Source organism: Nelumbo lutea, chromosome 6, assembly GCF_056320005.1.
Source record: "Nelumbo lutea isolate HS-2025 chromosome 6, American lotus-T2T, whole genome shotgun sequence".
Taxonomy (NCBI): Eukaryota; Viridiplantae; Streptophyta; class Magnoliopsida; order Proteales; family Nelumbonaceae; genus Nelumbo; species Nelumbo lutea.
In genome coordinates this window covers 40613582-40685670 of record NC_142689.1, presented here as the reverse complement: position 1 = coordinate 40685670, position 72089 = coordinate 40613582, and the positions used below count along the sequence as shown (strand labels likewise).

The window sequence follows — 72089 nt, the reverse complement described above, 5'->3', positions numbered from 1 at the left end:
ACGCGTAATCACTACTTACTAGCTTTCTAGCTTTCTAAATTACCTCCAGCTCGCAAGTTACTAACTTAAGCATCGGAGCGACCTCGCTGGATGAGCACCCCCGGGTTCTCTAATTCTCTCTGTGCAGATCCATCTAGTCTGTCGTCTACTGGAAACCGAGTCATCTCCAGCTAGGAGCAGCCAGATTGTGTCGCATCAAAAAGGATTATACCAGCGGGTGGAAAAGATTGCCAGCCGGCCACTCGCTGGAAGGACGGAAAACACAATGAGAGATGATGAAGAGTGATTTGGCCCAACCTAGTAAATAGAAAACACGTAGACTCAATCAGATGATTGGACGTGTGACTCAGCATCCCCAATTGCCTAGCAAGTTAACTTTGCACACCCGATCACCTTGACAGGTCGGGTCTCCACCTTGACCACCTCGGCAGGTCGCTCCACTTCGGGTACCTAGGCCACCTCGGCTAGTACCTAGGTTTGGGTATCTTAGAAGACCAAGCTTATCAAGCTAACACATTGTGGATATCTAGAAGACTGACAACTGTCTCTGAGCCTCTCGTGGGCACACTGCATAATCATAGGAATTAATCTTATCCCGTTCGAATCGGAAGGAAATGGTAACGTCAGTTAGCAGAATCCCCACCTTTTGGAAACAGACCCCAACGACTCAGGATGAAGATCCTGGGAGCGTTTCACGAGACCTATGGCAACCCACCTATATATGGGCATCAACCACCCGAAACCTAGGTATGCACAACTATTTGCTCTCTAGCTCTCTAGCGCACAATTTCTAGCTCACACACCCAAGTAATGACTTAAGCATCAGAGCGACCTCGTCGGGTTAGCCACCCCAGGTTCTCTAATCTCTTTGTCTTTTAGATTGACCATCCCACTAAGCAAGTGACAACGACAATACTCTCTAGATAGGAGCATACGGGCCATGCACAATCATTTGGTGTCGTATGTGGGAATACGCTACATAAAAGCTAAGTTCCTATTCACTTTCTTCTATACTCGAAGGCATCATCAAGTAGTACCAGCAAGGCCATTGACATGAGTGTTACTGGGGGGCAAGACCACACTACTGTTTACAATGAGGGCCCCTCAATAACCATAAGCCAGATCACTATCCCCCTGACTGTCTCAAGAGCTCAGATGAACCAGACTTTTACTACCCAACCATTGCATGCCCCATTGCCCCAAGTGAGCACTACCTTCTCTGTCCTAGAGCCCTCTGTGGTTCCTTTCGGGGTCGGGCCTCACCAGTTCGATGAGCTGGTCCAGAGTGTCTAAGTTATGCAGCTTCAGATGTAACAGATGCATCAGTATCAACAGTTCTAGCAATACCACCTCTACCAGTAGTAACAACAGCAGTTCCCTCCGTTGCCACAACCAAACTAGAACCAGGACCAACGTCCACAGGGTGTACACCAATCTCCTTCTTAAGATGTGGGAGCATCTCGGGTCTCAGCCCCTCCACGGGTCCAGACCCCACCTTGAGACAGAGTTGAGGATCATCGCATGCCCCCACCATATCAGGGAGTGAATCATAGAAACCGGCCTGAGAACAACATACAAATCGAGACCAATCAGCAGCAGCACTCACGACTTAAGAACCATGACCCCTAGATCAATAACCACTAGCCCGGGGCACGAGGTGCAGGCTCGCACCGAGACCCCTATGCCCCTTGTAACGACCAACATACCGTCCGTGATAGGGATGACATGAGCAATAGGAGCCAACTTCCCCCTCGCAATACTGTTTGAGAGTGAGAACGCACCAGAGTTGAGGTGCTTGACAACACTAAAGTGAACAACACCAACACTGAAATCCTAAAGAAGCAACGTCGCCACAAAGCTTGTTGGACATTGATGAAAAATAACCCGCCGAAGAGTGACATGCTTCCAATACCAAGCAGGGTGAGGGAGGAAATGAGCTCAATGGCTACACAGCTAGGTCCCGTTTTGAGCCAGCCCTCACCCCTGGCGCTAGAGATTCTCATGGCCCTAAGGCCAAAAGATTTTAAGACACTAGCACTAGAGACTTACGATGGGAAGTTTGATCCCAATGACCACGTCAACACTTTCCAGTCTCAAATGCTCCTTGTTGGAGTAGATGAGGCATGTGTGTAGCATTTTCGATCAAGAGTTGGGCGTAGTTTGCCGACCTATTTACTGCCCACTTCATCACAAGAAAGAAGTGCCCGAAATCCACAGCGAGCCTTCTGAACATGGTAAAGAGGGAGAACGAATCGATCAGGAGCTACGTCGCGCACTTCAACGCAAAGTGTTTGTAGGTACCCAACCTCGACCTAGTTGTACGCCTCACCGCAGCCTAGAAAGGAGTTCAACACATTGAATTCTCCTGGCACCTTGGGGTGTACCCACCAAATATGATCAAGAAGTTCATCGACGAAGCCGAGAAGTTCATGAGGACGAAAGAGGCCCTCGGGTCCAAAGCAAAGATCCAGCATGGAGAAAAGAGGAAGCGAGAAGGTGAAGGAACCAGTTGTTCAGAAGAAGTAAGTCTCCACACAAAAGGAGCAAATCACCACCTCGTATTCTAGGTTAGGTCAGCAATCTAGAACCCCTCCAGTTGAAAGGACCACCTATACTCTCCTCAGTGCAAAACAAGGTGAGATTTTGATGGCAATCAAGAATTTTAGCTACGTCAAGTGGCCACCCAGGATTTTGGGGGATCTAGCAACCAAGAACCCGAATGCCTATTGCCACTTTTGTCATGACATCGGGCACAACACTGAGAATTGTCAAAACCTCCACGACGAGACCGAAGAACTGATCCGCCGTGGGTACTTGAAGAAATTCATCTAGCATGAGGACAAGGAAATGGTGGACCAACAGACCAGCTAGAGAAAAGAAGCGCTAGTGTCAAGTAGAGGAAATGATCAACCACCTTGGCAACAGCCACCACCAGGTCGATCCGTGGGGTGATCAACATGATCACCGGCGGGTCCATCGTTGCGGGATGCAACACGGCAATAGGGAAGGCCTTGGTTCAAGAATTGGAACATGAAGCAGAGAACCCACCCAAGCGACCTCAAGTGGAAGAGCCCATCCACTTTACTAAGGACAATGTGTGTGGAATCAATGACTTTGAGGTAAAGCGAGTACTAGTAGATTCCAAGAGTTCAACAGATATTTTGTTCCTGGAAGCATTTGATAAGCTGCAGTTGAGTCGGAAGGACTTGAAGCTAGTAGACACACCCTTAGTCGGGTTGAACGGTGAAGTAGTAAGGCCCCTCAACAGAATCACAGTACTGGTTTCAGTGGGAACATGGCCCAATTCGGTGCACCTCGAGCACATGCTCCTGGTGGTCGCAACCTCATCCCCCTACAATGCAATCTTAAGTCGACCCATCATACATGCCCTCCGCATGGTGGTGTCGACTTATTATTTGTCCATGAAGTTTCCTATGGATTTCGGAGTAAGGGTAGTATGAGACGACTAGCTCGAATCACGTAAGTGCTTCATGGCAACATTGAAGGGCAAGGCAAAGCTGGTAGAGGATGTTGAGCTAGATCCCCCTCCCGAACATATAGAAGAGTGAGCTTCCCCAATGGAGGAAACTGTCCAGGCCTTGGTCTCTGACGTCGAACCAAAGAAGCGCTCCAGATCAGCGCTCTGGTAAGCGAACCACTTTGGTCACAACTATCAGGCCAGTTAGGCAAAGAAAACGAAACCTCGCCCCGGAGCGGTGGAGGGTAGTTGATGATGAGGTTGAGAACCTCCTCACAGCAAACTTCGTTAAGGAGGTCTGATACCCGAGCTGGGTGGTCAATCCCGTACTGGTGAAGAAGGTCAACGGAAAGTAGCATGTGTGTCGACTACACCAACCTCAATAGAGCCTGCCCAAAGGATTGCTTCCCCCTTCTTAGAATAGACCACCTGGTAGACGCGACTTTCGGGTATGAGTTGCTAGGCTTCATGGACGCTTACTCCGACTACAACCAGATTAGGATGGATTTAGCCGACCAGGAAAAAACAACCTTTGTAACCGAATTGGGGCTATACTGTTATAAAGTAATGTTCTTCGAACTAAAAAATATTGGAGCAACCTTCCAACGCCTTGTAAATAGAGTCTTTGAACCAATAATTGGCAACAAAGTTGATTCTTATGTTGATGACATGGTCGTGAAGACCTAATTTTCAAATTCTTCAATTGATGATTTAAGTTTTGTTTTTCAAATTTTAAGATATTTTAGCATGAATCTCAACCTGAACAAATGTGTCTTTGGGGTCACATTGGGAAAATTTCTTGGTTACATAGTAAACCAATGTAGCATCGAGGCCAACCTGGATAAGATAAAGGCCATACTAGATATGAGACCACCCTAGAAAGTAAAGGAAGTTCAAAGACTAACTAGCTGGGTAGTTGTCCTAAGATGATTTATGTCTAAATTGGTAGGTTAATGCTTTCCCTTTTTTCAAGACATTAAAAAGAATGAAAAACTTCGAATGGACCGAAGAATGTGAGCTCGCATTCAATGAGCTAAAAAGATATCCTAGTTCCCTACCGATTCTAACCCTGCCAATTCTAACCCGACCTAAAGAAGGAGACAAATTAAAATTGTACCTCTCGGCGAGTGACGAGGTGATCAGCTCGATACTAATATGAGGGGTAGATTGGGTCCAACGACCTGTCTATATGTAAGCAAAGTGTTACAGGCAACTGAGACTAGATATTCCAACATCGAGAAGTTGGCATACGCGCTAGTGATACTAGCTCAAAAACTACACCCATACTTCCAAGCTCACACAAAATAAACCCTTAAGGCACGCTCTACTGAAGCCCGAGGTGTCAGATAGGTTGACGAAGTGGGCTATCGAGCTGAGTGAATACAACATTCGGTTCGAGCCATGTCTAGCGATCAAAGCTCAGGCCTTTAGTACACCAGCCCTTGAGGTGACTGAGCTAGTAGGCATGTCGGAGGCGTCAACCAACGCAGCATCGGTCCTGGTTCGAGAAGCTTCGACTTGGGATGAGGAGCCCTAGATCCTCCACGTAGATAGCTCATCTAATCAGTGAGGAAGTGGTGTTGGACTCCTACTATATGGGCCGAGTGAGGTGAAGCTGGAGTACGCTCTCCCATTCAGATTTGAGGCGTCGAACAACGAGGTAGAGTATGAGACAATAAAGCTAAGTTGAATTCAGCAAAGAAAGTTGGCTAAGGTGAGGGACTCCCAGCTTGTTGTGAACCTAGTGAACGACAAATACGAAGCTCGGGACCCTACCATGGCGGCTTATTTGGCTAAGGTGAGGGAAATCCTGTCAGCCTTCCTCTCTTGGCTTGTCCGACAAATACCGAGGTCCAAGAATGTTGAAGCTGACACCTTCACACCTAGCAAGCACCTGTGACAACACCATGAGAATGGTGTACATAGAAGACTTGCCTCAGCCCAGCATTCTTGGGGGGGGGGGGGCAGAAGAGTCGCTCCTATGTTGCTAGTAGAACTGAGCTGGGTTGACCCGCTCATCGAATATCAACTCCACAGGACCCTACCAATAGACCATAATGTAGCTCGGAGGGTAGAGCTATAGTTAGCTTGGTATGTCATTATCGACGGACGACTGTATAGTAGATCCTTTACGCTCCCCTACCTACGTTGCTTATGGCCTTCAGAAGTAGATCGGGTACTCCACGAGATCCATGAAGGCCTTTATGGAGGACACCTAGGGGGCAGGGCACTTGACTAAAAGGTGCTAAGGCAAGGATATTATTGGCCCACCATGAAAATGGATGTACTTGAGCTTGTCTAGAAATGCGACAAATGCCAAAGACACGCCAACAATCTTCATCAACCTGCTGCCGACCTAAAATATTTGACTAGCATGTGGCCCTTTGCTCAATGGGGGATAAACATCCTTGGACCATTCCCGCCGATAACTGGGTAGAGGAGATTTTTAGTCATGGCAGTGGACTACTTCACGAAGTGGGTGGAAGTCGAGCCGCTATTAACAATCATAGCCCAGAACGTGCAGAACTTCTTTTGGAAGAACATAGTTTGCTGCTTCGGACTACCGAAGGTGCTTATATTAGACAATGGGAAGCAATTGGAAGTTATCAAGTTCCATAACTGGTATGCCGAGATGGGGATCCAACTGAATTTCACTTCAACTATACACCCTCAAGCGAACGGACAGGCCGAGGTAACGAACAGGGCAATTTTACGTGGACTAAAAGCTCGCTTGGCACAAGCTAAGGGCTTGTGAGTGGACGAGCTGCCCAGCGTCCTTTGGGCCTATCAAGCAACTATGAAGATTGCGACTGGAGAAATGCCATTCAATTTGACGTATGGAATAGAGGTCGTGATTCCAACCAGGATCGAAGTACCAACCTTGCGGCTCGAGATGTACGCGAAGAAGCCAACAATGATGAACTACGAACCAACCTTGACTTAATCGAGGAGGTACGTGACCTGACTTATATCTGGACGACGGTCTACCAACAATGAGTAGCATGGTACTACAATGCCCAGGTCAAGAGATGCCAATTCTGAGTTAGCGACCTGGTACTTCGGAAGGTGATGGTACCTAAGCCTGGCATTGGTAATTTTGGTCCGAACTGGGAAGGTCCGTATAGGGTAAGGCAAGTTTTCGGCAAACACACGTATGGGCACGTGACAATGGAAGGGAAGCAGGTACACTATTCTTAGAACGTTGACAACTTAAGAAGGTACTACGTATGAGCATATATATACTTCATTTCATTCCAGTTCCAAACCCTATTCTTGTGAACCAAAAAGGTTAAGGCTGTAATCAGGTCGTCTATCACACCCAAATGTGATGCAATTTTTTTTATGAAATACCCAAATGTGATAAAATTAATCAAAACTCAACTTAAAATTTGAAATTTGATCCTCAATCCAATTATATCTAAGGACCTTGGTTCAAGATTCGGATCCATCAGATATCAGATTTAACCTAAGCCCATTTTGTTATTTTTTAAAGCGAAGGAAAAATAAAAAAAAAATCAATCATTTTCGACATATATAAATAAAAAGATATAATTATAAATTTTATATTACATGAAATTTAGTCAAAGTTCTGACATCCTAATCGGATTGGTTAGGGAAAATCCACACCTGATTCCAAAATCGAAATAAAATATTAATCAGTTTCATCCAAATCCGAAATAAACAAGATCGTGTGTCGGATCAGGATGTGTTTGTGCACTTGCGTGTTTCGTATGGGATTATTCCCAACATATATGTATGGGCTTTCTGTGGCTCTCAATTAAAACACGTATTTGCATGATGAAGCCAGAATTTATTTTCATTTATGAAACAAAAACATATGTAGAAAGAGGAGTAAATGTGCTTAGGAAGGTTGGCTTCCACCATTATTGTATTGTTCCATCCAAGGGGCAGAGTGGGGGTTTTTGGCTTGCATGGCAATCACACATTGATGTTGAAATCCTTTTTCAAGATGATTTTATGATTGCTGGTAAATGGTTCTCCTCTAGGGGTGGAATGGTTATTTTCGGGAATGTTGCATCCAAAATAGCTCCTCCTTACGTTGATTGCAACAACCTAATCAATCCCTATGATTGTTGAATGGTTGTTTTCGGGAACGTTCCCGTGAGTCTTGGCTCTCTGATATATACCAATCCGATGTTCCTGATCAATCCCCATCAACACCTCAACCACTAGATTAGACACCACCATTAGACTCAATACCTCCCAAAATATCTATACAATAAAATCTTCACTCAAAATTCCTCCGTTTACCCTTCCATCAAACCAAGATTCCATTTTGACCCTTATCGTTAGCCTAACTCTTATAACCCAGATTCTCTCAATCGTAGCACATCCTAACCAACCAGACCACACCATTAAACTATAGAGACACCAAAACACCTACGCATAAAGTTTTAACCCAAGATTCTTCTGTTTACCCTTTCATCAAACCAAGATTTCGTTCATGATCTTACCATTGACTCAGATTCCACTTGATCCAAACACATCTGAACCAATTGGTCTTTCCAATCATGCAAAAATGTCAAGAAAACCTCTACATCTGAAATTACAAACCAAAATACCTCCATTTACCCTCCATCATGCTAAGATTCCATTTTAAGGCTTAAGATTGACTGGATTCCAAATCTGCTTGATCTATGCTCATTTGACACAATCGGACCTTACCAATCACCTCAGACTGCCCAAAAGCCCTATCCTTTGAAATTTAACCCAAAAATACCCTCATTTACCCTTTCATTGCACGAATATTCCATTTCAAAGATCTAGATTGATCGAATTAAGCACTTTCCAAATCTGCTCAATCTACGCCCATTTGACCCAATCTAACACTGCCAATCAACTCAAGATGTCCAAAAATCTTACCCTGCCAAATTTTAGTAAACGATACCCCTATTTACACATCCATCTTAAAAGGTTTCATTTTAGTTAATCTTATTGGCCCGTGCATGCAAAACCCCTCTTTGTACCCAAGACTCATCTCAACCCTTTGACCAATGACCAAAAAACCCAATCATCAAACCAATACCCCCGGTTTGACCCCCTTAGACCCAGTTTGACCCTATTTTCCAAAATTACCAAAATACCCATTAAATTTCCAAAATTACTAAACTACCCCTTACCCCCTTATAAAAGCTAACCTATCTTCTACACTTAACTTAATGCACTATTCACCTCCCCTTCCCCTCAACAGAACAACGGATCTGAACCCAATCTCTCCTCATATTCCCCCCTTCGACATCTCTCCCTCTCTTCTTCTTCTTCTTCTTCCTACTCAGCCTTTGTCGCTGCAACTTGCTACAATGACAGATTGGATCAAAATCCCTCTCCTCTAATCTCATCCACCTCTGATCCCTACATCCCTGATCGTTTTCCCACTTTGTTTCATCGAGCAAGAACCAAAAACTCCATTTCAAATTACTAATTCGACTGAGATTCTATTCGCCTTTTTTGACTTGACATAATGGCGACGACCAACACTCAATCAGCTCATAACGTAGAAGCCATTATTTTAAGACAAACAATCGAAATAGAGCTAATGGAATCATCTCTAGTAGCAATCGTCTAAGTTCATCTCCCCACTAATCACCCAATCTCTGCTTCTCTCATCGATTGAGACAAGAAGATGGTGGTAACCGACACTTGAGGTCATTAATCCCTACTTCAAATGAAGTTTTCAATTAGAATTTTTCCCTCCCTTGACAATCTCACTTATAAGAATTAGAGATGGTTTTTCACAAAATGATGAAAATAGTTGAACAAGAAATTTTCATATTTGAATTTAACGACAAATTTATATAAGTTAAGTTTCATCCTTTAGGGATGGTTTTAATGATTTCCTGCAGATGATGTGTGTGCATGCTACGCATTGTTTTTATTGTCTCATACATGGCTTTTATGATAAATCTTAATGGTTATTGCCCTAACTGAGTTGAATTTCAGGAAAACAAGAGTTTGGAATGGTTTGGGGTTAATAGAGCATGAAGACATGGTGATATCATTGCAAAGGAGCAATTTGGCCCAGGAGAATAGAGGCACGGTTGTAGTTTGTTGGGAGGATCCAGGAGGTGACTGACTTTAGCAAAGTTTGAAGGGAAGTAGGACTCTCACCCTAAAGCTGCAAGAAAGAGTATAATAGGAAAAGAAAAAGAAATTCTAGGGTTCGACCCCTTGACACAAGAACCAAAGGAGAAGTGTTGGGAGAAGGATCACAAGGCTGTCGAAGGAGAATTGGAGAGGAGATCGAAAATTCATGCAGAGGTTTTAGGTTGTCTTCTTCTTTCTTTTAGTGAATTCGTTGACCCAGGTTCAACTAGGGTTTTCTTTTGTTCGGATCTTTCATTCTTTCTACCATGCGATCCATGATTGATGTTATTTCAGATCTGTGATGAATCTTTTAAGCTAATCCAATTGATAGTGATTCAGTATTGGGATTTCTTGATTAGGGTTTTCGATAGTAAGAGTAGATTCGGCCGATTTGTTCTTGTTTCTTGGATTACTTATATTACTTGAAAAAGGGTTTAGGTAATCGGACCAACTGATCAATAAAATAGATTGAATGTATCTTAGAGATAAATTGCATGATTCGTTTGGCATCCATTCAGCAAGAATTGATTTCCTTCGATTTTCTTGTCTTTAATGCATCTACAGTAATTGAATTCTTGATAGAGATATAAGGGTTGTTACTCGTAGATAGATTGGCATGTGCTTGAAAGAGGTTGTTCATAACAATTAGGAAATTGCCAACCCACAACTGAAATCAATTTCAGTTGGATAGCTTAATGATATAACTGCTGAATTGATTCTGCAAGCACCTTCGTGAAGCACTTTCTCTAATTGATTAAGGTGGTTTAATTCAAGAATACCTAGGATAGTTCGTTAATTAGGAAGTCTTCAATTTTCAGATTGTCAAATAACATAAGAAAGATTTAGTACTAGTAGTTGATGGATTAATCCTAGTGGGAACTCTACTCTACTCATCAGTTTATTACTTGGTTGGATAGTGCACTTGCTAGTGTAGTCTTAACGCATCAAGTTTTTGGCGCCGTTGTCAGGGATTATCATAACAATATTAGGAACTATCTACTGTTGTTAATCTGATTTTGTATAATATATTCATGTTGTGTGTGTATTAGTATCTTTACGACTTTGACTTGTTTAGTATATGACACACAGCAGTGGAAAGGAGAGCATCATCTACGATTTAGAGATTGACCGAACTCTTCACCGTTGCCTTAGATCTTTGAAGCAAGGGAAAGCTGAAAGAATGAAGATGGTCGAGCAAAGGACTATGCCAAGCCAACCCTCACAAGGGCAGCCTCGAGCATTGTGAGACCAGCAATAGCTACTAACAACTTTGAGATCAAACTGGCAATCATTCAAGCACATGCCAACTTTTTGGAGATATGTGACACATTCAAACACAATGGAGTTAGTGATGATGTTGTGAGGCTCAGATTATTTCCGTTCTATTTGAAGGACAAGGCTAAGACTTGGTTGAACTCTTTACCAACTGGATCGATCTCAACTTGAGATGAAATGGTCAGTCGCTTCCTACCCAAGTATTTCCCTCCATGCAAGACTGCAAAGATGAGGAATGATATCACTACTTTTTCTCAGCAGGACAGGGAATCATTATATAAGTCATGGGAGTGCTACAAGGAATTATTGAGGAAGGTCCCTCATCATGGACTTCCTGTTTGGCTCCAGGTTTAGACATTCTACAATGGATTGACTGAAGCAAACAAGACCATCATGGATACTACAGCCGGAGGGTCCATTAACAACAAGACACCTAAAGTTGCTCATGCGCTTATTGAAGAAATAGTTGCAAATAATTATTAGTGGCATTCCGAGAGAGCCCGAGTTAGGAGGCAATCCAACATTCACAATGTAGACACCTATACAGCACTATCTGCACAAATTGGCACCCACAACAAGAAGATAGATGACATGCAGCTGGCAGCGATGCACGTTCAAGCAGTAGCCTGTGAATGGTGTGGGGGAGGTCATATCAGCACCAATGCCAAGTTGGAAATTAGTTCATGCAGTCCCCTGAGCAAGTGGATTTTGTAGGGAATCTTCAAAGGCAACAAGGTAACCACTATCCTCGTGCCTTTAACCTAAGATGGAGGAATCACCCCAATCTGTCATGGTCAAATCAAAATGCAGTGAAACCCTCCCCTCAAATTTTTTTTAGTCGAAAAAGAAATACAATTTAGAGGAGCTGATGACTAAATTCATTTCAAGTGCGGAAACAATATTTTAGAATCAAGAGGCATCGATCAAGAATTTAGAGACTCAAGTGGGGCAATTGGCACAAATGATATCATCTAGAGTCCAAGGTGCCATGCCTAGCAATACAAAGGCAAATCCAAGAGAGCAAGTGCAAGCCATTACCTTTAGGAGTGGTAAGGAGTTGCAAGAGGTGGAAAAGAAAATAAAGGAAGAAGGTAAGATGGGCGCAACTCTAGAAACCAAAAAGAAGGAGGAAGAACCATCAAATTCAAGGAAGGAGACAAGTCAAAAGCCACAAGTACTATTTTCCAATAGGCTTAAGTGACACAAAATGGAAAAGGAATTTGGTAAGTTTCTTGAAATTTTCAAGAGTTTACATATTAACATTCCTTTTGCAGATGCCTTAGCCCAAATGTTGCATTATGCAAAGTTCCTTAAAGAAATCTTGACGAACAAAAAGAAATTGGGAGACGTGGCTACAATTGCATTGAATGAAGAATGCTCAGCAATTCTCCTTAACAAACTACCTAAAAAACTGAAAGATCTAGGGAGTTTTTCTATTCCTTGCACTATAGGCAGTTTAAAGATTAATAAGACATTGTGTGATTTAGGAGCTAGTATAAATTTGATGCCCTATTCCGTTTTTAAGAAATTAGGGCTGAGGGAACCCCAACCCACTAGAGTTGCAATGCAATTAGCTGATAGGTCCATCAAGCATCCTTGGGGGATCATAGAAGATGTGCTTGTTAAGATTGATAATTTATTTTTCTTGTGGATTTCATAGTGTTAGACATGGAAGAGGACGTTGACGTTCCACTTATCCTAGGACAACCCTTCCTAACTACAGGAAAGGCAATGATTGATGTCTAACAAGGACAACTAAGCCTTAGGATTCAAGATGATGAAGTAATGTTTAAGATGTCTGATGCTATGAAACATGTACCTTCTAGTGATGATTCGTGTTATATGACAGATGTCATTGACTATGTGGTTGGTGGGTGTTTTCAGGTCAACAGGTCGGTCGATTCCCTTGAGTTATGTTAGACAATGTATGCCCTTAGCTCCAATCAGAATATGTACCTTATGGCATTTATTGTAAATGAATAAAGTACATATTTGATTCATGTTATTGTGGTGTGTTTCTGTGTAATACCCTTAAACTGGACACATATGAGACTCGTGTTAGTTTAGAATATTCATAGCCGTTAGATAAGTTTGGGGAGATTTATCCTACCAAGGCTGACACTGATGCACAGCCAAGTTGGTTGGGGTAGCATGTCTCAACCGCCAGGGTGAGACCCGGGGTACATGCAGTGTAGGTTTACTTGAAACCCTGAACCGGACCAGATTTCCAATATTGCCCTAGACCTTGAAGATTGGTGGGCAAAACTGGAAAGTTACACCTAACCCCTAGACTCGATTATGATACTGCACTAAGTGTCGGATTGGGTTGTCTTTGATATGCCAATCAGTGAGATCCTTAGAGGGGGTCAAAACCTGGGTATGTTGGGACAGTCTGAGAATTCATCTGAGTGGGTGATCATAGTGACAGGATCAACCCCTTTGTCGGACAAAGGTAATGATCGGGAATGCACTATCTCTGATGGAAACCAAGATTGTCGGTAACCGATTTCAATCGTTGAAATTTGTTTTGTAAAATATATTTATATACAAATGTACATATATATTATGGTTTCAAAATGTTTGCAAAAGGTTTTAATTCTCGGGATCTATGTGAGTAGAGAGTGCATCATTGTTCCTTGCAGCCGAGGGAGAGGTCATCTCTTGTCGAGCAATGTTTGATCATTATGGGCTGAGAGGTTAAGTGTAAAACCATTGAGGGTAATACCTGATGGGCTAATATTGCATCTGCCCACAGTCCCTGGGTTTTTATAAGGTGGCTTAGCCCAGGGACCCCTTAGTGTAAGTGTTGGGCCCATTAAGAGCCCATGGTGTTGGGCTCAGGGATTCACTGCCCATAATAGTGGATTCGACTAGGCCTTGTAACAGAGGCTAGGCTGAACCCATGTGGCTGATGTGTATATCAATGTTTGGATCCCACGTCATACAAAGAAGCCCAACTGGGCAGCAGTTTGGAAGGTTAATGAGCACATAGACTTAATGGGCCTAAAGCACAATTCAAATTGGTCTAATTTGATTAGTTAAAGAAAGGGGCGGATTTAGGATTTGGATCAGCAGATAGGATAGGGAGTTATCCCTATCCACTCAGAAGAGTCCAGATCCAAATAGAGATTTTGATTTGGAAACTCCTAATGAGATTAGGAGGGCTGACCTAATCTATAGATAAGATAAGGGCTTATCCTTATCTCTTAAAGAGAACTCCTGATCCAAATGCAGATTTGGATTAGGAAACTCCTAATGAGATTAAGAGCTCTCTTTAAGACTATAAAAGGAGGAAGGGGGGGAACCATTCTACACAATATTAGATCAGATTTCAGATCACAGAAAGAGAGAAGATAGCAACAATAAGACTACGTCATCTTCTGCTCTTGCACTCTCCTTCTGTTGTTGCCATTGCCAGTTCGATCTCCACTGTATGAGCCATCAAGAAAGGTTCTTGATATCAGTCTTTGGAGAAAGGCTGATTTGAAGTCGTGCTCACAACCTCCATTGAATTCTTGCTGAAGGATTCGGTTCTTGGGAAGAACAGTGCTGATTCTACTCCACCCTACACTGTGTCATCTTCAGTGGGAGCAGTCTTTAGAAATTTCTTTGGATGTGAACACCTTCATTGGGAGTTACTGCTACTCTGTATCGGGAATTTCTCTCTCCTACCTTTTTGGTTTCAGATCTGGTTTAGTTTAGGTTCAAGATTGATCCTTGAAAATGTAGATTTTTTAAAACAGGGAATGTGATTCCCAGATGGGAGAGAGAAATTTTGAAATTTCGTCCAACCTACCTGTAGGGTTCGGCCATCCATATGATGGATCTCTCATCCCTTCAAGTTATGCATATAAGAAGGAGAAGCCATAATGGGAGATGATGAAGAAATTCAGAACATGTTAGCATACCTAAATACCAACCCTCAGTTTCAAGGAAAGAGGTTTATCAAGTTGGAAAGCTTGGACAAGCCCTCAATGCCAAAAAGCAAGCCTTCGATCGAAGAGCCACCCACCCTTGAGCTGAAACAACTCCCTCCACATCTGGAGTATGCCTTTTTAGAAGCACCATCATCCCTACTAGTGATTATCTCATCAGCCTTGACCCCCTTGCAGAAGGAGAAATTGTTACAGGTGCTACGGGAACACAAGACAGATCTAGCTTGGAAGATAACTGATATCAAGGGTATCAATCCGTCCATATGCACTGATAAAATTCTGATGGAGGATGGAAGCAAGCCCACGGTTCAGCCCCAAAGATGCCTAAACCGGAATATGAAAGATGTGGTGAAGGCAGAGGTCATCAAGCTATTAGACGCAGGTTTATCTACCTGATCTCCGACAGCTCATGGGTGAGCCCTGTCCAAGTAGTGCCGAAGAAAGGAGCATGATTGTGGTACTGAATGTGAAGAATGAACTCATACCGACTAGGATCGTTACTGGATGGCGAGTGTGCATCGATTATAGAAAACTAAACGAAGCCACACACAAGGATCATTTTCCTCTACCCTTCATCGATCAGATGCTAGAGAGACTGGTCATGAGTTCTACTGTTTCCTAGATGGGTACTCTGGCTACAATCAGATTTCGATTTCACCCAAAGATCAGGACAATACCACCTTTACATGTCCTTACGACACCTTTGCTTATGGGAGGATGCCATTCGGCTTATGCAATGCTCCAGCAACATTCCAGAGTTGCATAATGACTATATTTTCTGATATGGTGAAGAAGTTTATGGAGATTTTCATGGATGATTTTTCAATCTTTGGCTATTCATTCAATGCATGTCTACATAACTTGGAAAAGGTACTTAAGCATTGCAAGGAAACTCATCTAGTGCTAAACTGGGAAAAATGCCACTTCATGGTGCAAGAAGGTATTGTACTTGGATACAAGGTTTCATAGAAAGGGATTGAGGTTGATAGAGTTAAGGTGGAGCACTTCATGGTGCAAGAACGCATTCTCATCCTAGAATTCATGCGATAGATAGGAATAATTTGGGGGAATGGCTAGTTTATGATTATTATCTTTGCTTGAGAACAAGCAAAAGCTTAAGTGTGGGGGTATTTGATGTGTGTGCATGCTACACATTGTTTTTATTGTCTCATACATGGTTTTTATGGTAAATCTTAATGGTTCTTGCCCTAATTGAGCTGAATTTCAGGAAAATAGGAGTTTGGAACAATTTAGGGTTAATAGAGCATGAAGACATGGTGATATTGCTGCAAAGGAGCAATTTGGCCCAGGAGAACAGAGGCACAACCGCAGATTGTTGGGAGGCGACTGACTTTAGCAGAGTTCGAAGGGAAGTAGGACTCTCACCCTAAAGTTGCAAGAAAGAGTATAATAGGAAAAGAAAAAGAAATTCTAGGGTTCGCCCCTTGACACAAGAACCAAAGGAGAAGTGTTGGGAGAAGGATCACAAGGCTGTCGAAGGAGAATTGGAGAGGAGATCGAAAATTCATGCAGTGGTTTTAGGTTGTCTTCTTCCTTCTTTCAGCGAATTCGGTAACCCAGGTTCAACTAGGGTTTTCTTTTGTTTGAATCTTTCATTTTTTCTACCATGCGAACCATGGTTGATGTTATTTTAGATCTGTGATTAATCTTTTAAGCTAATCCAATTGATAGTGATTCTGTATTGGGATTTCTTGATTAGGGTTTTTGGTAGTAAGTGTAGATTCAGCCGATCTGTTCTTGTTTCTTGGATTACTTATATTACTTGAAAAAGGGTTTAGGTAATCGGACCAACTAATCAATAAAACAGATTGAATGTATCTTAGAGATAATTTGCATGATTCGTTTGGCATCCATTCAGCAATAATTGATTTCCGTCGATTTTCTTGTCTTTAATGCATCTACAGTAATTAAATTCTTGATAGAGATATAAGGGTTGTTACTCGTAGATAGATTGGCATGTGCTCGAAAGAAGTTGTTCATAACAATTAGGAAATCGCCAACCCACAACTGAAATCAACTTCAGTTGGATAGCTTAATGATATAACTGCTGAACCGATTCTGCAAGCACCTTCGTGAAGCACTTTTTCTAATTGATTAAGGTGGTTTAATTCGAGAATACCTAGGATAGTTCGTTAATTAGGAAGTAAGTCTTCAATTTTCGGATTGTCAGATAACATACGACAGATTTAGTACTAGTAGTTGTTGGATTAATCATCGTGGGAACAATACTCTACTCATCAGTTTATTACTTGGTCGGATAGTGCACTTGCTAGTGTAGTCTTAACGCATCAGCAAGATTGGACAGAAGATAGAGAAATTATAAGTAAAGAGAAAGAGAACATGGAGTCGCCCAGTCTATTATCATTCAAATATCACTTACCACATTTTTCACTAAAATCCCAATCATTTGGCTCTAGCCTTAATCTCTGTTGTAGTAGACATGCAGCCCATGGGTGCAAAGAATGTGACCTTGTGAAGTAGTTTAACTTAATTAGGGTCTTAATGCTTCTTTTCTTAAAAACCAACAGCTCTACTAAGCATTAGAACTTTCTCTCCTAGAGTACATAAGGGAACAAACTGAACCTTAACAACATCAATTGTCATTTCCTTTCATGCTAGGAAAGATCAAGATCTCATTAAGAATCAGAGGTATGAATATCCTGAGCCGGGCAACTTAAAAGAAATCCATAGAAGATGAACCTCAAGTCCTAATCATTGAGGAAGTTAGGTTGTTTTGGATACACGTACGAAGATCTAGATAGATTATTTGGTGGAGATAAAATAAGTATGTCCTGGTGGAAACACAGAAAGTCCAATTACTTCAATTATAGCAAGCAACTTGAAAGGTAGGTTTCCACCAAACCAAAAAATAAATAAATAAATAAATAAATGTGTTGTGATTCTATCACATTGGTCATAAGTAGATTATTCAAGAGTAAGACTCTAAATTACTTGGTCCATCAGGCCAAATAAGATCTTATCAAATTAGTGCCAAGCGGAAATTCAAAACATAGGATAGACTGCATAGTCATTTATTCAAGCATGCCAGAAATTCAAAGCAAGAGAGATCACTGCATATTCACTTATTTATGTGAGCCATCAAGTTATGGAAGAGTTGTAACTCCATTGGAATAACACCAAAATGACAAACTCACTACATGTTCCAGAAAGTTCATGTGGAATAAGTCCTATGCAAAAGTCTAAGGAATCACAGAGAGTTCCATCTTATTGGTATTGTACATCGGTTTCCAAGAATCATCTCTACATTAATGTTTTGTTTACTAGGTCTTCTTTGTTCGCATTCAAGGTTTACTCAAATCTTCTTTAATTGACGTATCGTCTTCCAAATATTGGCTTGGTTTTCCATTGTTGATCTCTAATTGTTAGTTGCAATAGTCCCAAAGACCTTTTCTCAAGCTTTCAATGGGTCTTGATCCAATCTCATAGACTTTCACCATCTATTCACTTGTCATGGAAATCTCCTAGATCTTCGCTCAACACTGGACCCTCTAGAGATCAGATATGAATAAACAATGAATTGATAAATAACGACACACCAATTAAAATAATATCATACAAATTAATGTTAGATCTATGATTCAATCGCAAAAGAATCGATTTAGAAGGCTAAAAGGTCAATAGCTACACAATAAATAAGTGTTGGTGCCATGATAAGGCTATGGAGGTTGGTCAAGTCTTTGAAGGTCCAAAGAAGGTGACAGAAAAGAGAGGGGACGTGGGGAAGAGAAAAGAAAAGAGAGAGAAGGGAGAGTCTCTTTTTGAGAAACCCTAGGTCAAGGTTATCTGATATCCTTCCCCCTGGGGAAGAGTTACTCCCCTTTATATAGAGAAAACCCTAAGGTTATAAGAAAAATGATCTAAAAGGAGACATTTTCTATTAGGAAAGGGGATCTTTATCTTCAAGATGATTATTAAGGAAGCATCAATGGGGTTTCACCATGTGTCCAGCGAGATCATTCAAAGACAAGGTTTCCTTGCTCTTAAGGATTCTCATAATCCACGCATGCTACTTCCTTTCGTGACCATTTTAAACCGACGGAGCATGAGTGATGTTATTATTTACATTTTCGCTTTTAGTAGGCCCACAGGTCATCCCATCACGTGCGACGCACGTGCATCCATTATTTGTTCCCGTCTTGCAACAATTATGCACCTGTTCGAAGTTCATCACAGCTCTGCGTGTGTCTAAAGCTCATTGCAATTTCACACGTGTCTAAACTTCATTGTAGATCTGCATAGGCCAAAGCTCACCGCAACCTGTTTCGGGTATGAGTTCATCGCAGATGTGTGAGTTATGTAGTCATCACAAACGTGCGATGGGTTTTGAATTCATCACATGCATCTGTGTAGTGTTGGTTTGACACCCTCTATACTCTGATGGTCTTAGTGACCACTATGTACCTACATTAGCCCCCTACTTAACGGTAAGTGGGAACTTAATAATATGCATTTTTGTCATCGCATTCACTTTGGGGATGGGGTGATGAGGAACAAGGTTGTAAATGTTGTGATATCCTGAACTTTTCGTGTTAGGTCTGGTGATCATTCCTATACTTGGTGAGGTGCTCTATGAACTTTGCGTACAGAAACTTTTATTGGGGTATGTTGATAGCCCCTCTGCTTATTAACAAGTAAGCATTCTGGCATTCGACTTAGTAGTGTCCTTAAATGGGACAGGAGTGTTTGTTTTGAGTTAACTTTCATTCATTCTATGATTCAGCCCCTATCTTTTGATAGGGTGTTGTTTATCGTTGTTAGCACCAGATTTTTGCTTGGTTCGTCGTCTAAACTTCTAATTCACCCCAAACAACCGATCGGACCCTTCAAACCTCTCCGAAGCACCCAAATACCCAAAAAACCTAATTTCACCCAAAGAGCCCTTAGATCCACCATTAAACTTTCCCGATACCTATTTGATGACCCCAACCGACCTTCACACATCACCCATTAAATCAAATACAACCATCAGACCCGGGACACCAAAAAACACTACCCTATGAAATTTCACCCAAAATTGTCTTCATTCGCCCCCTCATCAAATGAAGATTTCATTTTGATCTTCCTCATTACCCTAAACACCCAAAGCCCAGATTACCTTGATCTTGACACACAAAAACCAATCATTTCATAAATTTAGACTCCAAACACACCAAAACCAATCATTTCATAAATTTAGACTCCAAACACACCAAAACACCAAAACATTAAAACACACCAAAACACCAAAACCAATCATATCATACCCCGATACCTATTTTGATCTTCCTCATTTGTCCCTTCATTAAACCAAGATTCCACTTTGAAATATCTCATTGGCCTAAATTTCTATGTTGTCAACCCTCCGAAGACAGATCAAACCACATCATCAGATCCTAGACACCCTCAAATACCCACTTGTGAAATCTCAGCCCAAAACAACTTCATTTCTCCTCGACCACACAAAGATTCTATTTCGAGCCTTCAGATTAACCGAATCGAGCCCTCTTCTAATCCTCCCAATCCGGGCCCAGTTGGGCCAATCTGACCCCGCAAATCAACTCAGAATAGCCAAAAATCCCGCCTCATTAAATTTCATTCAAAACTATCCTTGTTTGCCTCATCATCCAAAAAGATTCTGTTTTGGCCAATCTCGTTAACCCACACTTGCACAGGCCCATTCCAAGGTCAGACCCATCTCAACCCTCCATTTTTTACCTATAATATCAGCCATTCATCCAAAACCCCAGTTTGACCCAGACCTGGTTTGATCCGATTCGTCGAAAATTACAAAAATACCCCATAGTTTCCTAAATTATGAAATTACCCTTATGCCCTCATATTTAACCATGCCTTTCTTCCTCATTTGGGGGATTGATCTCCTTGTTCGAACGCAGAGGCAGAGCAGCAACGCCCAACCTCTCCAACTCCAGCGTCCACCTCGTTCGATCCCTCTCCCTCTTTCCTCTTCTCCTTTTTCCTTCTTTCTTTTTCTTTTTCTTCTGTTTTTCTTCTTCTTCTTCCTCCTCCTTTCTCTGCTTTCAGTGTTTATCAGTCACCGCCGCTGCAACTTTCGGCAGCGGCGGTTTATCCGCCCGCTATGGCCCCTCTCTTTCTTCTCTCTCTTCTTTTTTCCCCTTTCTTCTTCTTTTTCTTCCTTCTTCTTCTTCTCAGATTCGAAAAAGAAATACACTATTCACTCTCTTCCCCGTTCGAACATCGAACCAGCAGCGAAGCGGCTTCCATCCCATCTCTAGCCTTCCCTTCCCGCTTTCTTCTTCTTCTTCTTTTACCTCTTCCCCATCTTCTCTCTCAACGGAGAACCACTGTCCGCCTTCTTCTCAGATGAAAACAGAGTAGTTGCAGCGGCAAATTTCTCCCCCTTATCCCACTCGAATCCGGTGGAAATACAGATCAGTCATCTCTCTCTTCATCTGACTGCTGGCGCAAGCAGGAGAGTTGCAGTAGTGGCGATACTTGTTCAGCTGGCCTCCCATTCGCACCACCCTGTTCCAGACATCATCGCAACATTCATCTCAGGCTAAATTTGCTTGAGAACCGACTGTAGTAGATCATGTTGGATTCGGGCAGAGCTTCCACTTGGAAGATTGTCACCTACTTCAGTCTTTACGCCTCCCTTTTCTATTAGCTCTGTTGCTTAGGTCAATGAACCCAGATTGCCGTTTGCTGAAACCTTCCCTTGTCTCGTGTGTCGTTCAAGGCTCGACTGGCAGTAGCAAGACTGAAATCCCAATCAGGCGAAGATCATACCCAAACCACCTCTTCGGCTCGCCAGACTTTACTATCGTTCTCCTTTGTCTTGTGTCTCAGATCTCTAGTTCAGGCCAACATCAGGTGAAGTAAGCTTAACCCGCACTATTTTCCAATTCAACTTCAATACATATTATGTTTCCCTGATTTGCCGCAATGGATTAGTCGAGGTTAAGTGGGGAAGAGTCGAAGGAGAATCAACTCCTGTCAGCTCCATTAATCTCTTAATTTCCCCAACCCCATCATGAACATTATCGAAGCTATCTTCAACCATACTAAGATTAAACTAATATCTTTTGTTTTTTTTTTTTCTTTCTGTCTTTCTATTTTCTTTTGTTTTTATGTCTGCTGTTAGAATTTTTATTCAAGTAGTTTGATGTTTTTATTCTTTTGTTTTGATGATTATGCTTAGATTAATAAAATTAGTACTGTCGATATTTTTGCCAAGGTTGATAATCGATGGGCGGATCTTATTTTGTGTATGATTTTATCTTAATTGGAATCCGAATTGAATAGGTGGTGAGTAGGTGCTTGTTTTTTATGTGCGAGTGAGTGTATTATTATTTTTTTTATTTGATTAATTGATTGTTATTATTATTTTCCCTCAGTTTCCCATGTGAGCCTCACCTTTAGATCTCCCATCAAAGACTTACTCGGATTTGTTGGACCAGCTAGTTTCTTGGGCTACAGGAGTCACTATTGTGTCAAAATTATTTTATGTCATTCTCGGAGGTTCCATCACCTTTATTTTTTAAACCGATGGGTGGTGATTCCATTTTTAGCCCAAGTGGCAAGTGAGTCAGGTTTTTTCGATGTTCACAATTGTGTTGAGTCATACTTGTTTTCCGGGTCATTTGAATCATGTAGGAAGTGTTTGAAGATGTAAGTGATGGTAAAACTCATAGGAGCATTTTGTAAGGTATAGCTCAATACTTCGTATACTCCCTTTTTTCTTGATAAAAGTCATTGTATCCCTGTGTGAGTAGGGGGGTGCTGCATGGGTATTTCACGGGCAGAATACCTAGCCCCCTTTCGCTTTAATAGAAGGCATTACTAGTAAAGCATCGGGTAGGGGAAAATATGGCACGACTAAAGCCTCCCATTTATTGTGCAAGATTTTGGAACATGCTAACGTTGATTTGATTTGAGCATTTGTTGTGATTGCTTTGTCGTAGCATATCGTGGATCATTTATTTGAACGTGTAGTGATATGGGGTGTGTTATTGCATATGAAGTCCTTTTGGGTTGTTGCAGTTTGACTTAGTTATGACATCTCGACTCGGAGTACTAAGTGTTTGTGGTGTTCCATCTCGCTTGGGTATGCCAAGGGTTTTCTTTTTCCAAGGTCTACTAGTGTGGGTAGGATTGTCCAAACTTTCCTGATCCCGCCAGGACATATCATTGCACTTGATTATGCTAAGTACTAAAATTGATTGTCATTTCCTCGAGGCTTCCAAGGCCTTTGGTATTTGTCAAAAATGTTTCAACACAGTCGAGACAGCTAAGTGTCATCGCATTTGAAAAAGTTAAATGTCATGGCATATGAGAAATAAATATTATCACAAAGAAGAAACTAAACTTCACTGCATAAGAAGAGTAAGATTGCATCGCATGTAAAAGGTAGGGCTAGTATTTGTAAGGAAACATAGCACTGCATTGTGTGTTTCTCATAATTCCATCGTGGAAGGAAGCATAGCATTGCATTTTACAAAGTAGGGAATAAGTTCTTCCCAAATTGCAATATTTGGTAATAATGATAGAGGGATTATATAAGTATTTGTAAGGTTCAAAAGCTAATGAACTTATTTTGGATTGGTCCATAGTTTGGGCTTTGAAAGTGGCTACACTTGAAACACTTAAATGTTAGGCATTAGTGGGCTTAATAGTAGGCTCATTTACCAAGGACAACTCCTTTACACTAAAAGAAAATTCAGCCAATGGTGTGTCTAACCCTTGAGATCAATCTCAAAGTTATAGGATCTCCTATTTTGGTCATAATTTGGACTCCTATGAGTCCCACACCAATTCTTACTCCCTTTCTCATTTTCTCATTTAGATATTGTAAAATTATGGATTTATAAAATCCCATTAGTTCAGTTGACTTGGCATGAATCCAAGTTAGATTGGATTGGTTCAAATCAATTATTCACAAACTATAGCCCATTTGCATCCACTAGGACATTCTAGGATAACAATTAAATGGTATAATGGATAAATGCAAAATATGAGAAAATTATAGAATGTGGGAGGTCCAAAACCATTACAAATAGGGGTCCCATACCCACATGGGGACCCATGAACCCATTTTATGGGAGAAAACCCATATTCTCCCTCTTCTTTCTCACATTGAGCAGTTGATGGAGGAACACAAAGAGCATCCACCAAGGGGTAAGAACTCTAGTTGTGCCACTTCCAATTGCTTGTCAGGATCAAGAGAAGAGTGGCAGTTTGAAGCGTGAACACAATAGTGATCAGTTGCAATTTTAGTTGGATTTGGATTTACACACCAAGTAACATTTATTTCATTTGTTTTGGGTTTAAAACAAATTAATTCAAGCTCCAATTCGTTCTTGGAGGAGAAATATTTTCTCTAGTAGAAAAACTAGTTTTTGCAGTTGTTCTTGAGAAGAAATTTAAAAATTCCTAGTTGTAATTTTTAGTTATTTGCAAACTTTAAATTTTCAAAAAGATGATGCTTGACTTGGAGAAATTAGTGCTTTGCTCCAAAGCTAAGGTGAATTTGCTCACAGTCTCCTTTGTTTAGAAGGCATTGTCAATTGATGCCTTTGAAAAAAAAAAAATACAATCATCAACAAACTAAAGAAAAGGGATATTCAGGCCTTTTCTCAACACTTTAAACCCTAAGGCTGCATTTGGAATAGTGCAAATACAAAAATAATTAGTACAAATACAAATTCACTTGCTAAGATGGATGAGTGGAAAATAAGAAAGGAATATTAGTAATGAAGTTATTTGTAGGAACCTAGGAGTAGCTCCAATAGGTGATAAAAATGAGAGAGAGAGTAGACTATGGTTTGGTCACATGCATAGAAGACCACCAACTGTGTCAGTTAGAAGAAGTGATTTCTTACACACTAAAGAGGCTAGATCCTATGGTATACCCAAAAGGACATGGGTAGTAGTAGTAAGAAATGACTTAAGCACTAAAAATTTAACTGTGGATATGACTTTAAATAGAATGGATTGGTGGAATAGGATTCATGTAGTTGACCCCATATATTTGGAATAAGGCATAGATGATGATGATGATGATGATGATGAACACAAATACATTCTTACGAAACACCTACAAAATTGAACCAAAATGCATATGTGCATTGAGCCAATAGTTGCACTGCACTCTTCCCAAATGCAACCCAAATATTAGATTTTTTTTCCTCTAATTATCACATAATAATCTTGTCAAACAAATTCACATCTATGCCCCGCAAGCTCACACAACACATCTCAACCGTGCATTGGGAACATCTCCCAATGACAATATCAGGAGATGTTCCCAATACACGCTGAGATGTGCATGTGGGGTGGGCTTTGTGGGGAGCCAATGTGAACTCTTGTTAGACCTCCATGCACAACACAAAAATATACAAAGGGAGGGGGTTATGGACATATTGACCTTGAATTAAATACCGTATTATTTTTGGTGATTATAGCATACTCACCACAAAGCCTTGTGCATTAAATGTTTCATTAAGTGTTGAAGCCTTAATAAGCTCAAGAAGTTCAAAGTAAATTCAGATGGCCTTCAAAAAGTCTTGTAAGTTATGTAAATCATTGATAATCAAGCATTAATTTCATATCTGCAAGTATTCATATCAAGTGGCTTGAAAGAGAAGGTAAAAGGAAGTGATGCTCTTGGGTTAACTCTAGTCTCCATCAACAAAACAACAAGAGGCTTAAGCAACTTATTCCCTTGCCCTGAGAGAGAGAGAGAGAGAGAGAGAGAGAGAGGAGCTAACACCTACTAATGTTTCCCTTGCCCCAGCAATAGAACTATGGTTATGTGGGGAAAAGGACAAAACGACTATCTTCTTCATCACCTTGCTTCTTCCATATTGGACCCATCTCCTCTCGGCCATCAAGATCATCATCGTGAACTCCTCTTCATTTCCCATTCATTCCCCAAGGCCCCAACCATAAATGTTAGCCTTTAACATGATGCTTGGTAGTGTGGTGTTGCATTGTCATTTCGAGTCCACCTAGGCGTCATGTAGGCATTCTAGTTTAACGGTAAAAAAAATGCATTTGGTTGGAACGTATTTCTTGCAACGACCACGTGACATGGATCCCATGTGGACACTGAGTTAGTAAATGCAAGTTCTTATCTAGTGCATCATGGTGCACTATAACATAGGGGATTTTTTTCTATCAAATTTAGAAACAAAAGAGAGAAGCCCTAGCATTCTTTTGAACAGGGGAAGAGGATGCTACCGCTCTCTGCTTATAACAATCCATGGATATCCATTTTGAACAATCCAAACAATTGGATATATATATCTTAATACATTTTATCCATTGCATCTCTAAATAAACAAATAATACATTTTATTCACATACGCTGACACAATATATGTGTCATACACTTTATAAAAATACACCCTAAAAAACATTTTGAATCAAACATATCTATTATTTATATATTAAAGGAATGTAGTCAGGCTGAAGCCTCTCCCATTTAGACACATGGCACTCTAATTTTCCTATTTTAGAAGTGATTAGTTACATTTTCAAATAAAATTCAAAATTCAAATCACTCTTTCAAAATATTTAAATCAATAGATGCATGCTCAACCGAATAAAAAGCATACATGATGGGTCCCATTAAAACTACCACAAATACACGATTCAATGTAATGTTGGGGAGGAAACAAGGCTAAGACAAGAGTTGGATCAACGTTTAGAATTACAGGAGATTTATTGGAAACAACCGGCCCATTTGGATTGGTTAAAAGGAGATAGATAAACCCGTTTCTTTTATATTGTTGCATCTAGGGGTGTAAATGATATTTGAAAATTCAATTTCGATTTTGATATTCAATATAATCGAATCAAATTCGGATATTCTATTCATACTGAATGGTTAATTGGATTCGAATTCAGATATGATCTAATTCGATTCAATAAATATTCGAATTCGACCGATTATTTAATTCTTATATATAATATATAAAATATTTTATATAATTTATATATAATAATTAAGGTATATAAATAATTTATATATTTATATACTTTATATCAATAAAATATTTATTAATTATCTAAAATAATTAATTAATCGAATCAAATATTTGAATATTTAATAGGATTCGAATTCGGATTTTGCCTGATCTGATTTGAATTTGATTCGTTTACACCCCTAGCTGCATCTAGCGGATGCTGCACAAATGGAGTTGGAAAATTTCGATTGGAATCTTATTCCAATTCAGATAACGGATGAGATGAACATCATGCTTTGCTCTATACCAACAATGGATGAAGTTGGGCATGCTTTATTCTCTTTTTGTCCTTTTAAAGCACCTGGGCCAGATGGAGTGCACACTCTTTTCTATCAACAATGTTGGTCTGAGGTTGGTTCTGAATTGGTAGATGTTGTGCAACAAGTTTTCCTTTGTCCAAAAACAATTGCTGAGGTAAATGATACTACTCTTGTCTTAATCCCCAAAAAAGAGGGCATTGAAATGTTTCTTACAAGGTAGTGGCCAGAATAATAGCATTTTGGCTAAAAAGCATCTTCAATTCCCTCATTACACCTTTTCAAAATGCTTTTTCGTCAAAGCGTCAAATTCATGATAATAGGATCATTGCTAGTGAGATAGTCCACACAATGAAACGACTACAAAGGGCATCATGAAAGATTTATGTTGAAATTGGACCTATCCAAAGCTTATGATCGAGTGGATTGGGCTTTTCTTCTAAGTAGCTTGTAGTGTTAGAGATTTTCTTCTCATTTTTGCTCATTAATGCGGGCATGTCTTTCCACTGCCTCCTTTTCTATAATTGTTAATGGTAATCTTGGAGATCCTTTCAAACCGATGAGGGGCCTTAGACAAGGTTGCCCACTATCCCCTTATCTACTATCAAGTTATTCCAGTCCGAAACTGCTATGACTTCCAATCAACAGTTTGCCTTCATAGATGTCTCGTAGAAGGATTTTTGGAATCTTAAAGAATTACCACCTCGTGTTCATTGTTTCATATGGAGATGCTTGCAACAAGCCTTACCGGTCCATGGTCAGCTTGCTGTTTTTCAACTAAAGTGAATAATTTATGTCCGTTATGCAATTCAAACACTAAGGATTTGAATCACCTATTTCTCTACTGTCCTGCAGTTCGGGCGGTTTGGTTTGGATCTTGCTTGGGATTTCATTGGGAGGGCTGTAACAATTGGATTGTTACTTTATGGTTGGCATACTGGTGGTCTTAAATCCCCAATACACTATTAAATGAGTTGAGTCTCTTCAGCTAATGTTCGATAATCATGTGGTGTAAATTAGTAATGGAACAGGTTTCTTTTAAACCCCCTTTCGGTAGGTACTAGCGGCTGCCCAAGCACAAATTCTTGAATTGACACACTTTAAAGAAGAGTATATAAGATTATCTATCCAACCCATTGTTCACCACCAACAATCCACTTCCCTTCATTGCCATGCTCCTCCTCAACATATCATTAAAATTAAGGGTAAAATACAAAAATCTCCCCTGAACTTTCTAACAATCATAAAAACCTCCCGTATAGTTTCACTTAAGCAAAAACCTTCTCGTTATTTTAAAAGTTTTGACAAAAACCTCCCTTCCATTAATAATCATAACGGAAGACGTGTATAGTTACAAAATTACCCCTAAATGTCATTTAATCACTTTATAACCAAAGCAACATCTTAAATTTTCTATTATTTTTTACAGAGTAGAAGAATGCAAACCCAACTGTTGCAACGGAGCCGGGGGGCCAAATTCTAAAGCAGACAGGGGAGATAATCAATTGCTCATCGTCTTCCCCCCTTCGAATGAAAACAAAGGAGCGGCAGTGACTCGGCGGCAAAAACCTCTCGATCCCGGTAGCGACATTTTCTTCTCTTCCCCCTCTCCGGTCACTTCTCCGCAGCAACAACGCATCACTCCATCATTGGTTCTCACTTTAGCGCAACGTCCCTTCTCGGTAAAACCAGAGCCAAACTCGAAGGAAGGTCACTGTATATCATCCCCAACCTCCCGAACAAAGCGAGAGAAACGGCGAACGACACCCCTCCCTTCACTGATTTTTATTTCTTTTTTCTTTCTCTCTCTTTCTCCCTTTCTTCTCCATTCTTCTTTTCATTTTCACATCCCATACACCATTGTAAGTCTTTCATTCATCATTCATGCCGGCTGAGAGTAGAAGAAATCCTGGTGTGACGTGTTAGCTTCAACGTACATTCTGCTCATCAACTTTGAAAAGCTCAAGCTCGGAATTCCATTTTCTTACAATAGATTCCTTTAGACCGATTCCGAATCAAAGAGGTCAGATCCTGAAATGAGACTACGGTTCCCTTGTTGCATTGTGTAAATTCAGGCCAACACCCAGACCAAAGAAGAGAGAGGGCCTACTGTTGATTTGGAAGGCTGCTATTGCTGATATGTCAATAGGGAATTATACGACTTGGGTTCGAAAGAAACCTCTTAGGCACCTAGGAGGGATGTCTGATGCATAGTCTCTTGTAGTTGATCTTGGTTTTTCAGTTTCTCCTCCTCCTTCCCAAGAAGATCTGCAAAGCTTGAGGTCTTGAGAGAGTTAACCACCATACAAAGAAAAATAGCAGATTTGCAAGTAGAGCTCCAAGGTCGAAAGGACAACAAGAATATTGCACATCTAACGCATGTGAGTGAAATGGAAAAGAAGTGCAAATCACTGGCAATGATTACTGCTATATTGAAGGATGTTATTCAGAATGAAGATTGCATCACTACTCGACTTCAACAGCCATAATCACTAGATTGCATTCTAGTGGAAGCAGAATATCAGAAACAATTTTCAGAATTGTTGCTTAAGGCCGCAAGTGATTATGGGGCCTTGAAAGCATCTGTCAAAGATTTTTAGTGGAGCCAGAACTTTAGGGAGATGCCATCTATATGGGCGAAATGCTTCGACCAATTCCTGTTGCTCTAGCATCATGTACTCGATTCTTTGAAGCCATGTCTGCTATGAGGGAAACCTTTGCAACACTTCAAAATTTGCGAGTGGGTAATTCTTCTTCCCTATTGCCTTCTACACCCACCAGGGATCTTTCTCAATGAGTGGGTAATCTTTCTCAAGGTTTAATGATTTTGCAATATGCCATTTCGCTATACCAAAACTTAGTGATGGGGATGACTGGTGTGTCCGGAAGCGCGTCGTTAAACATTTCTATTCCGATTATCAAACAACTACTGACGTAGTAAAGTGATGAAAATGAGTCGTATCCACAGGGAAGTAGGGGAAAAATAATTACGTACTTAGATCTGAGAAAGAGAACACAAAGGGGAGTTGTAGAAATATAAAATTAATTAATTAAAAAAATGGAATTCATTAAAACCAAATTCGAACAATATTGAGAATAACAAGTGCATAAAAATGAATAAATAACATAAACAAATAAATAAAAAGAATGAAATAAAAATGTCTAAGAACCCGATTAGAGGTAGTAGTCTCCGGATCTCTCCTTCGACCCTCCAACTTCTTGAGTTAGGCCTTTCGTCTTACTTGGCCAAATTTCATATCTGCAAAAAATAAATAAAGTACAAATTAAATCTAATAGAAGTAAAATTTGTAGGAAGGAAAAATGAACTGGAAATTAAAGAACAAAAAGTAATTCTAAAACTGAAGAAAAAATGGTTGGGATCCGATTCCAGAGGTGGTGGTAGTGGTGTTGGCGAACTGCAAGTAGGAACCCTCCTCTTGCCTAGGTGTCCTCATCTTCCTCAACCCTCGAAATTCTCAAGATCACCCTTCCGTCTTACCTGGTGGAATTGACCAACTCCTTCTACAGGGCTCCTGGGACCCTTTTTATAGAAAAGGGTGGAAACAACTGGAAATAGGGGGAAAGATGGGGGTGGCAGTTGGGATTTAGCAAAGTTAGGGATGCCCTAGGGTTTCTAATGGATGGCTAAGATGGTTTTGGGGTGATCCTATGGCTAAAAATGGAAGGAAAGGGCACATAATATTATAATTTGGGTGCCTAGAAATGGAGGGTGTAGATTAGAACATCTAGGGTTGAAGGGTTAAGATTAAAAGAATATGTGGTGCCTTACATTGAATGGTTGGGATATAGGATGGAGGGACTAGCTGAGATTTAATGGTGGGGAGCTAAATGGTGAGGATTAGCAGAATAGGTGGCACCCTAGGGTTTAGAAGCTACAAAGGAGACCCCTAAAATGGATGGTGGAGATTAGAAGGAGTGGATGATGGAGATTTCACATCTAAGGTGGCTAGGGTTAGCTAAGGAGGAAAAGATTACGTTAAAAAGACTCCCTAGGGTTTGCTAATGAGAGGAGTGCATGGTAATACAGTAGGATGGGTGCCAACTGGGTTTAGCAGATAGGAGGTGCCCTCCTGTTCTCAGTTCTTTACAAAAACACCCCCTCTTTCAACTGGACTTCTCACCAGCTTTCCAAAAATTGCATTTTAGCCATAAAAACTTCCCTATTTTTTACATAATTTGCATAAAGACCCTTAGAGGTCACATAGTTGATTTTAACTGGGAAAATAGTGCACTTTGACTATTCTAAGGTCGAAAATGCCCCTAAATTGATGCCCTTAAGGCATCAAAATGCTGGGTTATTACACCCCCAACTTCAACATTGTTAGTCCCTTAGCAATGCAGCCTTAAAATTACACTGAGTATATAGATCTTTCCCATCTCGAGATCATCCCTAACAGAATTAATCAAGCATCCTGATTCCAACATTCTCAAACTCTGTATAGATATTATTGGGCTTTAGGGGTAAAACTGTCTTATTTTAAATATTACAAAATCATGGTTTAAAAATCTTATTTACCCTTCCATTTGTTGACTATCTTGATAAAATGAGATTAATTTCAAAATCAAATAGGTATTCTTCTTATTATTTCTAATAGCGGATTTCTACCCCTGAACTTATTATTTTTGTTACCTTTCACCGTTTTACGCGAATCACGACACTTGCCTTAGGTGAAGAGACCCGATTACAAAGTGTTAGGTAAGTGTCTTTGGCATTCTCTTTTCCGTTTGACGCGAATCTCGACACTTGACTTAGGTGAAGAGACCTGGTTACTAAGTCTAAGGTATCCATTGACCTTTTATCCCCCCCTTTTTTTTCTTTGTTGCAACATTGTTCAGGGTAGTCCACTGTTTTCTAAACAATTTGAAGACTTTTGTCTAATTTCTCAATCTTTCTCTCCCTATCTTCATAGGGGCAAACTTGGGAGTATTTTTCAATTTTCAAACGGTTTCGACAATATTCAAACAAGACCAATTTTGATTCCTATCACTTGCTACCAATTTCTACAGAATTTAATATTCTTTTATCAATTTCCTTAATTTTTTCTGTTTGGGAATCTCTTTTAATGGAAAACTTTAAAAATTTTAGTGAAATTTTAATTCTCCATCTTTAAAAGCTTAGATTCACAATTTTTTTTTTTAATTTTTTCTCCCTCTTTCCTCACCCCCTAACTTAAATGCCATTGTCCCTAAGGGCATAAGTAGAATGATGCAAAGAAGATTTGGCTAAAGGGAATGACGAGTAGGGTTTTTCTGAGGGGTTCAAGGTATGCCACCTGGTCTTGAATCAAGAAAATAAAAAAAGAACTCTAATCCTAAAATTAACTGGAAAAAAAATTACGTTAGGTTGCCTCCAAACTAGCACTAAGTTTAACGTCTTCAGCCAGATGCATTTACTCACTTCCCTCTGGATCATTTAAACCTATCTTCTCAACCTTTCCACTCTTAGAGGCTCCTTCTATATATGGTTTAAGTCTTTGACCATTGACTTTGAATGTGCTTCCATTCTTTGGATCAACGATTTTAACTACACCATATGGAAATACTTTTTCCACAATAAACGGCCCATCCCACCTAGATCTTAATTTACTAGGGAACAATCACAACCTACAATTAAAAAGCCAGACCTTTTGATTTTGTTCAAAAGTTTTTCTTGAAATGTACTTATCATGGAAGGCTTTTGTTTTGGCTTTATAAATGTGTGAGCTTTCGTAAGCCTCATTGCGCAATTCCTCTAGTTCACTTAATTGCAGGGCCCGATGGGATCCCGCTTGGCCTAGGTCTAGATTGAACTTCTTGATGGCCCAATAAGCCCATTGTTCTAATTCGACGGGAAGGTGACATGCTTTACCAAAAACCAACCTACAAGGAGACATTCCAATGAGAGTTTTGTATGCAGTCCGATAAGCCCAAAGTGCGTCATCCAGTCTATCGGACCAATCTTTTCGGTCGGGCCTAATGGACCTTTGCAGAATACTTTTACTTTTCCTATTGGACACTTTCACTTGACCATTTGTTTGGGAATGGTAGGGGGTGGCTATCTTGTGAGTGATTCCATACTTGCGGAGCAAAGCACGGAATTGCACGTTAGTAAAGTGCAACCCCCCATCACTGATAATTGCTCGCGGACACCCAAACCTAGAGAAAATATTCTTCTAAACAAATTTCATTACAACTTTGTGATTATTGGTTTGGGTTGCTATCGCCTCAATCCATTTTGACACATAATCAATGACTACAAGGATGTATTCATGACCGGATGATGGCAAAAACGGTCCCATAAAATCAATACCCCAAACATCAAAAATTTTTATAGCTAGAATAGGGTTAAGTGGCATAATGTATCTTTGTGACATATTCCCAATAGATTGGCATCTCAGGCAATTTTGGCTAAAGACATGGGCATCCTTAAATAAACTCGGCCAGTAAAACCCACTCTACAAAACTTTGGCCGTAGTTTTCTTTCCTGAAAAGTGCCCCCCACAAGCTAGAGTAAGACAAAAGTTAAGAATGCTTTGGTGTTCAGACTCGGGGACACATCATCGAATCACTTGATCCAAACAAATACGAAATAGCTCAGGGTCTTCCCAAAAGTAGTATTTGAGGACTTCCCTTGGTCAATCATTTCTACCTATGGTAGAGTGGAACAATATGGCAGTGATTGGTAGAGTGGAAGGACTAATGTCCATCAAATAGTTCCAAGGCCTCTCTTATTCTCTTGTTTGTATTGGAGATAAATAGTTGGGCTCCATCTGTTTTGAGAACTTGTATATGATCTATATTGCTCATATTGATAATCTTTGTACTGTATAGCATATATTGCTTGTCCCCTTCTCTCTTGAGGGGCTTTTTTTTTTTTTTTTTGTATCTAGCAAGAGCTTCTCCCATTATCAATACAATTTTATCTTTTACCTTTTAAAAATCTATTACTTTTATTGAAGATCTCATTGGCTGAAGTTTTCCTGACGCAAATTGCTTCTAGATTTGAAATCTTTGTAATATAACTGGGGGTAGTAATGGTTGTCTTTTAAGTCTTTCAATGTGGCAAACTTTTGAGGTTTATTTGAATTACATTCTAAATATTCTCATTTGTTTAGCATTTGCATTTTCGATCCACCTAAGTAGTGGAAGAAGATGCAGCGGAATCATTATTTAATTGTTAAATGTCTTATCTTTATGAATTAAACATGGAATTTATTCATATTTTTAATCATATTTATATTTTTTATTAGTGATTAATTATTTTTATTAATTTTTCTTGTGTTATTTGTAATGATTAAAATTTTTAATAATTATTGTCAATTATTATTTATTTTATTATTTTTATTCATGTTGGTTCAGTATTTTTAGTATTAAATAATTAATTATTTAATTTTTATTAAATTTTAATCATATTATTATTTTTATTAGAGATTGATTATTTTTATTATTTTTTATTGTGTTATTTATAATTATTAATTATTTTTAGTAATTATTATTTATTTTATTACTTTTATTCGTGTTATTTCAGTAATATTAATAATTAAATAATTAATTATTTATGTTTTTAATAAATTTTAATCATATTAATATTTTTTGCTAGTGATTAATTAGTTTTATTGTGTTATTAATAATTAATAATTAATAATTATTTTATTATTTTTATTCGTGTTATTTCAGTATTATTAACAATTGAATAATTAATTATTTATTAATTCTTAATTTTATTAGTTATTTACTTTTTATTAATTTTTAATTTTAAGCATATTAATGTTTTTATTAGTGACTAATTATTTTTATTGTGTTATTTATAATTATTAATTATTTTTATTGTTTTTATTCGTGTTATTTCAGTATTATTAATAATTAAATAATTAATTATTAATTTTTATTATATTTTAATCATATTAATATTTTTATTAGTGATCAGTTATTTTTATTGTGCTATTTATGATTATTAATTAATTATGAATTATTTTAGTAATTATTATTTGCTTTATTATTTTTATTCATGTTATTGCAGTATTATTAACAATTAAATAATTAATTATTAATTTTATTAATATTTTTATTAGTGGTCAATTATTTTTATTATTTTTTATTGTATTATTTATAGTTATTATTTTATTCCTACTATTTTAGTGTTTTTAATAATTAAATTTTATTGATTATTTTAACTTTTATTAAAATTTAATTATTTTTATTATTTTTTTGTATAATTTCAATATTATTCTGAATTTGATAAGTTATTTTATATGAAATAGTACTAATTGCTTTCAAAATTACAAAATAGACTGTTACAAGGGTAAAATAGTAAAACAAAGCAATTTCAGATATTGCACAATTTATCCAACACAAACAACTTATTTATTCAGATTTTCTAAAGAATAGAAAAACATGTATGCCTCTTTTTAGATTTCAAACATTTTTTATTTCTTTTTAATTTTTCAGATTTATGAAACGCCACCTCAATCGGTCAATGTCTTGTAAGTCAAAGATGAAACGGCAGCAACAATGCCGATAAATAAAAAAAAAAAAAGTATTTTGTGAAAATACGTCGCTGAAAACGACCATCATACCAGACAAATTCTATAAAAAGGAAGGAATTATATTAGAGATATTAACCGGATGCATCTGGAGTCACAGAAATAATTACTACATCGAATTCGAACACCGTCCATCTTAAATAGACGTTATATCAATTTAGTGATGTAAGCACTTCAAATTTGATCGCTGAATCGGTGAGACCAAGTGAATAAGGTGGGCCAGGAATCGGTGGATTTGATTTTCCTTTCGCACACGCAAGGACATCTGGAAATGGCAAGGGGGTATGGAGGCGTAGACGGACACGAAAGAAGAGGACGAAAGATCTATATATATAGTATGTAACACAAATCATCATCATCATTTGACTGGCTACATCCGGTAAAACCCTAGTGCTAATTATTTGACTGGCTACATCCGGTAAAACCCTAGTGCCAATTCAGTAATTACCGGTCGAACTGGTTTTCCTTTATCTCTTACCGAGAATACGGTATAAAATGCTTTTGTCTGTGCAGCAGCTGACCCAGACAGTTTTCGTCGCCTGAATTTCGTCGGAGAACCCCGAAAAACTTTTTTTTTTTTTTTTTCCATTTTATTCCTCGCCGGAGATTTTCCGACGATACCGCAGTCGTAGGTAATCTACTGATAAATCATGCTTTTTATTAGTTTATTGTGAATTGGATCTGTAGAAGTTGTAGATTTTAATCTATTCTATGTATCGATTGATGTTCTCAATGATTTCTGTTTATATCAGTCGATTCGATTTTGTTTCCTTTTTGACTTTTTGGTTTTAGGCGATAATTAAATCTTTATGTGTTTGGTTTGATGCAGATATTCATTAATATGAATTAATTCTGCTTATAGGCGGGTTAGTTAGGGTTTGATTTGGTTTGCTTTGACTTGTTTCATAAATCGTGGTTTGAAGTAACTTTATCGAATCCGGTGTTGGAAGTTTTTATTTTTGTTTTTGTGAAAATAGTTCATCTGTCGTCAATTTATTTCTGTAAACGAACTCAGTTATTTGCGGTCTGTTGAAAGTATTTGAGTATTGATTTATTTGATTGTTCTTCTGTTGTCTACTTGCCAAAAGATAAAAAAGTGACACTTGACAGAGAAAATATACTCACTGATTATTTAGTAGACTTAATTTGCGTGTTGTATTTTAGTAATTCATAATTGAGTTCATCGGTTATGCTATTGTAAGGTGGTTATTGTGATTGAATTAATTTGGTTATACTTTCCGAGAAATATTCATAGTTGAAACTCAATTGTCTTAACTTTTATTAAGTCATTAAAAATTTAATATAGTGTTACTAATTTGGTTTGGTTTGTGAGAATTTCAAATTTCGGTTTATGGTTTCAGTTCTGTTTTCTGAATTTTAGTAAGTGGTTTATGTATGAGAAAATCTATGATCTATGCTGCCCCATGAATTTTGATAAATACCACTTGATTGGCCACCACTTTTATGATACTGGTTGATCGGCTACAAATTTTTCCAGTATGATGCCTTTCTGGTATCATAGTCAAACCCATTATGTATATTTGGTAATTTGTGAATTTAATTTATATGACAGTAATAGGTGGTACTTGTTAACATTTCAATTTGATATTTGAATTAGATTTGTTACTTAGCAATTACGTATGTTATTTGGGCTTTTTAATTGGGTTAAGTCCAATAGAATGGCCTGAACCATATTAGAAACCACAAACCAGACATTTGGTCTGAGAATTTCTCAGACTGTAATTTACTGGTTTGGTTTGAGATATTCTCCAAACCAAACTGAATTGGACTATGAACACCCCTATACATTTATTTCAAGTCACCATTTTCATGCCTTTCAGCAAGATCTTCCATAAAATAGTAAATCTTCTGTTTCTAAGTTCTGTAAATTTTCCCTAAAAATAAATTAGTAGCCACTTTCCACTGACAAGAAGTTAGTTACCTCAATGAAAGCTACTCATCAACTGTTGAGGTAAGAATTAAGATACAATGGGTTTTCATTCAAGACAAGGTCAGAGATGGTAAAATGATTGTAATTGCTTCTCAAATGGGGGTTAATCCAGTCCAGGATGATCTAACAAGGGGGAAAATGAATATGGCTGTTTATTACATGGAGCTCTTGGATTGATACCATGTGGGATGAACTTGAAAAGCAAACAGATTGGAGATGCCTCATATTTGTGGAAAAAAGGCAGGAATTTTTAAACATTATTCATTGATTCATTTATTACACCAAATGTTTCAAAAATCCACTGCCATTGCTTAGAGCAGTAGAAATTATATTTGTTCTCAATACCATATGTAGTGATGATCATTCTTCTTTTTACATTCTTTCTATTTTGCATTTGGGCTTTAAAATGGATTTTGTTATATTGCCCTCCCCTCTGAACCCCCTCCCTTTCTCAGAAAAAGGACTCTTCTTTTGTCCTTTACTATTTTTTGACCCCCATCCGCACACAGAAACAGCCTTATAATTTTACTGCCCATTGTGGTTTCTGTAAAATATAATATATAATGAGTTATGATTGATTTATGTTCCTTTTCTCTTTCATTATTGTGAAGCTGATCTTGGTAAGTCTTTCTTGATTATTTAGGGAGCATAAAATTTTCAATATGGCAGATGATGCGAAGGAGGGATCTGAGACTACTACCCGTGGGGCTGAATGGGAAGTTGTGTCACTTACAGCCTCAACATATGCTGCTGCCCCTGGTCCTGAAGGATTTGAACCAAACAATGATGTGAAGGGGAATGGTGTCTATGGGGATGAAGGTGAAGCCTCTCGTGCCTTGTTCAGGTCTGGTCACTTTGTATTTCCACCTAGCCAGCATGAAAATCTGCCATTAGAGCCTGATAACAGCGAGATCCATGATGGACCCAGTGGTGAAGACATGCGTTTTAATGAGGAACCTGGAATTGATGTGGAGGAAGGCACTAGATCAAGTGTGAAAAATGAAGACAATTTGGATATCGAAGGGTTGGCGGTACCGCATGATTTGCCTGGGGTTCAATTCTTTGATGAAAAGGGTAATAGGTTATCTGTTCATGCCACAGAGTTTGAGGAAGGTACTGCTTTGCAAGGGATAAATTTGGTCCATGAGGAGCAGAGCATATATACCACATCTAAGTTTAGTTCCTTACAAGGTGAAGCAGATATTGGTGGGTCTACTTTGTATGATGACAAAGTAGTTACATCTGACAATGATCCTTCCAAGCGAAGCTTTGGTTCTGCTTCAGATTTGTCAAGGTCATTAGATCCTACAAAAGAAAACAAGTTTAATGGGTCTGGCCTTCCCTGTGAAGCATGGTGGAAGAGACGGGTGGCTTCTTTGTATTCTCATGCAAAGCAGGCAAATGCATTTTGGTCTGTTTTTGTTGCTGCTTCTTTGATGGGTCTGGTAATTCTTGGGCAGCGGTGGCAGCAGGAAAGATGGCAAATTCAACAGCTTAAGTGGCAGTTCAGCATCAGTGATGAGGTATGCTGACAGTTATTGATACGGAATACAGAGCATAATGTTATGCTCTTTAGAACAAGAATTGATCACTGGTCATGTTGCTTTCATACTGGATTTGGACTTACTGACATTTTCTCATTGGCATTTATTTTCTTTATATTTTATGTGCCTAGTTAGCATAACGTTGCTTCAATTTCATTTGCTTTACTTAAGATGTTAACTTGCAATATCTAGTCCAAACTTCTATGTTAAGTACTAGAAAGTAGGAAAATATAACTGGGGGAAAAGAACTTTTGACTTCTGTAAATCCTTTCATTATGTTCTCACATTTCAGGAAAGTATAAAATTGAACTTTGGATTTCATAGCATGGGCTGACTGGTATAACACGGGAAACTACATCATATGTATAACCATGAAGTTTATCCACTGGCTCTATGACAACGTAAAATGTGTTATTGTTGAAGACTAAATATTCTTTTTATATTACTGTTTCTTATAAAGCATGTGCAAAACTTGGTATTCATATAAAGACAATCCCCAGAGTTTTCTTTTTTCTTTTTCTTTTTCTTTTTTTATATATATATTTTTTTTGGGGGGGGGAGTGTTTTGAGTCTTATGGAGCAGATCTGAATGCTGAAAACCCATTCTCATTTTCTTTTCTTGTTTTTGTTTCATCCTCTACTAATGCCTATTATCTTTGTAATAATTCTTGAGTGGTCATGCAGTTGGTAGAACTGTTTTTTGAATGCTGGATGTTCAGTGACTGCATTTGAGGATCCTGATGGGTTCCTCGGATTGCAGGTATCTCTCTAGAAGCATTTCTTAGCAAATGCAAATAAATTTGGTAAGCAGTAAATCAGCAATTGCATTAAGAGATTACAATCGGGAAGTAGTTGAAGTGACACAGATTTCAACTTATAATTCTGCTAGTATCCAAGGTTTTAAATTTTAGAAATCTTGGTTATTACATACCCTTGTCCAAGTAAGTAACATTTCTAAAGTTTAGGGGCTTTAGATGAACTTTTGTTATAAATATTAATTATTTTTATTTACTTTTATTGATTTTTTAATATTATAACATTATTTCAAAACGTTGGCCTAAATCAGCCCTTTTTACATTTTATATTGGTGGTTGTATGATTCTATCTAAAACCAAAACTTTGGTAATATTCTACCAACATTTAAAACCATGCTAGCATCATATTTATTAGGAGGAAAGAAGAAGATGAGCACACGTGCAATCAATTATTGTTCTTATCAAAGGCCTCCAACTCCTTTGGAAGATTCTCTTATTAAAGTTATTGATAAAAAATGACTCTTATTTAAGTTAGGTATCCAATAAGGGTAGTAATTAAGGAGATATTGGTTGTGGGTTGGGTACAGCCTACAACTAGGGGTGATCATTAATTACCTGGACTGGTCCGGAAATTTCTGGTCCCAGACAACCTTTTTCCTTCCGTGCTCAGCCTGGTGTGGACCCACACATAATGTGGGTTGGGTATAGACCAAACAAACACTAGGCTCACTCAACTTGGGCTGGCCTGAAAGTTACGATATATGTTGTTATGCTTATTAGTGTATTCCATTCCATACTTGTATATTAAATACCAAATATATCTGCCTTATTATATTCCATATATGTTTCTATTTCCACCCCCTTCGACCCTCCCTTTGAGGTGTGGGAAGCTTCATATTATACCATCTAAATGGAGTGACCGTGGTTCATAGTATTAATAGAGCCAATACGCACAAACATGTATTTGGGTGTTTCAGCTTGATGAAAACTTCTATTTTTTTTTTATAATTTTTTTCTTATATTTTTACAGGGTCATTTTAAGGTTTTTTACCATTTAAAAAAGAATTATTGAAAAATCCTTAAAAACAGGTGTATTGTGGAGCTGCCGAACGATATGATTAACGCTTGATACGAAGTGTATCCTATCAAAATTTTGAACCTTGGGTGTGATGCACTCACACCCACTCTAACCCAACCTGATGCACACAGAGAAAGTGAGGATCACATTTCCTTCTCTCTGACCAACTTGAAGTAGGTATTAGAAGGGGGCAACTAGTGCACTATTAACATCCCAACTAGCTGGATAGAAAGTTATCTTAAAATATTGAGTTGATCCACAAGATCAAGTGATCAACCATGAAATCTATCTTTTCTTCAAGGTGATTGATAGAAAAGTTTAGGGGAGAAAAAGAAGAAATTTTCACATGGTATTTATTGATATGGACTTCATATATTGAATATGAATGTGCTCCTTCAAAGGGTTGGTGCTCGGTGCAGTGGTAAAATATTGAGCTGGTAAGTGTGAGAGCTCAGGTTTAAGTTCCAGAGCAGCCACTTTGACCAATGTTGTCAAAATCTTATGATTTACCATATGATTCACAATTTGAATCATGAATCCCAAGGGTTTCAATTTGAGGGTGTGTTTGGTTTGTGGACAAGATCGGAATTGGAATTGGAATCAAAATCCCTTGGAATCGAAATTATATTCCGATTGTTGTTGTTTGGTTCATTTGGAGTTGGAATCGGAATCAACTGAAAAATTTGATTATTTATGATTTTTATTATTACTTTATGGATATATAATTATTATTTTATTAATACTTTGTAATTATTATTTATGATTTTTTTTATTATTATTTTTATTAGTTTATTAACATTCTATTATTTTAAAATTAATTTATTGTTATTGAATAATTTATATGTTATTATTTTATTATTACTTTAGTTAGATTATATTAATATTTTATTTGTACTTAATTACTATTATTGTCATTATTATTTAATCAATAAATTTTTGCTTTTTATTATTATTTTCTTTGTATTTAATAATTAATATCTTTGTATTTATCATTAATTTATGAACATTTTATTATAGTACTATTATTTTATTACTATTTTACTAATATTTTGTTAATAGTTTACTAATATTTTATTATTAATATATTATTACCTTTTATTATTAATAATATTTTATTATTTTCTTAATATTAGGTTTGAGTTTTTTTTTTTTGTCACAAGTTCTTTATTACTTCTTAATAGACTCTAGAGTGGGAATCCCATTCTGCCAAGAATGGGAATGGGATTCTGATTCTAGACACTTTATTCCTGGAAACCAAATTGACCTTGAATATTATGTCTTAATCCTTTTATGCAAAATTCTGACGACTTTTCTTTAAACCCTACGATTTTTTTTTTTTATTCATAAATCTTGTGATTTATTTGATTCTTGCAATTCACTACGATTCAAATAACTTCATTGAAGTATTAGTTCTCTTCTCTACTTTGTCTTTTCTTGTTTATAATTAGTTTTGTCAAGGAGATTTGTTTTCAAAGTCCTTAATAGAAAATGATTTATTTATGTTATTTAAGACATTGAGTTTATTTTTCATCATATGTAGGTCCTTTTAGTGTATCAGTATTTAACTTTTTGACAAGTTAATAAAATTGTTCACTTATCAAAAAATAAAAAAATAAAATAAAAAATCCAGTTACAATGCAATTTCATCAAGGCTCAACAATTGACCTTATTTGTTTGGTTTAGTCATGGATAGGGGTGAGCAAGAAAAACCGAAAAAACCAGCTGAAATTGAATCGAAAATTTGGTTAACCGAACCGATCGGTTTGGCATTTTAAAAAAACTGAAGGTATTGATTCGGTTGCGGTTAACCAAAATAGAAAATCGGTGGTTAACCAAACCTACTGGTATACATATATTTATATATATTATGTATATTTATGTATATTATATATTATTTATATTTTCTATACATTATAAGTTAATAAATATGCATTATATATAAACATATATATTTTTATAATATATAATATATTATTTAGTATTTAAAATATAATATTTTATATATATATATTTCTAGTGTTTTATTATATACTTATATATTTTTATAATAAAAACTGTAAATAATAAAAAACTGACGAACCAAACCGATGGTTAACCAAACTGGTCAACTGGTTAACTGATCAACTTCAGTTCGGTTTCGGTTATTGGTTTTGTAAAAACCGGTAACCCTGGTTTGGTTTAAAAAATGAGCCCACCGTTAACCAAACTGTGAGCATCCCAAGTCATGGATAGGTTGGCTCAATGTTTTAAAAGCGCAAGGCGCAAGGCGAGCCACGAGCCTTTTTGAAGCAAGGTGCAAAATTGCAAAAAGAAATGCTAAAAAATAAAAAATTCAGAAAATTGAAAAAAATACCAAAAAAATTAAAAAATGCAAAAAATTCAAAAAAGATTAAACATAATGTTAATAATAATATATAAACTTAAATTTTAAAATAAATGTTTTAAGAAACCTATTATCTAAAGTTAAAATACATAAACATAACATGCAAAGCGTATTCAAATGAACATTTAAAAATAAAAGCAAACATATAAAGCATTTTCAAGCATGTAAAACCCAGTACCTCTTTTTTTCCTCAATCGCATTACTTCAAGAAGCTAATGTGATGTAAAACATATTGCATTCTTGATTTTATGAGTCGCCTTTGTACTACGCCCCTCAAGGCAAGCCTGAACCAGTCCATGTTAGGGTCTTAAATTCTTATTTCTCACATAAAAATAATGATTTTATAACTTTAGTTGCCTTTTAAGAAGATATTTTATTGGAATGAATGAATGGATAACATTAGCAGCTAGGATTAATAAAAAAAATAGCAGATAGGGGGTTCTCGGAGCTTCGGTGAGCGAGCAAAGCAAGCGAATTTTAAAAAGGTGCACACCTGGGCTGAGGTTTGAAAGGGGTGCACCTAGGACCCGGGCGAGGCACATACCCTAAAATGCGCCTTGCCTGTGCGCCTAGGCGCGCCTTTTAAATCACTGGGTTGGCTAAGCATGTGCAGCAGGAGGTTATGGGTTATGTTGTTTTCTGATGACATAGTATTAATTTATGAAACTAGAGTGTATTAACTGTAAAATTAGATATGGAGAAAATTGGCATGTGCAGCAGGAGGTTATGGAGTATGTTGTTTTCTGATGACATAGTATTAATTTATGAAACTAGAGTGTATTAACTGTAAAACTAGATATGGAGAAAATTGAGAGATGGTCTAGAATCTTATTTAAGGACCAGCTGTCACACCTTAGAATGTTATTAGCCTGGTTTGAAGTAGTGTCTGGGCTGTGGGTAAACTTTTCAGAAGAGTGAATTATTTATGGTAGGTATTACTTAGATGTCCAAGAGTTGGTGGCTGAGCTGGACTGCAAGGTACGCAGCTAACCTGCAAAATATTTGGGCCTTCCTATTGGAGCAAAATGTACTTCCAAATCCATTTGGTAGCCAGTGGTTGAAAGGCTGGAAAAGAGATTAGCTGGATGGAAGTCTAAGTACCTGTAATGGTGCTAAATTGACATTTTTTAAAAGTTCTCTAGTTAAAAAGAAAATCTTACCACCTTGTCTTTATTCCCAATTCCTGCTGGTGTAGCAGACAGATTGGAAAAGTTAAGAGAGGGGTTTTCTGTGGAGTGGCAAATATGGGGAATATAAAATCCATCAAGTTCAGTGGGATAGGGTGTGTAGTACTTTGGAGGTCAGAGGCCTAGGGGTGAGGAGTGTGAGGCAAATGAGTTTAGCCCTCCTAGACAGATGGTTCTGGTTACTCAATGCACAACCTCAAAATCTATTGCGGAAGTTAATAGTGGAGTAATTTGGTTTCAGCAATGATGGTTGGGACCCAGGCAGATCTTTTGCTTCCTTTGTCTGTTCCATCTGGAAAGGTATAAATAAGGTACACTCGAACTTCTTGAGGGGGGTGAAATAAAAAATAGGTGATGGAAGTAGGGTCTGTTTTTGGCAAGACATTTGGTGTGACAATAGGGCACCAATGGAGGAATATCCATCCCTATTTTTAATAGTAGAAGACAGGAGTGCTAGGGTGGCTGATCTTTGGGAAATAGTGGACAGGGAAGGATTATGGTGCCCAAGGTTTGGGAGGCAGTTGAACGAATGGAAGATTGAAGACCTGACTAGATTGCTGCTACAGCTTCAAGAGTATAAACTGTCCCAAAACCAGTCTGATGAAAGACTTTGGAAGTGGTCTAAGGATAGAAAATTTACAGTCAAGTCTTTCTACAAAAATTCTAGCTGAAGGGAGGGAGTCTAATTTTCCGTGGAAGGAGATATGGTTGTCCCATGCCCTACTAAAGTTAGCTTCTTGATGTGGTCTGCTGTGCATGGGAAATGCCTATCTAAAGTCCAGCTAGCTAGATGGGGCATGGGGTTGGATCAGGTAGAAGAATCAGTGGATCATTTGTTCCTGCATTGTAGGGCCGTGGTTATGCTTTTCAACCATTTCTGTAAGCTTCTTAATGTCAGTTGGTGTCTTCCAAGGAATTTGTGCAATCTACTGAAAGCCTGGAAGCTGGTGGGGCTGAACAAGAGGGGTAAAGAGCTGTGGGGTATGATTCCCCTAGTAATCAACTGGATTATTTGAAAGAAAAGGAACTGTAGGGTGTTTGGGTCCAAGGGGAGCTCTGATGATGATGTGTTGCATTGGGCTACAGCAACTATGCACCCTTAGCTGTCAGTATGTGAGCAGTTCAGTGGTCTACTGCATCATCAGTTTTTTTATCCTAGTATTTTTTTTTATCAGTGAATTGTAAGATTTATTAATTCATAGCCAAAGATGGTACATTTTAGGGAGAGGCACAAGATGCTACCTCCCCTTTAAGGAGGGAAGATGGAGGAAACCATCAGCCCTTTAGTTACTAAACATAACAATGGACAAAGAAAACTACAGAGAAGCCCAATACAAGGAGACCCGAGTAGCCCCTTGTTTAGCAAGATAATCAGCCAAGGCATTATCCGATCTACCCAACCACTGAAATCTGACTGTCATGTCCCTCAATAGCCATTTGACCTTTTTTAAGATATCCTTAAACTCCCAAGTGACAGTACCCAGGTCAGCCAACCATCCTACTACCACCTTGGAATCTCCTTCAATTATTAAGTTCTGCACTCCAAGTTGATAAGCAATCTGTATCCCTTGTGCCGCAGCTAGGAGTTCAGCCCTCACAGAGTTTCCTATTCCCACCGGTCCCGAGAAAATGGCAATGATATTCCTGTTCTCATTTCTCAGTACACCACCAATCCCAGATAGTCCTGGGTTACCCTGACTACTTCCGTCAAAAATCAGCTTAACAAAACCCTTTATCGGTGGAGTCCAAGTTACTTGAACTCTAGGCTTCCTAGAGGAGGTGAGGGCAACTGCAGACCAATTCCTCATTAAATCATCAAAGGAGTAATTATCAAAGAACTTTAAGGATTTCAGCCACAAAATAGTCCTTGTAAGAATACAGTCCTTGACCTCAAGAATGCTTCTTTCCTTGTCCTGAAAAATTTTGGAATTTCTCTCTTCCCAAATAGTCCATAGGAGAGCTGCCTTATGTACTTCAACATAATTCTCCCTCTTCTTGTGGTCCACACAAAGGTAGATGGGGAAAACAACAAATTTACCTCAGCTGGCAAGTTCCACCTGCACTCAAACAAATCCAAAACCCAGTTCCAAATGGCTGCAGCAAAAGGACAAGAAATCAATAAGTGGTAACAGTCCTCAAACTGCGCTTTGCAAAAAATACACCAGTTAGGGGATAAACACAAAAAGGGTCTTTTCTTCTGCAGGTTATTCATTGTATTGATTTTACTGTAGAAAAATTCCCAACAAAACACAGCTATCTTTGGGGGAATAGGCCTAGACCAAACTTCCTTAACTGGGAAAGTCCAAGGAGAGGAACTAGAGCAAAGGGAATTGAAGAAAGATGCACAAGTAAACGACCCTTTCAGAGTCAAAGTCCAAATCCTCCTATCAGAATTGAGTGGGTTCAAACAAACAGAATCAAGTAACAATAAGAGCTCAAAAGCTGATAAGGATTCCTCATCCCTCAACCCTCTATGGAAGCCAAGGTCCCAATTTGTAGACAAAGGGGTATACGGGGACAAAATAAAGGAAGACACAGGTTCTTTTTTATAAAGGGAAATGGAGAAGAGAGAGGGGAACAAGTCCTTAAGAGGCAAATTTCCCACCCAAGTGTCTTCCTAGAAAAGAACACGAGTCCTAGAGTAAGCATCATACCTTACAAAGCGGAGGAACTGGGGGAGGATGCCATGAATTTCCTTCCAAGGTGTTGCAAGAGTTGCCCGCCTGGATACCCCTGCATCCCAACCATTTCCGAAACAGCCATGGATACTCGCCACCACTGCATGCCATAACCTCTCCCTCTCTAAAGGTCATCTCCACAACCACTTGCCTCGAAGAGCTACATTTTTATAAACAATATTCCCTAAATTAGCAAGTGTGGATTTGATAAAAGTCACTCTACCCCGCACAGAGATATAATTCTTTTTCTAGCTTGCCAACTTCTTTCCCAACTTTTCCACAATGAGGTTTCAAAAACGGCTCTCCTTTGGGTTAGCTCCTAGGGGAAGACCTAGATAAGTTAAGGGCTAGGACGAGGTGGAGCACTCTAGGCAATCTGCAGTAGCCTCCAATTCTTGATAAGTTAAGGTTCCTAACCTTCCTCAAATCACTACCTTAACAAAAGATTATAGTGTCATACACAAACTAAAGGTGAGTTACGGGCACACTACTTCTCCCTATTCTCCAACCATTCACTATCCCTCTCTATCTGCTTTTTCAATCAATCTACGTAACGCATCAGCAACAAGAGTGAATAGAAAGGGGGAGAGAGGATCTTAGTATTTTATTTTGCTAATGTGTAAAGCTTTCACTGGAGTATTTCCCTACGGGAGGGGTCTTTTTGGGTTTTGTTTTAGGGGTCTGGCTTCATTTGGCCCTAGAAATGTATAGTTCCTGGCTGTACATGCTAGCTATAAGGCTCACTCTTGTATTTTGATAGTGGAGATCAATACAATACCTTACCTTTCTCTCAAAAAAGAGATGGCCTAGAGTCTAGATGTTTAAAACTAGGTAGGGCTAAATCCGAATATATGCATTGTAAATTTATTAATAACAAGAGTAAGAACCAGGGTACATTTAGGATTGGAGATCAAGAAATACCTCAATATGACCTTTTTTGTTACCTTGGTTCATAATTCATGACAAGGGGGATATTAAGGAAGATTGTTGCCCATAGAATTGGAGCAGGATGGGAGATATGGAGGGCTATGTTTGGAGTTGTCACCAAAAAACATCTCAATGTGATCTCTTTCATTACATTGGTCTGATAATTTACAACATCAGGGGGAGATTAAAGAGGACGCCTCCTATAGAATTAGAGCAGGATGGGATAAATGGAGGGGTGTGGATTGAAAAAAAAGAAAAGGTAAAAAAGAAAAAAAAATGGTGGTTTTTGCTAGTTAATCAGCATTCGACCATGTTATTTTAGTGTCTTTTCTTTTCTGGTTGATTACACAAAACCTTTTATTCATAAACATGAAGGTTGGTATTAAGGAGATTTTTCCTATCCATGAAGTGTTTAATGGACATGGGCATAGGAATCAGAACCCAATGCATGTCCAAGAGTCTGACTCAGAAAAAATAAACAAGAAAACATTGACTCTGGACACATCTATGGCATACTACTTAAAATAGTTGCTTTTTTTTATTTGAATTCTGTCATTACATATCTACAAAAGGTGTCTTAATTGTTGTCTAGTTTACATTTGATATAAAAAATGGCGTCCATCTTGTACATTAGGTTGTGTTTGGTTGCAGTGCAATTTTATTTGCACTAGTACAAATGCATGGGAGTGCAAATGAAAGAATTCTAATTCTGGTTTAATTTTGTTTTGGGTTTTATTTTATTTTGCTTCAAGTCTTTCTTTACTTCATTTATACTCCAATCCAACAAAATAGATAAAATTTGAAATAAAAATAAATCATAATTTGCACAAAAATCATTTGCATTGCCATGGTTTTGCATCAGTGCAAACAAATTCGCATTGCAACCAAACACAGCCTTAGGAGGTAAAAAATGTAATGTTACAGGGAAGTGACCCTCAAGAGTCCATGAAATCTGACGCATGCATAACATGGATATGTCATCTGGGGTTGCAAGTTGTCCATTTAGGAGAGCCATTGCACGTGTGCAACATGTAGGTTGGAACCAGAAGATTGGTCCAAGATGAAGACATTTTTAGGCTAGTGTACTTAGTAGGATGCGAGTTGTAACTCCTGCATGCCTTTTCTGCTGAGTTGGTATAACAATTATGAGCGTAGAACCTTACATACTGTAAAGTTGTATTATCAGTCTTCTGTTACAGTGTTGAGCACTATCTGTCCTTTCTTGAATGCTAACGCCGTCTCCTTTTGATTTCTTTTGACTAAATATATTGGCAGAAGATGAACCGAATGCTGGGTCCAATTTCTCGATTTAAAGATGTGATTGTGGGTGGCCATCGTCGGGGTTCAGCGATCAAGGGAAGCACTGCCGCCGAGCGTTAGGATGATGACGATAAAAGAGGGGGGGAGGGGGTGATATGCTGTTCATTCTCTTATCCTTCCAACTGTAAGATACATCTATTCCGTTGACATGATATTATTTATCATGGTTCAGCTATTATTGTGCTTAGCAGTGGGCACTTTGGTATATAACTGTTTTACTTGCAAAGCCTTGGGATTTATGGAGAAAAAGAAAAAAAAAAAACTTTTACTGGATGAAGGGTCTTTTTCTTCGCTGGTGGGTGATTGGCATAATGGCATGATGGAGACATCTCGTCTGGTTGGTTGATCGGAAAACTTGTGTATGGAAGCACGATTTTTTTAGAGAGAGAAAACCAACGTGCAATGTCTAGTCGATCAACCTACTTTTTTTTCCGATCGACCAAAATATACCTCTCTGCTCCACTTTTTCCTGTCAAGTTACTGTTCAACAAATCATCGTTATGTGGGTCAATCACAATTCGCCACCTATAAACCAGAGTCAATAAGCAAAAAAACATCGTAGTTGGTCCATTATCGAAGGTTCAAAGTGTTGATATGTCACATGTCCAATACAATGTGTATCATATTATCATATCAGTATCTCGCGGTAGGTGCCCGGTATACCGGGGGGGGGGGGGGGATGATTCTATTCTATCACATTGTGGAATGTCTTTCCAATTTTTGGTAAACTTTACAGCCTTTGCCATTTTTTTGTCCCTTATTTGTGGCAATGGGATCCTCACAAGCAAAAGATCTATACATACTCTAAGGGGACATTCTTTTTTTTTTTTTTTTTGGGATTTTGAGAGGGTGGCAAGTAGGTCAATTGGATTTTGGTTCTCATTGACCAATAATCTCATGTTCTTTTTTTTCAGATTTATGTGGGGATCAGGGAATGTTTATTTTCCCGAGTTGAGTATCATTTACTATCTATCTCCCAGGTGGGTAAATAACTTTCCCACCTAGGGGGAAAGCTGCCAATAATTGAATGGGACAAAAATGCTATTTTTAATAATGGATTTTATTCTATCACTTTGGTGGAAAATATCAATCTTTCCAATTTTTTGATAAACTTTACAGCCTTTGTCATTTTTTTGTCCCTTATTTGTGGCAATGGGATCCTCACAAGCAAAAGATCTGTACATACTCTAAGGGGACATTCTTTTGTTGTTGGGATTTTGAGAGGGGGGAAAGTAGGTCAATGGGCTTTTGGTTCCCATTGGCCAAGAATCCCATGTTTTATTTTTCCAGATTTATGTGGGGGACCAAGGAATATTTATTTTCCTGAGTTGAGTATCACTTACTACCTATCTCCTAGGTGGGTAAATAACTTTCCCACCTAGGCGAAAAGTTGTCAACACTTGAAGGGACAAAAGTGTCCTTTTTAATAATAAATTTTCATGGATGAAATGGTCATTGTCTTATTTACATGAGAAATAAAAGAACATGGGTAAATGCACTTACCCAGGTAATTGCATTTACCTAAGTAACTTGCCAAAAAACGAATGAGGCCTAAAAGTATGGACACTCAGCCGCACATTAAAAACATCTCTTTAGGAATTTAACATATATGCATAGAAGATAGTTTTGAGGTATGGTTGAATGTTGTGTGTGCAAAGTTTCTGTTTGCAGGGGATCCTAAGTCCAATTTGAATTTTACATTCATTTAGAGATGGTCCCTAGCTAGGAATAAGAAAGAGGAGGAAGAGCTGAAGAGGTGGTGCGGTGGTAATTTTTCATTTGATCATTCATGTTCAATTGATTGAAGTGTTTTGGGGTTTCAATTGAAAAAATATGGTGATTTGTGATTATTTTTGATAAATAGAAAATATGAAACTCATTCCTGAGGATGAGAGAAACAACAAAACAATGTTATAAGATCGAATTGGACTGATGACCAATCCACTTTTTAGTTTTTTTTCCTCTTTTACCACAAAAACCGTCTAACCTGGGCAAACCGTTGTAAAGTGTAAACTACTCCAAGTTTTAGTAACTCAACTGCTTGTCAATGACTTTCTACTTTGCTAGGAGGGTCACTATTTCATGATGTGTTGTGTGACAATGAAGAGAATCAAACTCATAACCTCTTAATTATCATTAAGCTATGACATTGTTTGTGTTATTTTTATTTCCTAATGTCTATGTTGATCAAATAGGTATATATCTATCTATATTTATATTTATACTACTATTAAAAGTGGGAACGAAGTCTAGATTTTGGATTTTTTTCTTGAATAAAATACCCTTATTTTGAATTTGATTCCTCTTTATTAGCAGGGCAAAAATGTAATTTGGACTACTATTAGTAAATTCATTCTATTCCCCTCATAAGTCTTATTTCTAAGGTATTAACTCATATTCCCTTTTATTAAATATACTATCTTTAGGATATGTTAAATAAATGAGCTTTGTAGACTTTTCTTCATCTCCATTTTTTTAAAAAGCCCCATGGCTTAATGGCTTAATGGTTTGAATGTTTACTTTTTTTAAGAGTATAAAACAATTATTGGAAGACCTGTTGGGGAAACTATAAAAGCATTTTTCCATTCTCATAAAATGTCAAAGGGCATAAATAAAAATTTTATCACCCTTATTCCAAAGATTGATAACCCAGAAAGAGTGGAAAATTTTAAGCCAATAAGTCTTTGTAACACTACTTATAAAATGATAGCTAAAATATTAGTAAACAGATTGAAACCTCTACTGGAGACAAATAATTGACAATATTTTGGTGGCCAATGAGATGATAAATTCCATCGAAAAGAAAAAAAAAGGAAAAAGAAGGGTTGATGGCCTACAAAATTGACATGAAAAAATTATATGATAGATTGGAATGGAAATCATCCAAAGTACTCTAATAAAGCTAGGGTTCAGTGGAAAATGGGTAAACTGGATAATGCAATTGGACCCCAACTAAATCATTTACACTTGCAATGGGTATCAAACAGGGGAATCCCTCGTCTCCTTATATATTTGTGCTATGCAGTGAGGCTCTTTGCAGAATGATATGCAAAAGGAATGTGGAAAATAAGAAGAATTTAGGATTCAAAGCTTCAAAGGATGGGCCTAATATTCCAATTCTGCAATTTGCAGATGACCGTTTTACTTTTGGAAAAGTAAACATGGAGAATGCAACGAAAAAATAAAAAAGTTATAGAGCTATATGAGGTGCATCTGAACAATGTTTGAGTTTCATAAAATGGAGCATTTACTTTTCCTAAAATATTCATAGTCGGATTCAGAGGCTCATTTCTGGAATTCTCAAGATTGCCATAGACAAAAAGAAAGAAATCTATCTGGAGGCCCCGCTCATTGAGGGTAGAGTCACTAAGGACACATTCAAGAGGGTAATGGATAATGTGAACAAAAAATTGGCGGGTTGGAAAATGAAATTTTTATCCATTGCTGGTAGAATAACTTTAATTAAATCTTCAATTGGAATGATGCCCCAATTTCTAATGAGAGTGTTCAAGTTACCCAAAACAGTAATTGAAAATATAGAAAGAAAGCAGAAAAGATTCTTCTCTTTTGCTCTTTCATACTCATTGAGAATGGTAAAAGTGGACTTCGGTTTTTGTGCACACTTATTGTTTGAGGAAGTTATTTTTTTAAAACTTCCATAAACGGTTGTGTTTTTAAATTATTACATTAATATGGTGCTTAGTGGCATCTAATTGTCATAAATGGTTGTAATTATTATCTTTTTCAGTTTTACAAACAAATAAAATAAAAACGTTGAATGAAAAAATGTAAACAAAACCAAACACATACTTAGTTAAGATAAATTTTGATGCATCAAGGAGGGCAGATGGTAGGTGTGTATTGAGATAATAATGAGAAACGATAGAGGTCGAGTATTATGGGTAAGTTGCAATGACATTGGGGAATGCTCGATTAATGAAGCTGAAGCAAGGGCGGAAGTGGAAGCGCATCTCTTTGTGGCTCGTTTCAAGGAGTGCAGGTTTATTAGTGGAGAAGACTCAACCATTAATATTGTCAACAGCTTACAAGGGTGTATGGATCCCCCTTGGAATGTTGGCAATTTCATCTGTGATTGCTAGGAAAATGGCATCCGCAGTGGACTCCAGATTACATATGAGCACCCGTGCAGACAAGGGAGCTTTGCTACTAGCAGATTGACAACTTTAGGTTATTCAATGGAGATCTCTAATTCCTATTTGTCTTACCCATTTCTTGTTAATATTTGTTTTTGGGATGCCTGGGGCCACCACACCAAGCGTGATGGTAGAAACTGTAATTTAAAGGACTACTACTTTCCACTTTTCAATTTTCTATCACTAAGGTGTTAATTATCATTTTCTCTCCTCACATCTTTTATTTGTGGTATTCTTGTTTCTCATCAAAATATTCTACTGATTAAATTTATATCCAATAATTTTAATCTATGCTATTATAAAAAGTATGAATAGAATTTGTTTTTTTTTAAGAATTTTTGACTAAAATACCCATCTTTTTAAAATATGGTCCCTCTTAATTGTGAGACCAAAAAGTATATTTAATTTTTTTTTGTGAAAAGGAGGAGCACAAGATGGGGGAAGAACACAAACAAATGAAAGTTTCACACAAAGATTAAGCAGATGAAGCAGCTATGAGATAAAGTTTCACACACCAACTAGTCTGCCACTTGATTTGCTTCCATAAATGCATGCTTGTACACCATGCCATACTCCATAGCTTCAACAAGACCCGAACACTCCTCCATGATGGTTTTTAATCTCCACGGGTTCTGATATTGATTTTTTAGACAAAAAGTCATCAAGAGAGCCACCTTCAATGCAAACCGGATACATTGAGAGCAATATTATGAGCTTCCCAAATAAAGAATCACTAGTGATGTTTGAAAAAAAATCATAAAAAATTGTTGTTTGGTATCATTTATGCCATGTAAGCTGATTTTTGAGAAATCGGCTTTGAGTCTGTTTGGTACTAATTTTCAAGGGCCCATTGTTTTTGTATTAGAGTTATTATTTAATGCCATGTTGGGTGCCATGTCATCCTCAAAAAATAGGAATTAGTTAAAAATCAGGAAATCACCAAAAAAAGGTGATCATTGAAAATGGCTGATTTCAATAATCGATTTTTGGTTGATTTCTTAGAAATCGACATAATCGGCCAACTAAACAAAAAAAAAAAATCATTGATTCTTCAAATCCTGATGTGGACCCTGCGTGGCGTCGATTTATGGGAAATCATCATCGATGCCAAACATCACCTAAATTCATTCAGTTCCCTTTCATTAAGTTCCACATTTAGGCTGTGTTTGGTTTGGAGGAAAAAGTAAGGAAACGAATGGAAAGGCAGGGAAACCTATATAAGGTTTGTAAAGTTTTCCCTGCATTTCCCTTACTTTCCCTACTTTTTCCTTCAAATCAAACATATTATTAAGGTATTACCTTTTACTTTCCCTATTTGAATTATAAATCCAAGGCATTTTTGTTTTTCATCACCAGATTCCACTAATTAAATCAACATAGTAATTTTAGTAATATAAAAAACTTATATTTTTAAAATCAACCCAAAAACAAAACTGTATTCTCATCTAGGTGACGGTAAGAAGTTCAATCATTTTGGGTCAAATGAGCCAACCCATGATGTCATAATTAAACAATAAAAATTTAAAAAGAAAATAAGATACAAAAATATAAAAAACAAAGAAAATTTGTAAAAAATTTTGGGCACATCTATGATCAATAAAAAATATTTTTATTAATGATGAAAATGGAACATAAAATTTAAAGTCAATTAGAAATGAATCATTTTGTAATTCGCTCTGATTAAGTCACATATATAAAAGGTATATTTGTTTCTCATCATTAAATTCTATTAATTAAATTTACAACATTAATTTTAATAGTATAAAAATCAATATTTTAAAAAGTAACTTAAAAAAATAATAATTTTCTTCCTTTCTAGTGGTGGGTAAGCAACTCAATCATTTGGGTCAAATGGGTTAACCGATAATACCATAATTAAATAATAAAAAATAAAAAATACATATAAATAAAATATAAAAATAAAAAAAATAAAAAAAATTGAGCATATCTCTAATATTATATATTCATCATATTAAACAAAAATGAGCATGATGTGTAAAAAGTATTTTTATTAATGATATTCAAATTTGAATTCAGCCTAAAAATGAAATGATATCATACTCAAATAATAAAATTTTAAAAATAAAAATACAAAGAATCACATAAAAATTTGGGCACATTTTGATGTTATATATTTATAAAAAGTAAAAAAAAAATGGTTATGTCTCTAATATTATATATTGATAATGTTAATCAAAAATAATTATTACACATAAAAAGTAATTTTATTAACGATGGAAATAGAATACAAAATTTAAAACCATCCTAAAAATAAAGTAATTTTCCTCTTTAGGTGTTGGGTTAGTGGTTTGGGTCAAATAGATCAATGTGATAGTTAAATAATAAAATTTTTTAAAATAAAAAATACAAATAACCACAAAGATATAAAAAATTGTAGGATTTTGGACATATCTTTAACATTATATATTAATTATATCAAATAAAATTAAATGTGATAAAAAATAATTGTTTTATTAATGGTGTACATAAGTGAAATGTATAATTTAAAACTATTTGAAAAAGATATTTACATGTAGGTAGTGGGTGAGCAGTTCAGTCATCTTGATCACATGGGTGAACCTATAATGTCATAATTCAAATAATAAAAATTAAAAAAAAATAATAGAAAAGAAAAAAGTTATAAAAAAAGAAATTTTGTAGAAACTGTGTTTTTATTCTATTAATGTATAGTTGTCATATTAAAAGTAGTATAATAAATAACAATTGTTTTTTATCAATGAAAGAAATAAAAATAAAATAAATAGGATCAAAGAGAACTAATGTCTAACTCATGAACCCACTTTCTTTCCAGAAAAATCCCATCAGCAAAGTTGTAAAATATAATAATATATAATAGAAATTTATGTACTTGAGATCCATAAATCCATTTACCAAGTTAAATGGTTTAATTTCTTCAAAAAACAAATTGACCAAACTAACCAATTGATTTGAGCATAAGATAAAAACACTAATTAAAAGTCATGTTCAAAATCAATTAGAACCATATTTTAATCTAATATGTCAACATGAAATTCATAAATTAAATAATAGTAATAAAAGTATGACAATTTTTATAAAATATAAAAAAATTGAGAATATATTTAATATTATAAATTCATTATATTAAACAAAAAATATGTGTGAAAAATGAGTTCTATTATTATTAAAGATGAAATTAAAAGGCTAAAAGTACAAAAAATAAAAACATCATATTTTGCTTTGAAATTAGATTTTTTAAAAGCGTATATGGCTGAGTGGAATGATCTTTCTTGATGCAGGTGCTTTCTTCTCCTGGGTTCTCGTCTTAATTTTACCATCTAATTATCTGGGGGTAAAGATGATGACCACCAAATTCAGAAAAATATTTAAGAGGACTATTATTTTTTCAGAGATCGAAAATTAAAAGTTGAAAATCACTGGTGGAGTGGATGGAAAGCCAAACCCCTTTCTCAAGTAGGAAGGATTGTCCTCCTAAAATCAAAATTAGAGAGAATTCCTAGATCTTTATCACATGCATTCCCTTTGAAAAAAAATGGTGGGGTGATTGTGATAATGCAAAAAGAAATATCATCTCGTTTCATGGTCCTCTCTTCTTCAACCCAAAGAAAAAGGTCGTTTAAGACTGCCGCTGATTACTTTCCTTCCTCTTTCATTTGCCCACTCTCTTCCCGCCTTCTCTCTCTCTCTCTCTCTCTCTCTCTCTCTCTCTCTCTCTCTCTCACTTTTCTACTATCCATACCGGTGGAGTTTGTCTTAGATTTCCACCGAGTAGAACCAATCGGTGACTTCAACGTTAGTGGTTGATTCAATCTTTCACCACAGCATTGAACCAATGCCTCGAAGGATAAATTAGAGGTAGGTTCCTTCTTGACTCTCCTTTTGTTGTTAACCATTTAGTTTGGCAGAAATTTTCAATTAGGTAATATGAAATAGGTGCTGATCCGACTGTCTTTAGAGACGGTGATGAACCATTTACAGGTTAAACCGAATATCCATTTTCCTTTTATTTGATTCTAGAAAAATCATTTCTTCATGGTGTGGGCAATAAAAATAAAAATTATGTATCATTGCATACACCATGAAAAGAGTAGAAGGAACTAAAATGCAGGTTGTCGTGGAACGTTATCCGACTTGGTAAGATATATGCCTGGATAATTCCTAGTTCACAGGTTTGTTGTCTTCTTTCTCCCTGTAATTTTCTTTTCTTGGTATTTGAATCATCGTCCCTCTGATTAATTAGAAAAAAAAAAAATGCAAGGGATTCAATATGAGGAATCACTTTAGGATGGATTCTATGTTCTGTCCATACAGAGGGATAAGTTTTGCTTGTTTTCCTCAATGGTTTGTCGTGTCCCATATCTTTGTATTGTTTGGTGGAAGGTACAAAGTGCAAGCTGCAAACTAGGGTTATTCTGATGCTATTTTAACTGTAAATTGGAGTTTGACCTAACATCTTGACTTTGCTCAGTTATATGTGCTTGTGATTTTGGTAATTGGTACCCAAGTCCTGGCTTCAAACCTCAACTTTAAGTACTGGATTAGCTTTTTAGCTAACTGTTCAAGTAAACTCAAGCCAGTTGCATCTCTCTTCCCCTGTTCTCTCCTAGGTAAGTTCCACCCATGACAATCTGGATGTAGGCAGTTAATTCGATCTTTATTGTTTTGATCAGGAACAAGTTGATTATTTATTTATTTATTTATTTTTGAAGTCCGGCTGTGTAGATCATGTAGTCAATAGATGGTAGGCGTTCCTATACTGGATAAAATTTCTATTGGTGTTGTCTATTATCATAAAACAGATTGTTTGAGTTCCAACTCTCAATATTTCAACCTAATAAGTCTTTTGTTGGATTGGTTACTATTTCTCACTAATGATATGTTGGTGCTATCCAAGATTTTAGTTTTAAATGGGGTTGTTGTGGCTGACTTGATATTTGGTGGTTGGTACTCTTTCTTTGGCTTTATACAGTGTGTGGGTGATGATGAATAAGCAAACAAGAAAATTATCTAAAATTCCAGAGGAGGTCAGAGGGGAGATAGAACCTTATTATATTGACTCTGTTCCACTGAGTGAAAGACAATGGTATGCTTTGCAGAGTGCTTCTTCCATGGATTGAAAACTGGATTTCTTCTTCCATTGTTGCTTTCCCTTTTTCTGTCTGCACCAGTAGGCTACTACCCTATATCTGATGAGATCTAGAATCATACTCATACTAATTCTAACAACTTCAGTTAATGCCATGAGTCCTATGACCAATAAAGGGGAGCTAGCATGTTAGATAAGAATCAAGAGTGGCATGCCATTGCTAGAAGGGAGAAATTACAGGTTTGTTTATATTTTTATTTGGTTATCATGCTATATGGCAACAGTTCTGACATCTAGATTTTCTTATCTTTTATTGATTTATAGGCTATATTAGTTTCTTATGACATAGATCATGTCTTAGTCTTTAAGTTGAACATTAAGGGAGAGTCATTAAAAAAATTTGTGAAATTCCTTGAGAACTTTCCCCCAACTTTTTGAATTTTTCTATCTTGTGAAGATCTGCCCTTATTATGATAATGTGTCCTCTACCCCCACCAAAACATCTCTCATTATGATAATGTGGTCTAGGAGTTCCCATTGACCACCCTCTTGTACTAAGGCAAGCATCAATCTAAGCCCTTGATGATTTTCCAATAAACACTTCATTCCCATAATTCAAAGTTGAGGGCCCACCATTAAATGTGTAGGCAACAAGGAGAGCAGGTAGATCCACTTAAAAGCCTTCAATGCCATGAATTATATGGTTGGAGTTCATTCTGTGTTTTGCTACAGAGTTCAGAAACTCCTTTAGACAAGACCCATACAGTAATTGGTCCCTTTCTTGTGTTGTTTAGGCAACCTAGAGGAAGAAGATACTCTTGAGGAAGCCTTAATCTTCCAAATCCATACACAGAGGTGGGGAAGGGGGGGGGGGCAGATTGCTCCCAAGTCAAGACCAAACGACAGCTGCTATGAAAATTGGGGTTCTGATCAAGGTGGTCCTACTGAATTGAAGAATAAGGGCAACTTGAGCATTACACCTTGCTGTTGAACCATGCAACTATATATAAATATTATTCCAAGCCATGCAGACCAACTGACCATGTCATAGAGCTGTTATTAATTTAATCAGATTTTTTTAGGAAAGTTAGTTAAATGGTTAAGATCACTTAAGAGTTTTCAATCAAGTTGGCCATAAAGGTTTTTTGTTCTCATTAATAATTTCTTTTTGAATGTAATTACAATTGTTCATAACTAATCTTCTATTGCTAAAATTCTAGAAAAAAAAAGGAGAAAATAAATTTTGCCTTCTATCTCAGTTGCTCTTTGCTAGTTTATCCATAAAAACTAAGCAAAGACCAAACACACTTTGCATTTTTTACTAGGTTGTTTGGGTTTAGTTCTATTGGTTTATTCTTACTCTTAGGCTTAGGGGGATTTTTGTCTTTATACTTAGCATTACCAAGATACTATTCTTTGAGGGTGACTTGCATGACTAAGGTGGTGTAAAATTGTGCTGCTCCCAAAGAGAAAGGAAACAGAAAGACTAACATCGCTTGTATGAAAAACTATCACCAGGGAAGCCAACTGATTAGAAATTAGCTACATCCCAATAGAAAACTCCTCATCAAGATGAGCCATCCATACAAAAACATCAGCTATATAATACTTTGTATCAATAGTCCACCTGGTCAATGAAAACCATGTATTAGTACATCAGATGCAAAGTTTACTCATTTCAAAGAAATAAAATATTTAAGTCTCCCCCCCACCTTTTGGTACAAAATGTGAGAAAAAATGAGTATAAAAGGCAGGGAGTAGCCCTTCTCCTACTTTTATCTAAGTGGGAGATCACCCTCAAACATGTAAAGTACTGCCTTAAGTGGAGTATTTTCTCTTTGTTCTTTCTCTTCTACCTTTTTAGCAAGCAAAAAATATAGTTTGTCTTGGTCATTCTGATTTTCCCTTGTAAGTACTGTCTTAAGTGGTTTGAATGTATTATAAAGGGCTATGATTCACCAGTAGCATTTGTATCTCCTTTTACTCATGTATTATTGGTTGTTTCCATAATTTAGTTCTTTTTATCTTTTTTAGATCCATAACCATGATTTTTTGTTCTTCTCCCTTCTTGCCATTATTTAAATGTCTTGATTAGCTTTGAATTTTTAAACTCCACGTTTCAGTTTTTCAGAAGTATGTATTTACTCATCATCATCATTTAAACCTTTTCCCAAATTTATTGGGTTGGCTGGAAACTTTCTACCAACATGGATAAATGAATAAATATTATTTTGATCGGTAAATAAATAAATATATTTTTTCTTGGCAAGTATATAAATATACTTTACTATCTGTAAAGACAACCTTCTACCAGCCAATGCAAGAAAGACAAACTTGAAACCGTTGGAAGCAGTAACACATGAAAAGAAAAACAACTTGTAACCAAAAAAAACAAAATGAAAGTCAATCATCGTACTGGATGGAAGTTTAAAGAGTTGACTGAGTAGATCTCACTTCCCTCTCTGTGGCATTTGAAAGTAAAGTTTTTACTTTGTTGAGCGTCATCCAAGTGATGAACACCAACTCTTCCCTCTATCGAGCCAACCTAAAATAAGCCAAAGCACCATGCTTAGAAATCTCAAGACTAGCTTCAGAGTAAAATCTATCAAAGTTCTTAACAAATTTGAAATACAAAGTGGGAAGGGAAAAAAACAAGACTGAATAATGAACAACAGACAAAATATAAACACGGCTAACAAGCATTAGAAAGAGTTGTGTGTGTATAAGATATAAATGCTGAAAAGCTAAAAGGTACAAATTAATTAGAGAAAGAAGTATTTATTTATAAATACTTCTCGGGGAAAGGGAGCCTGCCATACTTTGGAAAGGCATCAGAAGCAATGGTTTATGTCTCGTCCATAGGATGCTCCGCACTTATAGCCATGAACCCGGCAGAATTTTTGCTAGATCTTGCCAATGGAAACATAAATGATGTTTCTGTACCATCAGAACTAGAGGATAAAGTGCAGATGGGAAATTTGGAAACTGAAACAAGGAATGGGAAGCCATCTCCATTAGTTGTGCATGATGTAAAAAGTTGTCTTTGAATCTCCAAAGGACATGATCTCTCTAAAAATAACGGAATTTAATTCACTTGGAATATTAGAAGCTGAAATCTTACTTTAGGTCTATACCAACATTTAGAAAATCAAGTTCTCATCAATTTTTATGCTAAATTGTCATAAAGTTGGACATAATAAGTCATTCTTGCTGTAACTAGAAAATAGTAGGTTCTGTCGCTTATGCTGGATGAAAACAGTACCTTGTAGAAGCCTATGAGACACGAGTTGCAGAGGAGAAAAAGAAGCTTATGGTGTCAATCTCCATTGATGAAGAACTTAAATCAAAGGTATCTTCTCCAAGACGAGAATGGGGGTCAAGCTGGTGGCAACAGTACTCCATCCTATTCTGGAGAGGCCTGAAAGAAAGGCGCCATGATTATTTGAGTTGGTTGAGAATTACTCAAGTTCTTGCTACTGCAACTATTTTGGGTTTGCTGTGGTGGCGATCAGATTCTAACACCATGAAAGGATGCAAGATTCTAACACCATTTATTTTTTGTTTAACATGATGAATATATAATATTAGGCATATGCCCAGTTTTTTCTATGAGTTTTCTCCATATTTATAGTAAGTGACTGTTGATAATGACTGAAGTGGTTGACCTGAATGACTTATTGCATTATCTTATAGTGGGTAAAATAATTAAGGAGCTCACAATCTCCTTAATCACTTATTCACCAAAAAAAAAAAAAAAACAATTAGTGATTCACCTCAGCCACTTCAGATGCTATCAAATAGCCCCTAAGTCTGAAGTTTGATGGATTTCAAACTCTGGATTTTTTTTTTCTTTTTATTAAATTTTGATGTTGGATCCCTCTGTCTTTAGTTAACTTATCTTTCTGGAGTTGAAGGCATTCACTTTCTGGAGTTGGAGGCATTCAAACTTTCTGTTTGAATAAGGAAAGTAGTTAGTAAGTAGATGTAAAAATTCGATGTTCTCATTGAATCCATTATGTATGGTGTAACAGATTTTCTATTACTAGTGCTTTGTTGCCAGTTCTGCTTTCACCTAGGATTTTGCATGTAAGTTTTGTTGCATGACTTTGGTCCTTATCAGTAAATGGTAAACTGGTTGCCAGTGCCAGTGGTGTTTGAATTGACTTGAGATTGTTCTGTCAATTTTCTTATGGAACTGAAGCTGTACAATCTCAGGATAATTTTTCTCTCTATAAGAAATGTGCATTTCTGTGACTTCTATTTCTCTGCCATCTTTATGATCAGTTTCCGATTTTGGGGTGCAACTTGGCTGGGCCTGGATTGAGCATTTGTTAAATTTTGAAAGGGCCCAGGCCCAATGCTGCCTGATGCTGTAGAAAATTTCCAAACAGGGTACCCAATTTGCACCCCTCCTCTGGTTTGTGGCATTTGTCAATGCTAACTTCTTTATTTTAATTGAACTTAACTAAAGTGGAGGTTTTTTCCGTTCTCATATATTTTATGCCATGTTAGATGATATGTTTGGAGGAAATGACGAAGACAAGGTGCCAATGGGGTTTCTTGATGAATCCAAAGGTTGTATCTTTTTTCTGTCACATCTTAAACAGTTTCTCCCTTTCTAATGAAACGGCATGACCATCTTCCATCAGCATACTTATTCCTGTTCTGGCATGTCCTACCTAAATTATTCTCTTTGTGGGTTTTGTTCTTATGGAAATGTTTAATGCTTACATTGGTTGTTTATTTGGTAAATATTGCAGATCAGGTAATGTCAGAGAGCAGCATACTTTTGTCTCCACAATGGCTTTATGTCAAAACAAGTGAGACTAAGACAGGACCTTCCGGCCCATCGGGGGTACAAATTTCTTTACTTGTATTCATGTAAAAAAATATGTTATTTTGTATTTGCTTGGGAAGATAAAGTGAGAAAGCTGCTCATAGTTTTTGTTTGGATCAACCTATATCTCACTATTTTATAAAAAATCTTTGCTTTGTTGCTGGGCTTTTATAATGTTTTATTTCTTCTGAAAATTTTCTTGTCACAATGCCATGGGTTGACCTGTTGACCCAGATGGTTGAACTGGTGATCTGTCCAGCCAAAGGACAAAGCAGTCCAGCCTCTGGCTTGGGTTTTAAAATGTTGCTTTATAGTTTATAACGCGTTTATATTCCACCTTGGAGATGGTTCTTAATGATGGGGTGCATTTTGTTTAATTAAAGGAATTATAGTCTATATGTTGATATAATTATTTCTTTTTTCTTTTATTTTTGCTTGCCTGTTCTTTGTCATGCCTTTCCACTCAATTTGGTTTTCTTTTTTTGAGATCCATGAATATGGTTAGTTTTATTCTCCTTCCCCCACTTGTGTTACTTTGCCTCCAAAATAAAGATCCATGACTGAGCTTCTCATCTCAAAAGTCAGCCAAAGTTGCTAAATATCAAATGATTAATATGTTATTTTGGATTTGCCATTCTATAGGAATCTGAGAATTGGCAGTTAGAAGAAGCCAACTGCACTCCTCTATTCTTTTCATTTTTCTGGGGGCATGTGATCATGAGAGAAGAGGAGAGGAATGCAGGAGCCTCAAATCAATTGAAGATCTGCAGCGCAATGAAGATCAATTTCTCGACCTTCTCGTTTGAGTGGCTAGTGATCATGGGAGGAGAGGAATGCAGGAGCCTCAAATCAATTGAAGAGGTCGAATTAACAGATCTGCAGCTTGGTTGACATTCTCTGCTGCAACATCGCCAGATCCCAAGCCTAAATTAAATCACACTGCTGGTTAGTGGTTACAAAGAAGTGGGAAGGCAAAATATATTTCAAAGCCGTTGAATTGAGAAAGGACTAGTATTCAAGCTTAAAATCTCTGGTTTTCAAAGCAATGCAGGGAAAGCACATTGACATTGAATCAATCTCTTCAACTCGATCAATTTGCAAATTAAGCATCTACTTTACCACTCCAATGCATATATAAATTTACTTTTGTACATGACCAAGGAGAAAATCTCCCCAATGCCAACATTAATCAATAAATTCTTTTTCATATTTATTAATGAAAAAATTTTGGGCTGAATTCTGATCTTGATCAAACTATATTGTAATTGATGTTTTTTTTTTTTGTATTTTATTTCGGTATAAATGAATATAGAGAACAGGTAGTTTGAAAAAATTAGAAAAAAATTGGTTATTTGAAAAAATATATATATATATATATACTTTTAGCGGCAGTTGAGCATTTATACCAGCAGCCGTTATAGCAGCGGCTAGAACATTTTAGCGACAGTTCTTTTAGCGGTAGTTTGCCGACTGCCGATAAAAAACTCTAGCGGCAGTTTGCCGACTGTCGGTAAAAACCTCTAGCGGCAGTTTTAGGGTACCAGAATATTAAGGTGGCGTTGGACGGCGGTCTTTCCATTTTTTGTAATTTTGAACCGGATTTGAACAGATCCATCCCTATTTTATTCGAATGGACATAGCGGCAAAACACCAAACAGAGGGAGTCCCGCAATGTTTTGCTCCTTCGTGCCTTGTGTAACACAAGTCCAAAGAGAGGGAGTCTAACTTCTATTCCGAAAATCTTTCTTCACGGTTGCACTTCGCAGAGGAAGCCATTGATTCCAAACAATCTTTCTTCTTCGTTGCTCTTTGAGTCATTGGTGGAGAAATGTTTCATCTGTGTTGGACTTGCACAAGGGAGGATAGTTGTCCCTTTCAAAACCCATTTTGAGTTTCTTCAAGAATAGCCCATTTCATCAGTCATTTCCTTCCAAATGATTAAAATCCCACTTGCTCAAGACCTAGTAACCATGCCTTACTGGGAGATTTTGAAAAGGGTTAAGCGACTGAAACCGCATAAGCCATCTTTGGGGACTCCTTTATAGCCTTGTGCTTTATGTATTGTTTCTTTTACTTGGACTACATACATGGTTGTCACTAGAGGGTTTCGCATTCGTGGACAGTCAAAGTTTAAGTGATTAGGTTTTACTATTACTGCTCGGGATGAAAGGGCAGGGTTCTTAAGAGAGGATGGTGAAGGGCATTATTTGTTTAAAGGAGAGTAGGTCTAGGATGAACAATACCCCTTGTACCAGTAAGATTGCAGATTTTTGGATGAAGGGTTCCGGTTTCTTAGAATGGAAGGCCTGATAATATCTACACCAAGTGGCGGTGGCAACCTAAAGATTGCAATTTACCCAGGTTTTTACTCTTCTTTTTCTTTATCGTTTATCCTTTTTCTTTTACTTGATCTGTGAATTCTTAATGGGTAAATTCATTCTAATTTCCCTCGTCATTTTTTTATAATTTCCTACAAAATTATAAGGGATTTGGGGTCAGACGTTGTTGTTTTGCTTTGAACATTTTGCCTCATTGGAGTGATTGGTTGGTGTATGACCATTTGACTCAAACGTATTTCAAAGGTACCTGTAAATTTTTATTATATGAAATCCAAAAGTAGCTCATGCTATTGGATGTTTGCTATTTAATTGGCTACAGTATTTTGGTGTGTAATTTAGAATATATCATATATATGAGTTTCTAATATCAACTACAGATTCTTTCCTAAAAGTAATCAGTAAAAATTACATAATTAAATCTTCTACCTTGCTAATTTGCAAACCCAGGGACAACAGATAGTTTAACCTCATGCAGGAAATTCAACTTTAAAGTTCAAGGGATTACGGGTTTAGAGTTTGGAGTTTGGAGTTCATTGAATCATGTTGTGATTTCCTTTCTGGATTTCAAAATTTTGGTCATTGAGGGATTACTCTAACAGTAGATTAATTTTTGTTGGTTATCCTAATTAATTTGCATGTTATTAATGAGGAATGTAGTCAATGCAAATGGTTGCAGGACTGCTCAAGTGGCTACAAGAACATTCACTTTAAAGGTTCATGCTTTCATACTTTTCTATTTTTTTTTTTAATTTTCAGTACATAGATGATTATTTGACTCCATTTAATTTTCATTTGATTTCAAATACTTTGGTTAAAAGAAAGAAGGGATTTTGATTAATGAATTCTTGATTGATTATGGTGTTGTGATTCTTGATTTGTCATTGTGGGCTACAGGCACTTCTACTAAGACATTTTTTAGGGGTGTTGAAACATGGAAAAAGGAAATCATAATAAAAAAGGTAATCCATAAATCACTAATTTTCTATGGTAGTATTTTTATACCATCTAATTGAATTTGATCTTAATCATCTGTTCTTCCCTCATAAATAAAAGATTCTAGACAAGAATATTGGGTTTCTCACATGAAGCAGACATTCTTGAATGGCTCATGTATGGTTTTTACTTTTTCTTATATGGTAAGACTTTGAGCTATTTGTGTTTGATGTGTATGTACTGTTTATACTAGAACCATCCTGTTGAGCATGCTATAAATCCATCTTTTGATTTCATTAGGGTTTGATTGATTTGTTACTTATTTGCTTTAGGTTAATGTTATTTATTTGCTTTAGGTTGGTTAAATCCATGCTAAATGGAGAAGTTTAATTACAATGGTTTGTAAATAGTCCTCTAGTCTTTTTTATTTTAAAGAGTCATTCATCTAATTTGTTTCCATCACCTTTCTTGTTCAGCTATAGCCTTTCTGCTACTAACATTGATGATCGATATATGCAAACTGACATTTTCCAAGAAAAATAATATAATTAATAGAAGTATAAGTTGTGATTCTGAGCTTTACAAGGTTAGTGAAAGGATATATATGGCACAACTTTTAAATGGGTAGATTGGATTCATTATTTGGAATATTTTACATTTTTTATCTATTAAATCCAAACCAGTCATCCAAATGTGCTTTTATGTGCTCCAATCTGATTACATTAACTCTGCCATGACATAGAGGTTACAATTTGGTTTGGTTGATTTACTAGTTGCATAATTCATTTATTGATATATGAATGCTAAATTGTGATGCTTCTTGAATGTCTTGTTTTTATACATTTTTTATGGTTATCTCATTTACTTTACATTCTCTAACAATTTATATGTTTTTGATTTACAGGTTTAACAATTATGCTAAGTGGATTTTCATTGGAAGTTGTGTTACCTTATTCGATAAATTGAATTTTTTTAAAGTCCTTGTATTTTTATATGTCAATTGGATATTGTATTTGAACAAATTGATTTGGATATTAATTAATCTCTAATTTAATATATTTTGTTTTAAATTGCATTTTATATTTAAGTTGCTTAACTTTTCATGTATCAATTATCATGAATTATTTATTAAGTAGGTATTAAAGTAATGAATCAATAAATTAAAAAAGTGGAGGTGCCAACAAATATCAGATTTTAACCTGGCTTAAAAATTAAAAAATGTATATATATCTAAGTGGCCAGTCATGTAGCTGTTGGATTAGCCATAAACAAGACCTAAGGCAGCGGTCATTTGGATCTAAGCCGACGGTTCAGACCAGCACCTAAGAGTTGGACTAAACCTAAGGCGGCAATCAACTGGGAACAAAGTCGGCAGTTCGAACCACCACCTAAAGAACCAAACATTTTTTGACAAAACCTAAGCGATGGTAAAAAATGCTGCCTTTAATAACAACTAAGCCAGCGGTTTTGACAGACCGCCACGTTAAAGAAGTTTGGACCGCCTCGGACCAACCACTAAAGGTGGCGGTCTCTTTTATCCAAGGCAGTGGTCTTGATCTAGGCCGACAGCTACTTATATGCGGACCAATGATCACCGCCTTAAATCTAATCCGGTGGTTATATGACCGCCGCCTTAGACCGTTTTTCTTGTAGTGCATAGCTAGGTACTACATATGTTGGTTGCCTAATATGGTCTCCTATTCCTCATGGAAGATTCACCACATCATCCAGTGTGAATTTTAAGTCGCATGGATGCTTCATCATCATTAACAGACCTTACATTCTCTATTGATCATTAAGCTCTTCTTATGGAAGTGTATTCGGTAGTTGCTGCCTACAAGGGATATTTCTCAACTCTAGAAACAATCATACTGATTCCATTTGTGGCATTTGTCATTCATTTGTTAAATCCTCTCACTATATAAACCTTTTCATCCAAATCAAATCTTAAGTGATGTGAATACTTCTTTTGATTTCTTTTAGTCATAATTTTTTACATTCTTATATGTTGTTCCTAATGCTACCACACACATCTCTTCAGCATGGTGGATGCCACCCCTACCCAATTAGATGAAATTAAATGTTGATGGCTAAATTAGTGTTAAACAATGTGTATTCTCTTAACTCCAACTGATGTATTGTATATACTTTTCTTATGAATAAAAGAACATTTATTTCACATGTCATTGAGTTGTTTTGCTAAATCTCCTTGGTTCATATTAGTATTATGTATGACACCACATAGTTGTCATAATATGGACTCAAATCTTCACAACTAGTAGACAAACTTGGTGAAGTCTATCTCGACAAGGTTATCATTCTCACACTACCCAAGGTAGTGGAGTAGTGGGTCTCAGTTGCTCGGGTTGTGACCTAAGGTGTGAGGATGAGTGTTTACAAGAAACATTGAATTGAACCAAACCCAAAATGTTATTGGAATAATTGGGTGTTGCATTTAACCCCTAGATTTGACATTGATATCAAATTGAGTATGAAACTTGTTTATCTTTGATATTCTAACTAGTGAGATCTTTTTGGGGTCAACTACCTAGGTATGTTGGGATATTCAATAATGGTATGTCAACTAATAATCATTGTGATGGGATTTATTGTTATGTTAAGGCATAGAAAATACTTTGTACAACTTCCTCTTCGGAGTCTTGAATATGCTAGAAGTAGGATTATCTGAATCCTCAATAAAGGATCTAATGGTATTGGAAGTTGAACACCATGCCATAAAGACAAATAGGGAAAAAGTCCTTCCTTTAATGTGGTGTCAAGTATTTTTGTTAAGCTTGAATCCATCCCTAGCTCAATTTGAGCTTGAATTTGGCTTAACTCAAAAACTCATATGTTCGACCTCGACTCAGCTTGAGCTTGAATGTGAGCCAAGTTTCCTATAAAAAATATACATGTAAAAAAATATTTTTTATTTTACACACAAATATTTAAGAATTATAAAAAATATTTATTATCATATATATAAAAATAAAAATATTATATATAATATTTATTATTATACATATAGAAACATAAAAATATAATTATACATATAATAAAAGTTACTTATTAATATATATATATATATATATATATATATATGTGTGTGTGTGTGTGTGTGTGTGTATACAACCTTGATTAGGCTTGCGAGCCTCATGAGCCAAGCTTCATTAGGCTTGATCTCAACTCGATCAGCAAGCAAGCCTATTTATTGGGCTCAAGCATGGTTTAGATTGTGGCAAATTAAGCTTTTCATGAGCTAATATTGAATAGCTTGTAAAAAGCTTGATTCGTTTCCACCCCTATTTATAACATTTATAAAAAAAGAAAAAAGAAAAAAGAAAAAAAAAGGAAAAAAGAACTATACACGAACAACCTTATTTTAGTACTAGTAAAAGTGTATGTGCATTGTATGTGGCAATATCAAATGATAATGATGATAATAGTTAGCAACCAAATGACCTTACTAGTTGAACCATTAACCTATTTAACAAGGAAAATGAACTACAATTAAAAAAATTCTATATTTTTATTTATTATTAATTATTATTTTATTTATGAGATAATAAAAATTACTTATTTACTAAGAGAAAATGCAATTCCAATATATTGTTTGAATATTGGTTTTTAATTTTATAGTCAAATAAATTATTAATATATATATATTCATTTATACATAATATATATGTTATTTATTATTTATTTATAAATATGTTATTTATATTGCATTTTTGTAAACTTCTTATATGATGAAAATAATTGAAAAAAATAATTATTTTTTTCTTTTTTTTTATTATTATATTTTCTTTTCCTTTTAATAATTTATTATTTTTTAAGATAAATCAGATCATATCATATTCAAATATCCAACATCTTGATCAGATTTAGATTTGAATCAATGTTTATGAGATCCGATCAGATCTTTGGATCAAATCGAATTTAAATATACCCTGATTCAAATCCGATCTCATCTGTTTTCATCCCTACCAAACCGCTTGCCCACAATGGCCTATCTAATTAAATCATTGAATCATTTGACATGGTTAGTGGGGTCATGTGTTAGTCATTAATGCTCTTTATTTTTTATCCTAATTTTTATCCCATTTCTATTATTAATGAAAATAAATCTCATTAATCACACTTTTTATATGATGAATATATAATATTATAGAATGTACTCAAAATTATCTACAAATTTCTACATTTTCTAGAACTTTATGTATTTATTTTTTAATAATAACATCATGCATTGATCCATTTAACATGGATAGTTGAACCACTAACCCACCACTTGGATGGAAAAACCATTTTTTCTTTTTGGTTGATTTTAAGTCATGTATTACATTTTTCATCATCAATAAAAGTAAATCTTATTTTCGCATTTATTTTTGAACATGGCATTATCAAATGATGATGATAATAATAATTAGTAACCAAAGGACCTTACTGGTTGAATCGCTAACCTATTTAACCAGGAAAATGGACTATGTTTAAGACATTAATTCATTTTTTTCTTTGTATTTTAGCCATTTCTATCTTTACTAATAATAATTCTGATTTTTTTTTCAAACATTTTTTTATTTAATATGAAGAATATGTGATATTAATGCATGCTCATTTTTTTATAAAATTTATAAAAAATTCTATATTTTTATTTTTTATTATTTAATTTATGAGATAATAAAAATTACTTATTTACCAAGAGAAAATGCAATTCTAATATATTGTTTGAACATTGGTTTTTAATATTGTGGTCAAATCAATTATTTATATATATAGTATTTATATTATTTATATATAATATATATGTTTATTTATAAATATGTTAATTATATTACATTTTTGTAAACTTTTTATATGATGGAAATAGTTAAAAAATACTTATTTTTTTGTTTTTTATTTTAACTATTATATTTTCCTTTTTCTTTTAATAATTTATTACTTTTTTAAAAGATTAAATTGGATTGCATCAGATTTGAATATCTGACATCTTGTTCGGATTCAGATTAAAATCAGTATTTATGAGATCCGATCGAATCTTTGGATCAAATCAAATTTGAATATATTGTTCTGATATGTTTTTGTCCCTACCAAGCCACTTGCCTACGATAACCTAGCTAAATTATTGAACCATTTGACATGGTTAGTCGGATCATGTGTTAGATATTAATGCTCTTCATTTTTTATCCTAATTTTTATCCCACTTCTAACATTAGTGAAATTAATTCTAATTAATCACACTTTTTTATATGATTAATATAAAATATTATAGAATGTACCCAAAATTATTAACAA

At 36.5% G+C, this 72089-nt stretch overlaps 1 protein-coding gene, 2 long non-coding RNA genes, 1 other non-coding gene and 1 pseudogene across 11 annotated transcripts; 4 read left to right on the top strand and 1 right to left on the bottom strand.

Annotated features, from left to right (window-relative positions):
• Positions 1–11083: 11083 nt before the first annotated feature.
• LOC148848711 (small nucleolar RNA R71) lies at positions 11084–11190 on the bottom strand. Its single transcript, XR_016101563.1, has one exon. It is a non-coding gene; the product is annotated as a small nucleolar RNA R71 (small nucleolar RNA).
• Positions 11191–29218: 18028 nt separating this feature from the next.
• Positions 29219–29989, top strand: LOC148848710 (AUGMIN subunit 2-like; annotated as a pseudogene).
• Positions 29990–36119: 6130 nt separating this feature from the next.
• Positions 36120–49718, top strand: LOC148848709 (ATG8-interacting protein 1-like). Of its 2 annotated transcripts, none has more exons than XM_088950900.1 (3): positions 36120–36254; positions 38217–39096; positions 49404–49718. In XM_088950900.1, exons 2-3 carry the CDS (start codon positions 38236–38238, stop codon positions 49503–49505), a joined length of 963 nt encoding a protein of 320 aa, XP_088807026.1. In that variant the 5' UTR covers positions 36120–36254; positions 38217–38235; the 3' UTR covers positions 49506–49718. The 2 variants fall into 2 exon arrangements, with proteins under 2 accessions (XP_088807026.1, XP_088807024.1); XM_088950898.1 differs by having other exon boundaries at positions 49401–49718.
• A 7271-nt stretch (positions 49719–56989) lies between these two features.
• Positions 56990–64776, top strand: LOC148848708 (uncharacterized). Of its 7 annotated transcripts, none has more exons than XR_016101435.1 (8): positions 56994–57454; positions 58569–58682; positions 58832–58925; positions 62717–62771; positions 62970–63077; positions 63198–63260; positions 63446–63540; positions 64165–64776. It is a non-coding gene; the product is annotated as an uncharacterized LOC148848708 (long non-coding RNA). The 7 variants fall into 7 exon arrangements; XR_016101439.1 differs by lacking the exon at positions 62717–62771 and adding an exon at positions 58068–58206 and having other exon boundaries at positions 62970–63102; XR_016101434.1 differs by lacking the exon at positions 62717–62771 and adding an exon at positions 58068–58206 and having other exon boundaries at positions 57134–57454.
• Positions 64777–64993: 217 nt separating this feature from the next.
• LOC148848707 (uncharacterized) lies at positions 64994–67860 on the top strand. The gene is made up of 4 exons (XR_016100245.1): positions 64994–65883; positions 66519–66574; positions 66756–66820; positions 67699–67860. It is a non-coding gene; the product is annotated as an uncharacterized LOC148848707 (long non-coding RNA).
• The last annotated feature ends 4229 nt before the right edge of the window (positions 67861–72089 follow it).

What these genes read in the sequence shown, in the direction of transcription:
- LOC148848709 (XM_088950898.1), top strand. Translation starts at nt 38,236, where the DNA reads ATGGCAGATGATGCGAAGGAGGGATCTGAGACTACTACCCGTGGGGCT. An exon ending in AGTTCAGCATCAGTGATGAG is followed by an intron (nt 39,097 to 49,400) that starts GTATGCTGACAG and finishes ATATATTGGCAG; the next exon opens with AAGATGAACCGAATGCTGGG.